This window comes from Rutidosis leptorrhynchoides, chromosome 2 (assembly GCF_046630445.1).
Source record: "Rutidosis leptorrhynchoides isolate AG116_Rl617_1_P2 chromosome 2, CSIRO_AGI_Rlap_v1, whole genome shotgun sequence".
In the NCBI taxonomy this organism is placed as follows: Eukaryota; Viridiplantae; Streptophyta; class Magnoliopsida; order Asterales; family Asteraceae; genus Rutidosis; species Rutidosis leptorrhynchoides.
In genome coordinates this window covers 137,046,038-137,118,126 of record NC_092334.1, presented here as the reverse complement: position 1 = coordinate 137,118,126, position 72,089 = coordinate 137,046,038, and the positions used below count along the sequence as shown (strand labels likewise).

Here is a 72,089-nt window from a genome sequence, read left to right as displayed (position 1 = left end):
ACCAAGTGCTAGGGTTGCTGGGAATCAGTTTAAACGATTAGAGGTGTTTAGGATACGTAACCCTAACAATGAACCCATAATTCCCATTGTATACTTACAGCATGTGCAACTGGGCGGTTGCATCCTGCAACCGTGCGGTTGCCCACTGTACCCGTACGGTTGCATACCTGCAACCGTGCGGTTGTAATCCAACGGTGAAAGCTAAACATTGAAGCACATAACATGATCGTAATGAACTTGGGGACTATAATGCACCAACAAGTTCCTACTTTGAATTTTGGTACAAAGTTTGAGGATCAAGAATGAAATGTTTTCTATAGAATAATTGGATCACTATGTCATTTCGTACGTGTCGTTAATGAAGAGTTAGACTTTCTAAGGTTCAATATTAAAATATGGGTCGAACTTCTAGTGAGATGTGATTGTGGTCTTATAACTTTGACAATTTCTTCAGATTATAATTCTATAATAAGTACCTTTTGCGTAGAGACTTGGAAAACTCCACCAATTAAAGGAAGTCAACATAAGGTACCAACCTGAACCGTTTTTATGATATAAATATATGGATATGTTCTGACAACTTGATAACCTTAACTTGCTAAAACTTTTAGTTTTTGTTCAGTTTGTTGGTGCAGCAAGATGAACAATGGACCAACCTCGAGTTCAAAATGGGTGTATGATAGTCCAGTACTCTCTGATGTAGAGGCAAAACTTAGACGTTTCTTGATTGAGTCAGCCAATGATGGTCTAATAATTGGCATCCAGGTTTTGGCAAAACTTATGACTACCAGTTTACAATTATTGGCTTTTATTTCCATACTTATATATATATATATATATATATATATATATATATATATATATATATATATATATATATATATATATATATATATATATATATATATATAAAATTTAAATTTAATGCTTAAATTAATATTTATTTATTATTTAAATTTATATTTATGCGCATTTTATTCTATTTTTATTTCACAATGGGAGGTTCGACTTTTTCTAAGACGGGTGGAGAAACGGTTTCGTGAGATTGTGTATGTTGTTGTTGCACCAAAGGGTCACTTTCCTAGCGGTATTACAATGGTCTTTTAACCATGATGTTGGGGTTCTAAGTCTCTTGAAAGAAAAATGCGTTTATCTTTGTGATAAATGTTTGAGTCGAAAAATAATTATTGATTTTGTACGCGGTTCGACAAAAGTTGGTTATGGTGATTGTTAGGTTTGTGCGTACAAAGACGGAAAAGTGATAATTGATACTGCAGCTGGAGTGTTGGGAAAAGATGATCCTCGTCCTGTTCAACCCGATAGCTTATTCCCTGTTTTTTCAGCAACTAAGGGTGTGACAGCCGGAATGGTTCATTGGCTTGCTGATAAAGGGTACGTTCTAGGTGTCAAAATGGGTACATCGGATTAAATGTCCAAATTATGTACTTTTTAATAATAGGCGGATGGTTGACCTGGATCAGTGTGATATTTTGTCTTAGAATCAAATAAACTACTCCGTAATTAATAATATGTATTTTAATCGTAGGAAACTGAAGCTGGATGAAAACGTTGCAAATATTTGGCCAGAGTTCGGTAACAATGGCAAAGATCAAATAAAGGTTTACTAATCTATCCGGTTAAGATCTTCATTATTTATTATTTATTTATTCTTATAATAACATCATCGTTACGGTTAAGAGAAGATTATTGACTAGTAATGTGAGATAGGAGGGTACATGTGGCAGTTTTGACCCATTTTCCTTTCACTAAGTCTATCTGGGTATAGTGTAACAGTAACAGGTCAAATATGTTGACCATCATCTTATGTCAAACTAATTAAAACACTTTTTGCATGAGTACAAGGCAGTATTTTCATAACTATTTATTAGACTTAGCAAATGCGCAAAGTCGGGTCATCTCAACCCAGCCTAATCCCTTTTGAACAGACACTTTTCTGGACCTATTTAGCCAACCCATATCTATATTTCCACTAGGTTATAGATGTTAGAGGGACAATATCTTTACCCCTTTTTTCATGATAAACAATATCAACAATTTTTGCAGGTTAATCATATACTTAATCACACAGCTGGTTTGCACAATGCTCTCGCCGACATTGCTAATGATCCTACATCATTATGTGACTGGGACGAATGTTTAAAACGCATTGCTATGGTGGCACCCGAGACTGAACCCGGTAGTCAACAAATGTATCATCGTCAAGCGTATGGTTGGCTATGTGGTGGAATCATCGAGGTATCGCATACTACATATCCTTTTTATTTGCACCCATCATCTATTATTCTGAATTATATTCTGTTTTTGAATGTGTAGCATGCATCCGGGAAGAAGTTTCAGGACGTTCTCGAGGATGCGTTTCTTCGTCCACTTAATGTTGAAGGCGAGTTTTATATAGGGATACCTCCAGGTAAATGGGCTTAAAATTTTGTAATTTTAAAATTCGGGATCTAAAATCGCATACCGAATCGTACCGATACCGAATTTACCGAAACCGAATTTTCTCAAGACCAAAAACCAAAGCCGATACCAAATCCCTACCGGTTTGGTTTTCGGTACCGGTTTTCGGATGGGCCTCAAGACCTATAAATATGGGTTTTCATAACTTTTCTTTTTTTAGGAACAACAAACACGCACCGTTTTTTTCACGATGGGACTCGAACTCACAACTTTAAAGTTGATGAGTCCCTTGATACCGCTAGGCTAGAAGCCCACTAGTCACCAAATAAGATAAGATTGTCAGCAAGCATTGGCGATTCTAGGATCCGGACTCAATGGGATCCCAAATTTTTTCCAGTACTAATTATATTTGAATGTTATTTTAGTGGTTGTTTACCTAAAAAAAAACTACAAATTTATATACGTGGTCCGACTACTTAAATTTAGTGATGTCCTATACAATTTAAAGGAAAAACTTCATATTTGAAAAATATATAGGGTCATATAGTTAAATTTAATGGTGTTATATACAATTTAACGAGTGTTTTCTATATAAAAATTTTAAACTAGTGGTGTCACGTGACCCCACGGGCTGCAAGCCAGATTCGCCGCTGTCTGCAAGGTTATGAAAATTGTAAATAGTTATTTACGCTCGTTTCAGGTATGGAATCTCGTGTTGCAACCGTTACTATTGATCCAAGTGATCTCAATAAGCTCACGAATTTTCTGACGGCTATGGCCACCTCACCCACGCCCGTACTGCCATCCTCATTCATAGCCGAGGCGGTTGAAAGAGGGATTTCAATAGCTAACGAACTCAATATACGTCGTGCCATACTACCCGCAGGCAATGGACACTTCTCCGCTCGTGCATTGGCCCGCTTCTATGCTGCCCTTGTGGACTGTGGTGTGGTCCCACTTCCCCATCCCTCTACTACCACGAAAACCAAAGAAACTATTGACTCAAGTGATGACGTGGACTCTAAAATCTTTACCAATGCGAAAGCGAATATGCATGATGCGTTTTTGGGAAGTGGGTATTATAAGGAATTGACTTTCCCGAATGGGAAGTTTGGGCTCGGGTTTGGTAGGTTTAATGCGACCGATGGCTCTGTAATTGGGTTCGGTCACGCGGGTTTAGGTGGATCAGTAGGATACGGTGATATAAACAACAGGTTTGCTATTGCAGTGACACTAAACAAGTTGTCTATTGGTACTTTGACTGGGGAGATTATCAGGTTTGTTTGCTTGGAACTTAATCTTCCTGTACCAGCTGACTATGCAGGGTCAACAGCTAAAGTTAATTAATGGGGGTTACATGTAAACCTCTTAATGAAGACAATTAAATAAAGATTAATGTATAATAATTGTTGCATGTAATGTAACTTTGCAGGGCATTGTGTTGAAATCTCATATGTATAATTATATATTTATATTATGATCTTAAAGAATGTCTTTTTTAATCGGTATCTTCATCAACTGTTGATGTTTGTTAGATTAGAGTGGTCTGTGAGGAGTTCATCAATTAAAAAAAAAATACTCCGTATGTCTTTGCGTTTTACTAAACATAATATAAAAATGGTTCATTTGTAGCTAATCGTATATGGCTATATATAACCATCGTCGTCTGTCATATAGCTTTTACGATCAAACATAACCTGAAAAACAAACAAACTGTTAGTGTCTCACCACATTAGTGTTTTGGGTTTAGTCCCGAACCCTAAACCCTAAACTCGAAACCGTTCGTATTAAACCCTAAATCTAAACCCTAAATCTAAACCCTAAACCATAATTTCTAAACCTTAAATACTGTTTTCCATTGATTAAAAGTCATTTTTTCCTCCTTTTTTTGTTATCATACATCGGGTGTATGACAGCTGTTAACATACATACATCAGATGTATGTTAACAAGCCAATAAAAAAAAGAAAATTCTGAATCTACACAATGAAAATTGATACCACATTTTTTTTTAAATAAGAGGTGTAGAACTAAAAGTATAAAAATCACAAAATCACTTGATGAAAATTGATACCACATTTTTTTTTTAAATAAGAGGTGTAGAACTAAAAGTATAAAAATCACAAAATCACTTATCTTTTTATCCCAAGACCTCACCCTTAGCGCTAAATCTTTTCCCTATGTTTTTATATTTGTATATTAAATATCTTTTAACGTTCCCGGTTATTCGAGTTACCCGGAATAAGACTTGGTAATTACCAATATGTTACAAAAACATTATTATGTTATACCATGAACATATTAGGTTACTCTAAATTACTAAAGTGAAATTTTTTAACCGAATAGGTTTGCCTGAGTGGCCACCGGATTGCCTAATGAAACACACCACCCGGTTTAATTCCTGGCTATGCCAAATTATTCAAAAATGGAGTATGACTAGAGGGTGTGTATAATCACAATTCAAAAATCAAAAGTAGTACCAAAATAAACTACTTCAATATCTTATAACAGGATTCAAATCACACACAAGTACTATATTATATTATATATTATATAATATAAAAAATATTACGTACAAGAACTATGAAAAGGGGAAAAAAAACACAAACATAGATAGCTTACGAGAGGGTTCTAGGGCAATACACCCTTGTATTTATTTTATTTTATTTATGTTCAAATCAAATGGTACTATGAGTACCGAAAGACCAAATATCAGACATACAGCTTCCAGCATCACTGTTTATACCATTCTTAACAACATTTGCATTAAAAATGTCAGGATTAGTACCTAGTCCACCCATCACATGTTGACCTGCTATGGGTAGCCCAGAGTGGGGCCCATGTTCATCACCGCGAACCGTTATGGTTGGAGAGACATTGTTGACCATTTTAGAAATGGTCTGGCCACCATTAAAAAGTTGTGGAGTCGCTAAATGATTCTGAAGAAGGTGGCTAAGGCTAGATGTTAACGAGCCCCTAGCAACCATATCTTCAGCCAGCTTCACCTGTAATCATGTATCCGTATTACGTTTCACTATAGGTGGCAATTTGAACCCATTTATTTATATGAAAGGGTCAATTCAGGTACCTTGGCTCTCAAAGCTTCCACATCTGATTTTAGCACTCGGTTGTTAGTTGAAGCATCTTTGAATTGTTGGCTAGCATTCGTGAGTTGCTTGAACAAAGTTGAGTACTCTCCTCGCAAATTTTCCACCTGAAACACACGTGATTGGTTGATATAAAACTGAATTGCAATCCAATTGCGTCTGATTTATTGTAAAAAATAATTAATCGAGTAATCTAAACACGCACTTGTTGCTCAAGCTCAGTTAAATTTGCTTCTTTTCTTTGTCTCGACCGCCTAGCAGATTCTCTGTTTTGAACCTTCCTGAAATCATAGCCAATCATATTTAAGTATATTAAGACTACCTGTATACTTTCAATTTAATATGTCACTTAATCTGAAAATTGGTCTGTTTACCCCTTTCCAAACATAGGCAAATGCAAACAGATGCAAACTCAGAAAAAAAGTAAACAGCACAGCTTTCTTAATAAAATTATGAACTTTTGCCAAAAAGATTTTACCTTCTGTTCCGTTTAACATCCATTTGGTCATTACTCTGCTCACATTGACCAGCTTCAATCTCTGTATCATCTTCGTCTGATGGTTTATCATCACTCGTTGCAGTAACCACATTGTTATCCTGTCTATCTGGTTTGATATCCGAAGTAGGACTCTCAGCTGACAAATTATGAATACGTCACCAACTAATCGCTTTTTGTTTAACAAATCAAAACATTAATTTTGGTACACGTCAAACATTTTAAATTATTTAGCAAACAAATAATGTAGTGTATATGTTGCATACATCAGTTAGTTCCACGACTTACTTTAAACTTCCCCTTAAACTTATTTTAGTACTAATGGAAGCCCATATAAGAATCCTATAAAACTTAAAGTGTAAAGAAATGTAAATGCGTACACAAATAGATCATGTTAGTTGGTGTACCACATATCGATGACTGGGAATCCATATCGATGACTGAGACCATAACGTGTTCCCAGTCATTCCTCCACGATTTGAAAACCCATTCAAGTTATCCTGTAAGTCAAATGATATAACAAAGGATTGGTAAATGATTTTCGCAAACTCATATAAAAAGTTATTAGTCAACACTTGATTCTAATAGATTAAAAAATACAGTTAATCTTGCAGTAGACATTTGACTATAATTTCTAACTAATGTGACGAATCTCCTTTTACACTTTACAAGCCACATTATTACTAAGTGAACCTTTGACAAAACATAATGATTACGCGCTGAATGATTCAAAATCTGTACAAATCAAAGGTTTCAAATGAGTTTGGTCATGTGTGAGAATAACCTGTTTGATAATCATTCTGAATGAACAATATGAATGATGTAAAATTAACGTACAAACCTTTTAAATAAATAAATAAAAGAATATAACTCTTTGAAAGGTATTTATGATATAAATTTAAGGAGGATATTCAAGGAAATAGAGGTTTCGAATGGTTAAAAGAGTATTTCAACTCTGACGAACAGTTTACACGGAATATATTGTGGTTCAATACCAGTTGTCATAGTTGTCATTCAGAGGTCGCAAACAAAAGCTAAATTATTCGATTAAGAGACAATCAAACACGGTCTAAAGTTGATAGCCCAACCATATTAGGTGAACAAAATCAAACAAAGTTGTCAAGATCAAAACTAGAAAAGGGGGGAAATTGTAACAACTATCAAAAGAATTCATTCTGGTACCAAATAAATTTCTAGATCTCATTAGTCACCTTTTCATTCATCAAAAATCACATATATTGACAAAGAAAATTGAATCACTATAAAATGTAGCAAATGATGTACAACTAAAATGAACATTTATAAAAGTTTCCCATTATACAAACTCAAATCTGGCTTAGAAATTTGAATTCATAAGTTATTCACTTATCTAACTTTTGATTCAACAAGTTTTTTATTTTTATTCACCTTCTAATCAAACCATGAACTCAATTGCAAATATGCCATCACAAGCAGAAAGTACTCACTAACTTCACTTTTACTTCTATCTATTTAATTTAATAATTTAATAACTAAAAAACATATGAACAAAAAATATTAGGCCTAACTTGGGGCCTACCAACCTACCATGAACACCTTATTAACAAATTCATAATCATGTGCAATGAGTGTATAATAAAAAACAAGTAGCAATAAATAAAGAATAAAATCAAACCGGATTCCTGTACTGAGTAGTGAGATCTTTGGAGTAACCGTCGGCACCGGAAAAGATCCTTCCGGCAGGGGAATGGCTCTGGTGATCGGAATCAGCTCCTTCGATTGATTGTTTGAAGAACTCTTCAAAATCAAATTCAGAAAAGATTCTACTCAATGGTTCTTGTTTTTTGTTGTGATTATAATTATCCATGATGATGATGAAGTATAATTTGTGGGTATGATTGAATAAAAAGAATTAGAGATAACCCATATAAAAACTTTAAAAAAGATTGAATCTTTATTATGGTACTTTATGATTTCTTCACCATTAAGGTTTAAAAAGATTGGGTGAAAAGTATTACGGAGTATATGAGAAAAAGGTAGCCGGGAAGACGAAGACAATGTCGAAGTGGCTTCGTAAAAATAGTACGTATAACTAGAAAAAAACAGCAAGTGAAATGACTACTACTCATTTTATAATTTATTTTTAACATAAAAAGTGCAAATCTGCATTTGATATGGGAATGTCAAATTTTAATGTTCTAGAATCCACCATTTTTTTATTTTTCTTTAATCAGGGAGATGATTCTCACACACCAAGAATTAATTCATACACACAAATATACTATTATACCCTTACTTTATAATTATGAAGGTTTAATTCCTAGAGATAAAAATGTAAATTTTGTGTAAAAAAGTGTGTATAGATCAATTCATGGTATGTGAAAATCAACTCTCTTTAAATTAATTTAGTAAATAAAATAAAATAAAATAAAATATATAGTATTAAATATAAACTAGTTTTCGAACCCTCGCTTCGCGCCGGGGGTTCGATTTTTAATGTATTTTATTGTGTTTAGTTACGGAGCCTGCGAGTGAAAAATCAACGTATATGAAAAGTACCCTAAATATTTAGCGTTTTTTAAAAAGTGTCCATTTTGAGTATAGTTAGTGAGTCATTGTGTTCATAAAATTATTTCGAGTTTAACGATGGTGTAGGAAAAATTTAACTCGTTGCGAGCGAGAAGATATGACCCGTTGAATATTTGAGTGGAGTTTATTTAAGATATTTTATGAAAATTTTGATTTGACACTTTAACCCCCTGTTTTAGGGGCCGATTTTAATTTTTGAACAAAGTGTAGGGGTGTTTGTAGTGTTAGTTAAAAGAAAGGGAAAAAAAGAAAATATGGGGAAAAGATGAAAACGCCTCTGGTCACTATTCATCATTTTTATCTAATAGATAGTATAGTAATAAGACATAAACATAAATTAAAATATAAACTAATGGTGTAAATTAAGATATAAACTAATGATGTAAAATTCTCACATCGACTCATCTTCTAATTGTTCAATAAGTTGAGCAATTTGCGCATCCTCCGAATCATAATTGAAATCACGTAAATACGAACACATATAAAAAAAAAATAAGATTTTACAAAATGGAATAAAAAGTATGGTGTTCATTTCGGGGTCGTGTAAGTTTGTGGTTCTCGTATATGGGTTTCGTGTATGGTATTTGAAAGGACCCGTTCATATCCATCTGGACGAAGTCCACATCGATTACAAACGATTCACAATGGTTGATTACATCGCGAGGTATTTGACCTCTATATGATACATTTTATAAATATTGCATTCATTTTTAAAAGACAAACTTGTTTTACATCAAAAGTTGATGGCATTTATACCATTTCATACTATATTCAACGATAATTGACTTAATAATAATCTCGATGAACTCAACGACTCGAATGCAACGTCTTTTGAATTATGTCATGAATGACTCCAAGTAATATCTCTAAAATGAGCAAATGCACAGCGGAAGATTTCTTTAATACCTGAGAATAAACATGCTTTAAAGTGTCAACCAAAAGGTTGGTGAGTTCATTAGTTTAACATAAATAATCATTTCCATCATTTTAATAGACCACAAGGTTTTCATTTTTCAGTTCTCATACATATACGTCCCATGCATAGAGACAAAATATCATTCATATGGATTGAACACCTGGTAACCGACATTAACAAAATGCATATAAGAATATCCCCATCATTCCGGGATCCTCCTTCGGACATGATATAAATTTCGAAGTACTAAAGCATCCGGTACTTTGGATGGGGTTTGTTAGGCCCAGTAGATCTATCTTTAGGATTCGCGTCAATTAGGGTGTCTGTTCCCTAATTCTTAGATTACCAGACTTAATAAAAAGGGGCATATTCGATTTCGATAATTCAACCATAGAATGTAGTTTCACGTACTTACGTCTATTTTGTAAATTATTTATAAAAGTTGCGCATGTATTCTCAGTCCAAAGGTATATATTGCAAAAACAATTAAAAAGTGAGCAAATGAAACTCACCATACTGTATTTCGTAGTAAAATACATATAACGTCATTGAACAAGTGAAAGGTTGGCCTCGGATTCACGAACCTATATTATTTGTATATATTTATTTGTTGGTCAATATTTGTCTAACAAATTAGGTTATGTCATAGTGTACCACAATCCTAATATTCGAGACTAATATGCAAAAGTAAACAAAAGTCAATTTGACTCAAAATGATTCCCAAAATTTATTCATGATTATTATATATTTTAAATATCGTCATTTTTATATTTTTAAATATATTTTTTTTAAAAGATTTTACTAAAGTAAATAATATAATTCTTTTATTAATAATATAATTTTATATAAAAATATACTTTTATATATCTTAAGAAATAAAATTTATAAAGTTCATTTGATATCATAAAAATATTACGATAGGTTTTATTAAGGTAATTATATTATTTGTATTACATATTTATTTGATAAAATAACATTGGTAGTAATAATAAGTAAAAGTTGTATTATTTTGTAATAATAATGATTATTATCCTATTAATAAAAAAATATTAATTTTTATATTTACTAAAAATGATGTTATGATAAAATGATAGTTCTAATTCATAATAATAATGAAATTTTATATTAATAATGATATTCCTCTTAAAAATAACAATTTTTGTAAAAATGATATTTTTAATATTAATAATACTTTTAATAATAATAGTGATAAAAATAATGAAAAACGATAATTTTATCTAAATCAATTTCTTACAATATTTTAAATTTCATCATGATACCCATACTCATTATTTCCTAATTGATTTGATAGTAACTTTTAAATCGTCTTTTATATCGCGCTCAAATTTAATGGTAATAATAATAATTATAAAAATTAAGTGTTACTAATATTAGTTTTACTGAAAATAATCAATAGTATGATAAGGTTATACTAATAACTATTTTTAATGACAAATATAATAATAATAATAATACTAATTTTAACGATAATAACGATAGTAATAAAATAACAGTTTTTAATGTTAATACTTTTTATTGATAACAATAATAATAATAATAATAATAATAATAATAATAATAATAATAATAATAATAATAATAATAATAATAGTAATAATTTGATAAAACTAGAAAGACGATAATAACGACGATGATAATAATCATTTTTAATAATAATATCTAAAATTCAATTGACTATAACTTCTAATCCGTTCATCGAAACCATTCGATATCTAAAGGAAAAGTTCTTAATTTTTCGCTAGCTTTCCAAGGACATGCATATCTTATACCATATCTCAACCGCAGGTGTAACTAATTCAAGATTCAGCATAACCTATCTAAGGCAATATCAAAAGTACAAGCATGCATAATCCTAAATACTCGAGCACTAGTCAGGGATACACTATTAATATGTAAATATTAATTTACGAATACTCACGTATCAATATTGAGATTCAATATTGCAGGAAATGTACGTAGGCGCAACGGAGACGATAAATACCAAATTGACCTCACGAACATACCCATGATCCATACCCATAACCTCCATAGCTATAACCCATAATTTCCTTAGCCCTATTCCGCTCACAAAACGTGTTTTGAAATAACTCGCGCGTACCTTGTGTCGTAGTATTTTATGTATAATACTAATATTATCACTCCTAATAATACTAATAATAATAATAATAAGATTAATATTATTACTAATAATAATAATAATAATATTAATAATATAAATATAAATAATTCATACAGAGGGAGTAATGTAGGTACTTTTGTATGTGTGTGGTTTTCATCCGAATGAAATCGAGCATTTTATAATAATGTGGCCAAATCATCCATCCTGAATTAATCCAGCTGGTATCCACTTCATTCCGTTGCCGACACCTCTTTTTACTTACATGTAAACATGAATGATACGTAAACTTATATATATATTTAATATATATTATATTTAATCTTTAGAATTAATTAAATATTATATTATATTTACGCTCATGGTAAAAATATAATTTTTACAAAAATGACACGGACGTGGTCTCACGACTCATGTACCACTTTCGGTTTTTCGACCGCACTTTCGTACGTTTAAAAAAACTAGCCTTTTACATTACGCGACGCGTACCTTTAATAATAATTTGATTTATTCATAAAAAAAATGCTTTAGGAAAATGTATCTTATAAAATTTGAGCGTCGTGGTCATTTGCTTCTATAAATCAGGGACTCGTTGTTTACGAAAATATATTATTTTGAATTGAAACGTTTTATGACTAAATTAAATATATATATATATATATATATATATATATATATATATATATATATATACGTATTTAGAAATATCAGTTTGTATCCAAAATCTTTTATTTAACAATATAACATTTAGTTTTTCAAAACTATTTATTTTCCAAAGTTTATTTTTTTAATTCGTTTAGAAAAATAGTTTATCGCGTAACGTTTTCATTTTACGAATTTAAGTAGATACAATTAATTTAATCGTTTTAAATATCAATTGCGTCACTAAGCGAGTGTTACTACCGTGTACTTATTTTGAAAACATTTATTTCTAATGAACACGTTTTAGATACACGTTACGACCAATATTCCAACTTTTGTCTATTTAATCAAAGACAGTTTAGATAAACAAGTTCTATTATATCAAAAAGTGTTTTCGTACAGTTGAAAATTACATTAATTGATTAAGATGAAATTCCATCGAATAACATATGGGACCATATACTATTATGTAAAGTATTTATGCTTAATATTTCGTTAACGTTATCAAGTTATAATATATATACATATATAATTATATTCGTTCATATAATGGTTCGTGAATCATAGAAACTTGGTCAAGGTTTAAATGAATGTATGAACACAGTTTAAAAAAAATCTTTGAGATTCAACTTACAACTTTGCTTATCGTGTCGGGAATATATAAAGATTAAAGTTTAAATTTGGTCGGTAATTCCCGGGTCGTCACAGTACCTACCCGTTAAAGAAATTTCGTCCCGAAATTTGAGTGGGGTGGTTATGGTTACTCATAAAAATGTTTTTATTACGAATATGAGTTGATATGTGGAGTTTTATCATTATTGAGTAATATAGATAAAACGATTCGATTATTTGAAGAGTACAAGTGAGGCTATCATAAAAGAAAGAAAATGAGAATTAAAGTTTTTGTTTTAACTTTTGACGTTGTCTTGGTTGAATTCCGAAATTCAAGGGATTTAAAGAAAATCTTCTAAATCTAAAAGATTTGATTCTTCGGTGAATAAGGAAATCAGGATTTCTCTAATTAAATGCGGAGATCTGTTTTGATTTTTCTATCAGATATTTCACTATAAATTAACTTCTTTCGTTCCGTTACTTTTATCATTCCTATACTCAATTCTCAAATTCAAAAGATTATGAAAATGCTTAATCCAGTTCTAATCCTTGTCCTTATCCTTACTATTACAACAATTATTCTCCTTTTCCAACTTTCACCAGAGGAATCTGCTTACTTCTACTTTGCCCTTGGGGTTATAGTACTTATAATTCTCCCGTGTCTTTATTTTGCGATAAACATTGATATACACGGTTTGTAATTTTTGTGTTGTTATCTGACTTTATATCTCCCCTTATATTTCAATGTCTCTATTTCTGTTTCCTATAATCATTGTCATCCTCAGTTAATGCTCTCTTTTATTTGCTACAATTTATACCCCATTTCTATTTCGGAGCTTCATGCCTTTGTTTTCTTTTCGCAAGTATTGGTCCAGAATTTGTAGGTATGGAGTTCTGAATGAACTTAATGTTTTAAGCAAGAAAGAACGTAATAGCACGATTTGATTTGTCAAATTACCATAATCACTGAGAATAGAACTATCAAGAATATACTTTCTTGATATGTTCAGAAGTTAAGCATAATGAAAGAGTTATGTATCATGACACATGATGATGTTATAATCTGTGAATCATCATGTTCCATTTTAGAAACTCAGCATGACTTACTGTAATATAATTACGTTGATCAAGTGTCATTATATTATACTAACTCATGCATCAGTTCTCAACATTACTTCAATAACATTCATATTTTAAGCTCGAAAGTTTACAGAATATAGAAACTAACAGTTTCTATATGATGTAACACTGATAGCACGAAGAGATTAATGATTTTAGATAAGAATAGTTATAAAAATATCTTCAGAAATATGGAGGATATTTATAATGAAAGATACGATAATACCTCGGAATATCTAAGATCAGAGGATGATAGAAACTATTGTCCGCAAGGGTTTAGAGTAAGGAGCAAGATATTCGCTAAAGACTTTAACAGACATTGAATCATTTGGATTCTTTGAAGTCAAACTTTTTCTTTGTGATTTGTCCACGGCTTCCTTCATAGTTTCGCATAATCCACTTTTCGGTACTAAATTTTCTATTGAATGTTTCCAATACTCCATTCTTTATCATCAAACTTTCGACGGTTAAGGTCGTGTACAGTTTTTGCCACTGTATTCAGCTTTTTCAGAATGGAAGATCATAATTTTAAGAGATAAATGTTATATGTATACATATAACTATTGATGTAGAAATGCTGCGAGATTCAAAATATTGATTACTGATTCTCGGTAACTGGTTTGTCAATTCTCGTTACAAGATGTGGATGTATATATGATAGGGTTTTAATGAACAATTATAATGGTTCTTCGGAGAGTCTTAAGCCAATGAGTAATGAAGTTGCTGGTAAGTTTACTACTAACGTGGTGGAATATAAACGATTCTTCGGTAATGATGACGAAAGACAAATTTATATATCAAGCTTATAATATAGTTAATCCGAATGAAAAGTCGAAGTTGACTTGTTGGAGCTGTGACAAAATTTGCTACTTTAAAAGGGATTACCAAGTTATTTTGGGTAATAATAACACTAAGGAATTAGCACAGCTACGTGTTAAACGTTTACTCAGTTTCCGAGTGTTTTCAGGTGCATTACTATATGCATTAATCTCTTCTTCCGTAGATGAAGTGCGGTTGGTTCATCCTATCGATTGAAGTGTTTTCAAGAATTATGAAAGGTTTAAATTGTAGATTGTAATCGTCAAGATACGAATGAGGTTTAAGATAAAATCAGGTGGCAAACTTGAAGAATTGTTTAGTTTCATATGTTATAATCAATATTTTATCTCATTTTTAATTGTCCAATCTTGATAGTCCACAGTTAACAGTCCAATAATTCATATATAGTTTAATTTATAATATTCGAATTAATTAATACGTATCGTGACCCGTGTACATGTCTCAGACTCGATCACAACTCAAACAATATATATTATTGTAGAATCAACCTCAACCTTGTATAGAGAACTCGATCATTACTGCATATAGAGTGTCTATGGTGATTCCAAATAATATATATAGATGCGTCGATATGATATGTCAAAACCTTGTATACGTGTCCCGATATTTAAAGTGTATAAAATAAATAATAGAAATTAAATAACGATAAATAAAATTGCGAGAATTAAAATTGCGATAAATAAAATGCGATAAATAAAATGTAATACGGAATTAACAGTTAGCTAGGAACAGTTAGCTAGGATCTTGTTAGCGTGGTTTCTTAACAAAATTTCATATTGTTAATTATTCTGTTTCTAATCAATTTTTATTGTGTCAATTAATTCTTCATTATGCCACTTGTTGGATTCTGATAGGTCAAAATCCAAATATGAAATTGAATGTAAATGGTTATTTTGTGGTGAATAAATTCGTATATCGGTGAATGTAAGTAGAATAGTAAATGACTGTTGAATCAGGTTCGAAGAATGTACGGTGTACCTCATTAATGTGGAATCTAAATATTCCTCGGGTATTACCTACCCGTTAAAATATTTTTACCATTAACAGTTTGTACAAAAGAATTTTTTTAATTACAATCTTTATGAAAACATATATACATATATATTTTCTTCAGATGTAATCATGGATTTAATGAGTTAATATGATACTAAACTCATACGATTTTCGGTTTGAGCTAGAATAAGTAAGCTCTAAAACTTTTAGGAACCATATATTCTTCGCAGAATATTAATGAAGTTATGGATCAATACGTCATCGTTAATTGTTATTGGTACTCCTTGATATCTATAGTGCGTATAATATCAATGTTCGAGATAATGATTGTGATGTTGAGGTGTGGGATGCGAATATTGATGTTGGTGGTGGTGATGGTACTGTTTATGCTGCTGGTGTTGTTGCTGGTGTTTGTAACCTTCGCACCATATTCTCTAAAGCTACTACCCGAGCGCGAAGTTCGTTGACTTCTTCTATCACACCGGGGTGATTGTCGGTTCGGACAAGCGGGTAAATATAGTCTAGAATTTGGTATAGTATATAATCGTGACGAGATACCCTGGAAATGAGAGAGAAAATGGTGTTTCGAACAGGTTCGCCGGTAAGTGCTTCAGGTTCTTCGCCAAGAGGACAATGTGGTGAATGGAAGGGATCGCCTTCTTCTTGTCTCCAATGATTAAGGAGGCTACGAACCCATCCCCAATTCATCCAAAATAGATGATGGCTGATTGGTTGATCCATTCCGGTCACACTGCTTTCAGAGCTTGAGTGAGATTCCATTTCGAAATCAGAGTGACTTGAACTAATGATGAATTCCATTTCGTACGATTGAATAAAGGATTTTTCGATATGAAATGATTTTCTGGCTATCGAATGGTATTATAATTACATAGAATATCTATATATATATAGAGCAAAAGATTTCGTAGATTACGGAGGAATTTACGGAATATGTCAGGCAAAGTTTAAAGTAACAGATACGATAAGATATGATTTAGCAGATACGCTAAGATATGAATTTTGTCTATACACTACTCTTACAATTAATGTAGCAAGACGTGTCTAGACTAATAATGATAAGCAGGTAATTTTCTAAGGATGATAAGCAAATGATTTCCGACTAGAAATGATAAGCAAAACTTTTGACATGCAGACACGGTCGAAGTCCAGACTCACAAATGCATCTAAACAGCTATCAGTTATACACACTAATGCAAGACCTGATTCGCTAAGACCACCGCTCTGATACCAACTGAAAGGACCCGTTCATATCCATCTGGACGAAGTCCACATCGATTACAAACGATTCACAATGGTTGATTACATCGCGAGGTATTTGACCTCTATATGATACATTTTATAAATATTGCATTCATTTTTAAAAGACAAACTTGTTTTACATCAAAAGTTGATGGCATTTATACCATTTCATACTATATTCAACGATAATTGACTTAATAATAATCTCGATGAACTCAACGACTCGAATGCAACGTCTTTTGAATTATGTCATGAATGACTCCAAGTAATATCTCTAAAATGAGCAAATGCACAGCGGAAGATTCTTTAATACCTGAGAATAAACATGCTTTAAAGTGTCAACCAAAAGGTTGGTGAGTTCATTAGTTTAACATAAATAATCATTTCCATCATTTTAATAGACCACAAGGTTTTCATTTTTCAGTTCTCATACATATACGTCCCATGCATAGAGACAAAATATCATTCATATGGATTGAACACCTGGTAACCGACATTAACAAAATGCATATAAGAATATCCCCATCATTCCGGGATCCTCCTTCGGACATGATATAAATTTCGAAGTACTAAAGCATCCGGTACTTTGGATGGGGTTTGTTAGGCCCAATAGATCTATCTTTAGGATTCGCGTCAATTAGGGTGTCTGTTCCCTAATTCTTAGATTACCAGACTTAATAAAAAGGGGCATATTCGATTTCGATAATTCAACCATAGAATGTAGTTTCACGTACTTGTGTCTATTTTGTAAATTATTTATAAAAGTTGCGCATGTATTCTCAGCCCAAAGGTATATATTGCAAAAACAATTAAAAAGGGAGCAAATGAAACTCACCATACTGTATTTCGTAGTAAAATACATATAACGTCATTGAACAAGTGAAAGGTTGGCCTCGGATTCACGAACCTATATTATTTGTATATATTTATTTGTTGGTCAATATTTGTCTAACAAATTAGGTTATGTCATAGTGTACCACAATCCTAATACTCGAGACTAATATGCAAAAGTAAACAAAAGTCAATTTGACTCAAAATGATTCCCAAAATTTATTCATGATTATTATATATTTTAAATATCGTCATTTTTATATTTTTAAATATATTTTTTTTAAAAGATTTTACTAAAGTAAATAATATAATTCTTTTATTAATAATATAATTTTATATAAAAATATACTTTTATATATCTTAAGAAATAAAATTTATAAAGTTCATTTGATATCATAAAAATATTACGATAGGTTTTATTAAGGTAATTATATTATTTGTATTACATATTTATTTGATAAAATAACATTGGTAGTAATAATAAGTAAAAGTTGTATTATTTTGTAATAATAATGATTATTATCCTATTAATAAAAAAATATTAATTTTTATATTTACTAAAAATGATGTTATGATAAAATGATAATTCTAATTCATAATAATAATGAAATTTTATATTAATAATGATATTCCTCTTAAAAATAACAATTTTTGTAAAAATGATATTTTTAATATTAATAATACTTTTAATAATAATAGTGATAAAAATAATGAAAAACGATAATTTTATCTAAATCAATTTCTTACAATATTTTAAATTTCATCATGATACCCATACTCATTATTTCCTAATTGATTTGATAGTAACTTTTAAATCGTCTTTTATATCGCGCTCAAATTTAATGGTAATAATAATAATTATAAAAATTAAGTGTTACTAATATTAGTTTTACTGAAAATAATCAATAGTATGATAAGGTTATACTAATAACTATTTTTAATGACAAATATAATAATAATAATAATACTAATTTTAACGATAATAACGATAGTAATAAAATAACAGTTTTTAATGTTAATACTTTTTATTGATAACAATAATAATAATAATAATAATAATAATAATAATAATAATAATAATAATAATAATAATAATAATAGTAATAATTTGATAAAACTAGAACGACGATAATAACGACGATGATAATAATCATTTTTAATAATAATATCTAAAATTCAATTGACTATAACTTCTAATCCGTTCATCGAAACCATTCGATATCTAAAGGAAAAGTTCTTAATTTTTCGCTAGCTTTCCAAGGACATGCATATCTTATACCATATCTCAACCGCAGGTGTAACTAATTCAAGATTCAGCATAACCTATCTAAGGCAATATCAAAAGTACAAGCATGCATAATCCTAAATACTCGAGCACTAGTCAGGGATACACTATTAATATGTAAATATTAATTTACGAATACTCACGTATCAATATTGAGATTCAATATTGCAGGAAATGTACGTAGGCGCAACGGAGACGATAAATACCAAATTGACCTCACGAACATACCCATGATCCATACCCATAACCTCCATAGCTATAACCCATAATTTCCTTAGCCCTATTCCGCTCACAAAACGTGTTTTGAAATAACTCGCGCGTACCTTGTGTCGTAGTATTTTATGTATAATACTAATATTATCACTCCTAATAATACTAATAATAATAATAAGATTAATATTATTACTAATAATAATAATAATAATATTAATAATATAAATATAAATAATTCATACAGAGGGAGTAATGTAGGTACTTGTGTATGTGTGTGTTTTTCATCCGAATGAAATAGAGCATTTTATAATAATGTGGCCAAATCATCCATCCTGAATTAATCCAACTGGTATCCACTTCATTCCGTTGCCGACTGTAACATCCCGCGTTTTTCCGTTAAATTTATTTTTAACACCGTCTTTTTTTTTTAAATAATATCTTTCGCTATTTAAATTCCCAATTTCCGTTGACTAACGTTTATAATCTTCTCGTTATTTAATTATAACATCACTCGTCTACTCGAGCGTTTTTAAAATATTCGTTTGGTTAAATCCCGCACCCGCTTCTAAACTCGAGGGACTAAAATTGACACGGGCAAACTAGTTGACTAGGTCAACTAGTCCACCCCAATCACCACCATTTCCATCATCTCCCTCTCTCTCTCTTTCTTTCTTTTTTTCTCTCAAGAACACAAACATAATTCATCATCTAAATTCGGATCGGGAAGCAAACTTCAAAACAAATTACATATTCGTGATCCTCTCATCATCCTCTTCGATTTGGTACCAATTTCATCCATTTTGGGTAACATTTCTAAAACACTAAATTTCTCTAAATTCGTTTTATATACTTGAAATTGTGTTAGTTAGTGTCTATGGCTCGTGTGTAACATGAATATATGTTTTGTTTGCTCGATTTGTGGTTTGGAGTAACTAGTTTGAGTTTTTGAAATGGGTTTGCTTAATCCTTGATTTTGGATGAGTTAATGTTGTTAGATTGTTAAAGTGCATGTTATAATTGTGTTACTAGTATCATTAGCCACATTTGGATGTGTAGGTTGATTAAGAAAACTTCAAAAACCCGATTAATGATTTTGTGATGTTTGACTAGGGTTTGATAGTTCTTGACATGAACTTTTGGATGCTTAAATGCCATGGAATGTTAATTGTTAGTGTTTAGTTGTAATGTATGCCTCATTACCTTCAAAACGGCATATCATATGTGAGAATTGGATTCCCGAAACTCAAAATGCATTGATGAACTTGAAACTTTGAAAATGGACTTTTAAACGATCACTTGACGAGAAATCGGTTATGGAAAATGTTGTTTTTGTTTGATGAAACATGTTTAGTTGTGTTCCTTGTCAAAAGAGCTTTCCAACGGTATAAGATACGCTTCCTAATTGTTTACGGTTTGAGTTTTGCGTTTGTTTGAAATTTTACCAAGCCTTGAACAAGTGAAACAGGCCAGGGACCAGGCCACGGCCATTGTCGCGCCGCGGAGCAATTTGTCGCGCCGTGGCCCAAAGGGTGATTTTAGAACATGTTTTTCAGGCTTTCTGACCTTCAACATAGGCATTTGTCGCGCCGCGGAGCAATTTGTCGCGCCGTGACAATTGCCTGTTTCATCCGAACTTCAGCAAACTTGTTTTGGCCATAACTTTTTGACCGTAACTCCGTTTTCGATGAATCAAATATCGTTGGAAACGTAATAAGATTTCCTTTCTAATGGTAAGGTTTTGAAATGTCAACTCAAACTTTATTACAATCGTTCTAACATGCTTTTATACTTGATTCTTGCATGAAACTTGACAACGTGATTCACATGCTATACTATTCGAGTCGTAACGAGCCATAGGACTAATTGAACACATTTCACCCGACCTTGTGTCGTAACCGGTTAATTGATACAATTTACTTGTTTAGGTCAAGACTAAGCAACTTTCATGCACACGTTTACTTTGTGAAGTACTTTTATACTCGTGCACTCGAGGTGAGATCATAGTCCCACCTTTTCAACAACTTTTTATACTTTTAAATTGTGGGTTGAGAAACATATACTTTGTTACATTTTGTACTACTTACTTTTATACTTTGAACACAAGTACAAGGAAAACAAACATTCTACAGCGAGTTTAGAACAAAAATCCTCAATTCGATTATCATTAGTTACACTTGCCGGGTGTAAGCGAGAACTTATGTTATATGGCCATATGGGTTGACAACCCTCATCTTTGACGGTTCGCTACCGTCTACGGATGAAATATATTTTCGAGAATCAGTGTTTGTTCTAGCACTAAGTGATGGGGTATACAATGGAAGGAATGTTAAGCTTTGATAATTGGGTGCTCGCGAACCAACTTTTGGAATGCAACTTTTGGATGATCAATTTATGGAAATACTAAATCTTGTGGTTCAAAATATAACATTTACTAATACACCTATGATTTCACCAACGTTTTTCGTTGACAGTTTTCTATATGTTTCTCAGGTTCATACATGGCTATTTGATACATGCTTCCGCGTACATACATACTTGCTTGGGGTCAAGCATACATGCATACACTCTGATTTCTTGCTTGGAGTCAAGCATACATACATGCATACGCTAGTGATAGCACTTTTGGATTCAAACATATTGTTTACATACTTACGCTATTTATAGCAATTGTGGTTTCAAACTAATTATGTCGCAAGTTATTTCATTCATACTTTATAACTTTGTAAACTTAAACTTATTGTCGATCCGTTTGTTAAACTAAACTTTGTACCTTTCAAATGAACGCGACATAATTTTGGTCAAACGAGTCTCATATAGGGACTATGACCACGCAACGGGACCTAAGTAGCGGCGCCGTCAATGACGATTTGGTCGGGTCGTTACAGATGGTATCAGAGCGTTGGTTGTAGGGAACTAGGATGTGCATTAGTGTGTCTGACAGAGTCGTTAGGACGCATTAGTGAATCTAGACTACAACCGGATAGTTAGCCATTGCATTCTGACATACATTTGCTATAGATAGCACTTACTTGACTACTTGTGCATTATACTTGAATCATTCTTAATCAAACTTTTTAATGGTACCCAACCTTCATCATACGAACTCGTATTCCGCCACTTTTTGGTAACACACGTGAATTCAAGGTTCATACGCGTACGGATGACCACGACTTCGTTAGTCACTCTAGTTCGGGAATTCTGACTCCTTGGTTGTTATCCACCCCGTCTCAGCTTACTATCCACAAGTGTTGTAAAGTTACCACCACCACTCTAGATGAGTATCGTCATCACTGTTTATCACTACGGTTGCGTACTACTTGTTATCATGACTCGTTACTCTTTTCATATCTAAATACATTATTGTCTGACTCGAACCGCATTGACGTGAACAATCATTTATACACTTCCCTCGGGGAACGCTTCCTTAGAGTTGCAGAAATTCTTTCGATTTAATACGAGTCACGTTTGAGACGTCGTTACATTTTGTTCATTTTAGATTTTCGCGATGACACGAACTTGAATCTATGGAGTGATGTGGGAATGGAGGTATGAGTTAGCATAATATAACTACACTCGATCAACGTAGTTATATTACGGTAAGACATACCAAAGTTCTAGTGACGCGTGATGGTGGTTAGACTCGATCAACCTAAACACCACCATGTGCCATGTACATGACTTCATCCTTTCATGTTTGGACATCCGAAAACTCCGAGAATATTGATAACAGCCATACCGGGGACACCCCTTCGACTTTTGTCGAACTATACTTATGCTTCCAAATGAATTACCGATTCCTCTCGACTTCAACCGTATGTTACACGTGTATACTATCTCGTCCTCGCACAGTCTTATTGATTAACTACAATTTACTCGTTATGCTTACATCGGGGCGGAAACTTCTCTTGCATCACCCTCGTACTTCCGGTTCAGGAGGTCCTTATTCTAAATTCGCAATGGAGAGCGACTCTTCACGTCGTACAAATATTCGCCGCGAGGGTGGATAGTCCTAACAATCGTTTTCAAAACCCGATAAGAACTTGCCCCGACGAACATTTTTGGAAAACGATAAATCTTCCGCGACGCGAATTTTCTTGAGAAACTTGTCCTAACAAACTTGTTCAAATATACCTTGCGGAATGTACTTTGTTTCGAATCGAGATCCTCGTTTCACTTCTAGATTTTGGAGTACCTTACAAAAAGCCTCGGGACCGCGTTTAGACATGAGTACCGCGTACCATCCACAACCCGACGGACCGAACAAACATGCGATTTAAACCTTGGAAACCATAATACAAGTTTGTATTACCAACTTCAAATTTACTTGAGAAAAGTATTTTCCTTAAACCGAATCCTCGTACTACAATGATTTTCATTCGAGTTTTAACGTCACTCCTTTTGAAACCACATGTGACCGGAAACGTCATTCTCCTTTGTCGAACCAAGTAAACGATGATCAATTCACCGGGGCCGAGGTTATTCATGAGCAACCGAGAAAATTTATTCATATTCAGGTAAAACCCTACGCGACTCGTAATCACCAAGAACTACGCCGATGTTAGACGTAAACATTTCAAATTCCGCGTGGGAAACCACGTCACGTTAAGAGTCGCACCTTGGAAAGGTGCAATCCGTTTCGGGAAACGTAGGAAGCTAAATCCACTATATTTCGATCCTTTAAATTCTTGGGGTGTTTTGGACCCGTCGCTAGCCGTTTAGACTTTTCCGACTCATTTTGAGTCTCCGTTTATCCTACATTCGATGTATCAACTCAAAGACGTGTTTTGCGAAATGAGAACTTGTTATCTCCTTTGATGAACTCACTATCGACGATAACCCTCACTTCCTAGGCGGACCGGTTGAAACCATAAATCGTGAAGCCAAACCTTAAAACAACATATGATCCCGATAGTCAAAATTCGTTGAAATACCCTAGAACGTACTTCTCCCTCATTCGTAGAATTGGCAACACAAAATCTCGAGGAAGATTCAACAACTACTACTTCCAACTAAATTTCGGGACGAAATTTCTTTTGAGGTGTGGATAATGTAAAATCCCGCGTTTTTCCGTTAAATTTATTTTTAACACCGTCTTTTTTTTTTATATAATATCTTTCGCTATTTAAATTCCCAATTTCCGTTGACTAACGTTTATAATCTTCTCGTTATTTAATTATAACATCACTCGTCTACTCGAGCGTTTTTAAAATATTCGTTTGGTTAAATCCCGCACCCGCTTCTAAACTCGAGGGACTAAAATTGACACGGGGCAAACTAGTTGACTAGGTCAACTAGTCCACCCCAATCACCACCATTTCCATCATCTCCCTCTCTCTCTCTTTCTTTCTTTTTTTCTCTCAAGAACACAAACATAATTCATCATCTAAATTCGGATCGGGAAGCAAACTTCAAAACAAATTACATATTCGTGATCCTCTCATCATCCTCTTCGATTTGGTACCAATTTCATCCATTTTGGGTAACATTTCTAAAACACTAAATTTCTCTAAATTCGTTTTATATACTTGAAATTGTGTTAGTTAGTGTCTATGGCTCGTGTGTAACATGAATATATGTTTTGTTTGCTCGATTTGTGGTTTGGAGTAACTAGTTTGAGTTTTTGAAATGGGTTTGCTTAATCCTTGATTTTGGATGAGTTAATGTTGTTAGATTGTTAAAGTGCATGTTATAATTGTGTTACTAGTATCATTAGCCACATTTGGATGTGTAGGTTGATTAAGAAAACTTCAAAAACCCGATTAATGATTTTGTGATGTTTGACTAGGGTTTGATAGTTCTTGACATGAACTTTTGGATGCTTAAATGCCATGGAATGTTAATTGTTAGTGTTTAGTTGTAATGTATGTCTCATTACCTTCAAAACGGCATATCATATGTGAGAATTGGATTCCCGAAACTCAAAATGCATTGATGAACTTGAAACTTTGAAAATGGACTTTTAAACGATCACTTGACGAGAAATCGGTTATGGAAAATGTTGTTTTTGTTTGATGAAACATGTTTAGTTGTGTTCCTTGTCAAAAGAGCTTTCCAACGGTATAAGATACGCTTCCTAATTGTTTACGGTTTGAGTTTTGCGTTTGTTTGAAATTTTACCAAGCCTTGAACAAGTGAAACAGGCCAGGGACCAGGCCACGGCCATTGTCGCGCCGCGGAGCAATTTGTCGCGCCGTGGCCCAAAGGGTGATTTTAGAACATGTTTTTCAGGCTTTCTGACCTTCAACATAGGCATTTGTCGCGCCGCGGAGCAATTTGTCGCGCCGTGACAATTGCCTGTTTCATCCGAACTTCAGCAAACTTGTTTTGGCCATAACTTTTTGACCGTAACTCCGTTTTCGATGAATCAAATATCGTTGGAAACGTAATAAGATTTCCTTTCTAATGGTAAGGTTTTGAAATGTCAACTCAAACTTTATTACAATCGTTCTAACATGCTTTTATACTTGATTCTTGCATGAAACTTGACAACGTGATTCACATGCTATACTATTCGAGTCGTAACGAGCCATAGGACTAATTGAACACATTTCACCCGACCTTGTGTCGTAACCGGTTAATTGATACAATTTACTTGTTTAGGTCAAGACTAAGCAACTTTCATGCACACGTTTACTTTGTGAAGTACTTTTATACTCGTGCACTCGAGGTGAGATCATAGTCCCACCTTTTCAACAACTTTTTATACTTTTAAATTGTGGGTTGAGAAACATATACTTTGTTACATTTTGTACTACTTACTTTTATACTTTGAACACAAGTACAAGGAAAACAAACATTCTACAGCGAGTTTAGAACAAAAATCCTCAATTCGATTATCATTAGTTACACTTGCCGGGTGTAAGCGAGAACTTATGTTATATGGCCATATGGGTTGACAACCCTCATCTTTGACGGTTCGCTACCGTCTACGGATGAAATATATTTTCGAGAATCAGTGTTTGTTCTAGCACTAAGTGATGGGGTATACAATGGAAGGAATGTTAAGCTTTGATAATTGGGTGCTCGCGAACCAACTTTTGGAATGCAACTTTTGGATGATCAATTTATGGAAATACTAAATCTTGTGGTTCAAAATATAACATTTACTAATACACCTATGATTTCACCAACGTTTTTCGTTGACAGTTTTCTATATGTTTCTCAGGTTCATACAGGGCTATTTGATACATGCTTCCGCGTACATACATACTTGCTTGGGGTCAAGCATACATGCATACACTCTGATTTCTTGCTTGGAGTCAAGCATACATACATGCATACGCTAGTGATAGCACTTTTGGATTCAAACATATTGTTTACATACTTACGCTATTTATAGCAATTGTGGTTTCAAACTAATTATGTCGCAAGTTATTTCATTCATACTTTATAACTTTGTAAACTTAAACTTATTGTCGATCCGTTTGTTAAACTAAACTTTGTACCTTTCAAATGAACGCGACATAATTTTGGTCAAACGAGTCTCATATAGGGACTATGACCACGCAACGGGACCTAAGTAGCGGCGCCGTCAATGACGATTTGGTCGGGTCGTTACACCGACACCTCTTTTTACTTACATGTAAACATGAATGATACGTAAACTTATATATATATTTAATATATATTATATTTAATCTTTAGAATTAATTAAATATTATATTATATTTACGCTCATGGTAAAAATATAATTTTTACAAAAATGACACGGACGTGGTCTCACGACTCATGTACCACTTTCGGTTTTTCGACCGCACTTTCGTACGTTTAAAAAAACTAGCCTTTTACATTACGCGACGCGTACCTTTAATAATAATTTGATTTATTCATAAAAAAAATGCTTTAGGAAAATGTATCTTATAAAATTTGAGCGTCGTGGTCATTTGCTTCTATAAATCAGGGACTCGTTGTTTACGAAAATATATTATTTTGAATTGAAACGTTTTATGACTAAATTAAAATATATATATATATATATATATATATATATATATATATATATATATATATATATATATATATATATATATATATATATATATATACGTATTTAGAAATATCAGTTTGTATCCAAAATCTTTTATTTAACAATATAACATTTAGTTTTTCAAAACTATTTATTTTTCAAAGTTTATTTTTTTAATTCGTTTAGAAAAATAGTTTATCGCGTAACGTTTTCATTTTACGAATTTAAGTAGATACAATTAATTTAATCGTTTTAAATATCAATTGCGTCACTAAGCGAGTGTTACTACCGTGTACTTATTTTGAAAACATTTATTTCTAATGAACACGTTTTAGATACACGTTACGACCAATATTCCAACTTTTGTCTATTTAATCAAAGACAGTTTAGATAAACAAGTTCTATTATATCAAAAAGTGTTTTCGTACAGTTGAAAATTATATTAATTGATTAAGATGAAATTCCATCGAATAACATATGGGACCATATACTATTATGTAAAGTATTTATGCTTAATATTTCGTTAACGTTATCAAGTTATAATATATATACATATATAATTATATTCGTTCATATAATGGTTCGTGAATCATAGAAACTTGGTCGAGGTTTAAATGAATGTATGAACACAGTTTAAAAAAAATCTTTGAGATTCAACTTACAACTTTGTTTATCGTGTCGGGAATATATAAAGATTAAAGTTTAAATTTGGTCGGTAATTCCCAGGTCGTCACAGTATTTTGCTTGGATCTTTGGTAGTTGGTCTAGGGGTGTGCGAGTTTCCTTTAGTGTTCTTGTGCTAGTGTGTTCGAGTTTTTGTTTGTTTGTGTGTTTATGTGTGGTCTCTTGTCTTGTCTAGCTTCTTGCTAGTTTGTTTCGTGTATATATATATATATATATATATATATATATATATATATATATATATATATATATATATATATATATATAACTTACTTGCCTTTAAAAAAAATAGAGAGAAATAAGTATTTTAGTGTGTAAAAATGATAAGTTAAATGAGTTTATATAGATAAAATTAATAGGTGTAAAACAAACAAAAAAAAAAAAAAAAAAAAAAAAACGAACATATAACCGTTGTCAAACGGCTATAATGACCTGACCAATTATAATTCGCCACTTAACACTTGAACCTTTTCTTTCTGTCGGTTTCTTCACTGATGCCCCATTTCGTCAACTTCTAAAGCCCCGTTAATGGCATTAGGGGCATCAAATTTCGCCAATTCAGTTGACGGAGTGCTTTTTGATGCTACGATGCAAATAGACTTTGTTTCGTACCTTGACGTGGCAAGACAATTATATTTTCTTTTGAAATGCAAGTTGTCGGCATCATCTAGAGGGGTATTAACCATCTTCGCGATCATTTGCTACTCATGCACACGCTTTCAGGTAGGAATCATGAACCGCCTTATAGGGATTCAAACATAAAACCATCCTGAAGGGCAGACAGGGCAGACCTGGACCCTAAATATGGGTTTGTAAAACCTTCCTATGGACTTCTAAGGAGACAGAGATCAAACCTTTGATCTCTATCCTCCTAATAAGTAAGCCTATTATGATAACCTCTAACCACTCAATTATGAATGTGGATTCAGACAATGAGATGACGATAAGGTGATAAAGTTGGGAGGATAATGCTAACGTGACATGTGGTGGATGAATTGAAGTAGCGGGAACATGTTTGAATAGATTGTTAAGTTATGTGTCAAAGTACGACTTAAATATGATTGAAAATGTTGTAAAAAATACTAATAATAAATATTATTTTAATTATAACGCCCGTGAATAGAAAGTTGAGGGCCAGAGGTGTCTTAGAGGATGTGCAAGATAGCCAATCGTACATGGCCTAAAATTTTTGTAGAGCCCAATATTTTTGAAAATTTCCCTTATATATACTTGTTTTATTGAAATCAGATCAAGTACTTATTTTCTTTTGTGCTAAATAATAATTGAGCTTAAATGATAGTATGACTAATTGAATATATTAAAGGCATGTGGAATAGGCGTAAGAAAACTTTAGGTAAAGACTTTGTTACGTTTGTTCTAAGCACTTTTTGTTTATAATCGCAATTGTTTAGTAATTTTATTTCGTTATATGTATTGAAAAAAATTCACATTTATACATGACCTTATAAACTAATGAGTCGGCCTCGTGGGCACACCACCCATCGCCTAGCCCAACATGCCCCACTAGGCACTACATGCTTGAGGCATGCTCGGAGCATCTTTGACATGCACTATAAATAACCGTATAATGCCGTAGTTTATTAATTTTTAGGAAAATTATTGAATATGAAATTTAATTAAGTAATTGGATATCGATATATACTTGATACTAATACAACCTTAAGTGGCATTGAACTAAAGTCATAACAATCATCCATGCAACATTTGACAATGACACTATAAAAAAAACCCAAACTCGATTTTTTTTTTTCTGAACGGCGATTTTTTGGCATCAGTAGATCATTTCTTTCAACGACCCTCATCATTTGCAAGTAACACACACGTTCGGGCGGAAACCCGAACCCGATCGACGGTACCCGGGAACACATCCATTCGGGCAGTGTACTGGGTAGAGGTCCGTGAACGAATCCGGTAAAACCTCCCTATATGGTCAATATATACCACCATTATTGGTGTTCAATTGATTTAAAGAAAATCATGTCATCCCTAAGGATCGAACCCATGACTTCTCCCTATCCCATAACACAAAGTACATGGGGTTTAATAGTTGGGCTATTATATTTCACTTTCCAAATGAACTACATTTCTCACCTACAAATTCAATTAACTCTTTAGAGATACCTTAGTCACAAGTTGAGTTCAGAAATAAAAAATTGATGGAAAACGACTTCTAAGCAATCGTAAATAAAATGTTGTTGTTAAACAGCAATCGCAAACATCTTTTTCATGGCTATCATCATCACCACTTCTAGTAAATTTATTCATTTAGTGCCTCGTGTACCTCTTTTTTTAATCTACATCTTTCCTAGCTTTCGGTTTTTTTAAAATCAATTATTATTATTTTTGGTTGAAAGACAAGTTGTCGGCATCGAATACTCTTATTTGTTACGCACGCATACGCTTTCGGAAGGAAACCAGAATCACATTGCAGAAACCCGATCCTTAAACTGTCCCGAGGAGCAGGCGGACCGGGTCTGAACCCTGAATGGATCCGGAAGAAAAACCCGAGGGTCAATTATTATTCTGTACACCTTAATACAATACATGTCAATACTCTCTATTCCTTAATTACTAATTTAACTTCTACAGATTTGTCCTACTGCATGAATTTATAATTATAATTTATATTCAATAGACATATTCATAATTTCATATATAACTTCAATGATTGTTTTGACACAAGCTAGCCTGCCAGTCTTCCGGCTTATGAGATTTACTTATAATCTTTTAAAACAACACTATGGGGACAAAGCATACATGATCAAGGTGTCTAGTGGTACTCATATTGAAGAAAAAATAAATAAAGAGACTTTTGATTCAGCCATTAAGGCAGAACAAATAAAGAGACTATTAGGTATCAGATGCGTGTAAAGTTAACAAATAATCTATACTTTCATGATCAACCAGACTAACTTAACACGCGAACAAGATTTCTATCATACAAAGTAAGTATTCATCGAACAAAAATCGCAAGAAGTTGGTTCTACTTCTGTACATTTATACTTTTTCTTCATCACAAATGGTACTCATATTTTACATGACACTAGTGAAAATTAGCACTTCAACTAAAAAGAGTGCTGCATATATAAATATATATCTCTTCTATGTATGAGCACCAAATATATCCATCAAACCGAGCTTTTCCCAATACTGAATTGCTAACCAACTCACAAAAGAAAAATATGCAACAAGAAAACAGCCTCGCTTCAGTCGGATTAAATAGACATCCCTTACCCATAACATGCCAACAACGCGAGACTTGAGAAGATATAGCATTCTACCAAACGCAATGGTGATCACCGAAGTCAAGAAACCGCTAATAACCCCAGCCATGGCTTCCCATCTCAAGTACCTGCCTCGCCCTTTGCCCGTTCGAGTAAACCAAGTCTTTAACATGTCCGTTGACCTGCAATATTGAAGGAAAATCTATGCTTTAAATGTTTGTTTCCTTAATACTCTTTCTCCCATGCAGTTATTCAGGTTAAAAGTGATGAATAAACAAAAAGTTGCAACTTTTTATACATTTAACTCAATACAGATCGCATGAGCCGTATAGGAGCATTTGCCCAAGGTTGATTTTAATGCATACAACATCCTAAAGCGGTTTATTAAGAAACTCGAATTGTTATTTTTAACGGTGTATTATATGTAGTCATATATAATACCTTAACTATTTTATGAAACTAATGACAGGACAAAGCAAAGTTGATGGGTCAACCCAACCTAGCCCCTGCCTGTTGGATACCATAATAAATATTGCCCGTTTTGCCCATTACCAACCCACCTAGTTTCACACCTGTACTTTTAACTAATTCTTTGGTATACACATGTCAACAGCTAAATGTACAACTTTACCAAAAATGGAAGGAGGAAAAACTAATTGACATAACTCCACCCCTCAGCACAACCTGACCTATAGACGTAGATGTGAAGTAAAGTTCGGAAAGAACTTGCTTGATAAATAACAAATGCTTGCAGCAAAAACACTTCCAAACACATTCATATGAATTCATGTACACACACGAGTACCTCAAAAAGTAGAGAAGGCTAGAACTTCTACATATATATCCAACAGAAATAGATTGTGTCGAGAGAAAGTTGGATAGTATATTATAGATAGCTGGTTAACTTACAGGATACGATAGCGCTTAAGCATCTCCGTCATTGATGGGTGGTCAGCTTGACAATTAAAAAGCTCATCATAATATAAGTTTAGTTTGGAAATGCCCAGAGTATACCAGCAATCATAAGTTTCATTCACCTATGAAATACATAATAAATAGTTAGATGGAAGTACTATTACAACCTAGAGAATTCAAGGTTCAAAAATCATGTGAGATAATACATCACTGAGAAGAGGATATTACCTTGAATCTATCTTTAGCCATCCATGCAGAATTAAAAGTGGGTCTGCAATCAACCGGAAGTGCCTCGTTAGGAGCTTCAGCAAATGCAGTATGAGGATGACCAGAGTGATCTGTATATTCAACCTGGCAGGACAAAAGAAACAAAAATATTATTTAAATCACTATCCTTTTATTATAGATAAGTAAAGTATTGAACATAAAGTCCATGAGTAAAAAGATCGTATCAGGTTATTTAAGCTACTATTATTTAAAAAACTATCCTTTTATATAGATAAAATCTATGTTTTATATGATATGTAACGTGCAAACAATAGCAACGAAGACAAAATCTGGTCACTGATATACAATATGTACACTATAGTTTAACGGCAAGTAAACTCCCTTATTCTTGAAAATGTAATGCAACCATATAGAAGAGTTTGAAAAATATACCTCAAATACAGAAGCCCAATAATAATCATAGTGGCATCTGAATTTCTTCTTTTCGGATGGGTAAAACACATGCTTTGCTTTATAATTTAGTAGTCCAAGCTCACAGACTTTTGCTGACTTAAGATCTACACCTACAAGAAACCTAAGATATGTCATGGGATTTCACAAATCAAAAACGTCAAAGGTATATAAGGTATATTAATATGGGAATTATGAAACTACAAACCATGTAGAACACTATAACCACATAATTTAAGCGAATACAGACACTCCCCAGTCCCAAACCTAGAGACATGTCCTTACATTTGTGATCAAACATGGTTTTGTAGACCCATACATAAAACAACTTAAGCAATGTTTTGAAGTGAAAAAAGAAGATTATGCAAACTAAAAACCATAACCAATGATCATGCACAGAAGATATAAGCTTTAGACTACTATGTGTAACAGGATGAGAACTGATATAGCATATAATATACACATATACACACTTTCTACTGTAATAATCAGCCAAAACACAGGTGCTGAATGCTTAGAATTATATTTAGTGGATAAATGCTAGAACAGCTGCTTTGAGATTTCACGTGTTCACTTCACCAGTTATATCACCTATAATTGGAAGGTGGAAGCTACTATGTCACTATTATTTCACGTTTAAGTAATATATTCAGTTCAAAAGGCTTATACAAAGCCAGGTTATTACAACACACACAATAGCTTGAATTCAATAGAATTTGCAACAATCTAATAAAAGAAACCAACATAAACATTGCATTAGGTTTACTTTTGATTTTCTATTACACGTAATAATGTTTGACAGTATACCCCCCTTTAAAACATTCAACTTCAGTGCAATAAAAGCAAAACAACGTATTTATCTACTGCAGGTAGATTCATCAGCTAAAGTATCTCAACTAGCATTGTAGCAATTTCCCTCAAGATGTCAAAAAACAACAACTCTGTAATCAGTAAGCTCAAATAATAGTCACACATAAATGATTAACCTCATGGCTTTCTGCATAGCAGTAACAACAACGTTTAGGCGCAAAATTAATACGGAGTAGATGCAAAACTTTACATATTTAGAGCCTTGTGAAAGCCAATACAAATACTCCATCTAATATATTGCTTACAGTTTTGTAATCTCTATTTATTGCAGAACCTAAAATTGATACAAACAGTATTAATTTTGTACCAAACAGACGTTATTAACTTAATCTGATAGCTACAATCACACAAAAACTAACAGATATTAGGTAACAATAAATTCAGCTCCATTCAAGTGATAGGAACATATAAACCCTAACTTTCAACATCATATTCAAATCAATATATATAACTTACTGCTTGATACTATTTTGCACTGGCAGGGGACAGAAATTGGATACGAAATCGATATATTACTGATGAAAACTGCTAAAATTACAATTGTAATAGCAACTAAAAATAAGAAAATAAAAGGAAATAAAAAGGCGATTGAGCAACGGAGCAATAAGTAAACGGTGGAAACCCTAGATACATCCTCAATACGCTCCGGTAAATTCATGGTTTATGGAAGAGAATCCGATCACCAGAAAATGACGGAATTTGGTTTCTGAATTGGACGGACAGTTATCCGGCACGGATTGTGATTGTAGTACCCACGTGAATTTGAGTGGTACCGCCGTTGTCCATTTTGGAATTTTATGGTTTTTTACACTACTGGTCCCTCTATTGTTTTGTAACCATTATTAAAGTACGGAGTATTAAGTATTTGGAACAAGTTGATGGAAAGATTATCAAATCTATTTCGAAAAGGAAAAAAATCACTCTTGCGGCGGAAAAATTAGGTTGTAGTAAGTTGATGGAACATTTATCTTTGTGTTGTACTTGTTGTAAATTAACAATATTGTATATATTATTAATTACTATATCACCTATCATGTACAGTACATTATTCACTATAAATAAGAGGTGTAAGCTACCATATTTAGCACACCATCTATTGAATAAAATAGTTTTGCTCTCTACTTCAATCTTCTTTAATAATTGTAGTACCATTGTCAAGAACCAAACCACTAAAGGTAGTTATAAGCCTACTGAATTATAACACGTTATCAGCACGAAGTGCTCCGTATAATCAAGGTAATAAAAAAAAATTCTTTAACGATATCTTCTATTATTTATTAGTAAGGTAAATATTATTATCATCATAACTAACATTTATATTTATGTTATATATGGTCGGTTATACCGCCTGAATTATATTTCTGTAATCTAACTTTTATTAACTTCATTAACATTTATATTTATGTTATATATGGTCGGTTATACCGCCTGAATTCTATTTCTGTAATCTAACTTTTATTAACTTCATTAACATTTATATTTATGTTATATATGGTCGGTTATACCGCATGAATTATATTTCTAACTCTTATTAACTTCACTAACATTTATATTTATGTTATCTAACATTTATGATTATTTATGCAATTAATCATTATTTATTTCATGCATATTAATGTTTATTCTTAAATTTATTATTTATGCATAATATGTTTATTCTCTTAATATTCGTATTTATACTAAACATATTTATACTAAATGTATTTTATAGTAATCATATTTATACTAATAAAATTCTTTTATTAAAATGATTATTAATATAACGAGTACATAACATTCGTTAACGTCAACTAACGACGTTACAACGGTCATATATACATAACGGTTGTTAACGTCAACTGACGACGTTACAACGACTATATTTTTCAAATATAAAATAAACATCTCCGTTTTCACATTTTCACAAATCAATCTTCATTTTCTCAGATTATCATTCTCAAAAAGTTTTTGTAAAGATGATTCACACAAGGATGATTTTTCCTATTGTATTGGTCATATTAACTATCATCATTGTTGCTAATATACCACCGGGTGAACCTATATTCTATCCTGCCCTAGTGGTTTTGTTATTTGTAATCATACCATTATTCTGTTGTTTGCTACTGTTGTTAGAAATTGATTATGATTATAATTTATGTTGTTCATCTTTCTGAAAATAGAAAATGTCAAACTTATCAAAGCTTGAGTTTGATGCTTTAGACGTATCGGGAACAAACTACACATCATGGGTCATGGATGTAGAAATAAATCTTGGATCATTGGGTATTCTAGAAACTTTAAAAGAAAACAATACTTGTTCTGATCAAGATAAATTAAAATCAATTGCTTTTATTCGCAAACATATTGATATCACCTTAAAACATATGTATCTCACTATCAAAGATCCACATGTTTTATGGGAAAGTATCAAGAGTAGATTCGATAATCAAAAGGAAATATTACTCCCAGCTGCGAGGGAAGAATGGAGAAATCTAAGGTTCCAAGACTTTAAAAAGGTAAGTGAATACAGCTCGGCCATGTTCAAGATCCGTTCAAAGCTTCAATTCTGTGGCCAAGAAATAAGTGATGCTGATATGATGGAGACAACTTTCTCCACAATGAATTCTGCAAACATTACTATACAAGAAAATTTAAGATTGCAGAATTACAAAACTTTTTCAAAACTTCAAACTTATCTCTTAGTTGCAGAAGTGAATAAAGAATTACTGATGAAGAATCAAGAATCTCGTCCTACGGGTGCGCTAGCATTTCCTGAAGCTAATGCTATTAACAATAATAATAATAAAAAAAGAAATGCACCTGGACGAGGACGTGGGCGAGGTCGTGGTCATATTGGCCAAAACCATCATCATGGAAATTACCATAACAATAATAAAAATCATAACTATGTTCGAAATCACCCTTATGGTAATGGTCGTGGTGGTGGTGGTGGTCGTAATGGTTACGGTGGTCGTGGTCATGGACAAAGAAATAATAATCCACAAAATTATAAATTTCAACTACCATACTATCCCACAAATCATAATGTTGAAGGAAGCTCTTCAAAGAATATTGAAGATTCTTGTTATCGATGTGGTAAAATTGGACATTGGTCTAAAAACTGTCGAACAAATCAATATTCTGTTAATCAATATCAAGAATCCCTAAAGGGAAAAGGAAAAGAGGCAAACCTTGTGGATGACCTTGATACAAAAATCACTGAGCCAACAAGTGACTACTTTAATGAATAAATTTCCTATTATATGTCCATATCAAATAAATGGATGTAGATTTTCGATCTATACCATATCTACTTTACTATATGTTTCCTTATTATGTACTTTCATTTATAACATATTTTGAATGTAATATATTGATGAATTATGTACTCATTATTTGTTTCTCATATTTTGAAGTTCATGATGTACACTACTTGTGACGACCCGGATATTTCCGACCAAATTTAAACTTAATCTTTATATTATTTCGACACGATAAGCAAAGTCTGTAATATTAGTCTCAAGAATTTTGGAACTATATTCATATAATTAATTACCCTTTTGACTGTGCCTGACGATTCACGAACAATTGGTTATAAATAAATGTGTATATATATATATATATAATTATATATAAAAATAAAAATATATGTGTATATATAATAATGAGATATAATAAAATGCCAATTAATCAGTAGAGTTGGATATGTAAAATAATATATAATATAATAAGGTTGTTAATAAGATAAATCTATAGATATGATTTTTATACATAAATATTATTATATGTATATTATAATATATAAAATCTCTAAATAATAAATATTCAATAAAAATTACTATATATGTAATTTCAAGATAAAGTATAAATGTTATAGTAATAATATGAACAATACATTCAGTATTATTAATTATAGTAACATTTGTATTATTAATAATATTATAACTAATACAAACTGCATATATGTATATAAAAATTTTATATATAAATGATGATATTATTATTAATACTATTATTATCATGATCATTAATAATAATAATATTATTATAACTAATGAGATTATTACTATCATTTATATTATTATCATTACTAGTAATTAAAATAGTTAAAATTATCATTTATTGTTAACATTAACATTATCATATTATTATTTGTCAATTATTATTATTATTAGTCTTTATTAAGAATATTATTATTAATAATATTAGTATTAGTATTATTAATATTCATAGTATTAATATAATTATATTAGTCAATTATAAAAAAAATAGGAATTAGATTATTATAAATACAGATATATAATCAGCTATATATAAATACATATACATAATGCTGTATACATATATATACATACATTATACAGATATATACTCCGTATATGTACATTATACAGATACATACTGTTATACAGATATATATATACTCCGAATAACAAACAGAAGCCTGGATTCAGTTTCATATCCTTGTCAAACTATTGTAAATTGATTTTTATGTCATCAGGATCGTACCAATCAGGAAACTTTATCACAGATACAACAAAATCTGTTTGATATCATTTTCATCTTTTTAGTTTTATAAAATTTCTTCTGTCCTTGCGAATAAGAAGTTGTCAACCACTCCACCCTTTAAATGAATCGGATTGTAAGGATATTGATAAAGTCTTGCAATTATCCATCGTCATTATGAATTAAAAACATTAAAACCAACACCCACGAAAACACAAACCCTCTTGCTTTCTCTTCTTTCTCTCTTAATCTTTATCGTAAACTATCAAATTCTGTTACATATCTGCTTCTGTTTATGATTCTGTCGAAAACCAAACAACCCCATAACTCCTTTTATTGCTACTACATCTGAGTTTTTTTTTATTATACTTTGTTAACCGCAAACAAATATTTAATAAAACTCACCAAGATGTTGCTGTGCTACTGCATCGATGTGTTTCTGTTTTGCCATCAAACCCAAAACCAAAACCCTCCTGCTACGAATTGTTGCTACTACTATTCTCTCCCGTGAGTTACCAAACGAACCAACAACCATTACCAACCATCTGCTACACCATAATTTATTGATTTCGTGTATTTCAATAAAAATCAAAACAAAATTCAATGAAACCCATTTGATGATACCGTGATAATAATGAAAAGGAGGAGGGGACAATGAAAGAATGGTGATAATGAATGAATAAAGAATGATGATATAACTTTGTTGGAATTATGTCGATTGCACCCACTATATTATTGATTCGATTTATAAAGTAATGGAAGACAACAGCTGTCTTGAGGATCCCACACCTTTTGATTTATGTCGACGGGTGTTAACACGTACTACAGGCTGGATGAATCAAAATCTTAAACGGGATACAACTTGGACTGCATAATTCGTTAGCTTCCGTTAGGGTTTTACTAATTGGGCTTATTTTAACTAAATTATTGGGCCACTTGAATTTAGGTTATTTGTTGGGCCAGAACTTAAACTATGTATCTGAGAAAAACGAAATTGGTTGATGTTTAGGAATTATTATAGATCATGGCAATTGACAGAATTATAATGATGACGGAAACGTTGCATGATGATGACGATAATCGCAATAAGGTAATGATTGATGATGAAGTAGATGATGATGATTTAGAATGATTAAGAAGAAGAAGAAAAACAATTTAATGATACGGGTTATATATAACCATAACGTGTATTAGTTCAGAAAAATGAAAATAGAAGAGGGGTTGAGTGTGTTTGCGGATGAACGGGAGGTCGTGGGTTCGAGCCCCGGCAGGAATACATTTTTTTTGAGGATTATTATTTTAAGGTAGTATCTTCAAATTACTAATATTATTATCATTAGTATTAATCTTAAATAGTATACTTATTAATATTATCATTATTAATAAGATTTCTATTAGTATAAGTGTTATTATTATTATCACTAAGGATTATTATTATTATTATTAATATTATTACATTTTTTTTAAAAAAAAGTCATTATTATTATTATTATTATTATTATTATTATTATTATTATTATTATTATTATTATTATTATTATTATTATTATTATTATTATTACTATTATTATTATTATCAAGTATTATTATTAAATATTATAACATATTATAAGTATTAATAAAATTATATATAAGAATGTCAATCTTAATATATAACAAAATATATATAAACTTAGTTGATTTATATTATAACGTGTTAAAATGATATAGGTTCGTGAATCCGAGGCCAAACCACACTTGTTCAATGTCGTCATATGTATTTTTACTACAAAATACATTAGGTGAGTTTCATTTGCTCCCTTTTTAATTGCTTTTGCAAAATATATTTTGGGCTGAGAATACATGCGCTGCATTTATAAATGTTTACGAAATAGACACAAGTACTTAAAAATATATTCTACGTTGAGTTGTACCACTGGCATACTTCCCTGTAGCTTGGTAACTACTATTTACATGTGGTATTGTAAACGCGAATCCTGTTGATAGATCTATCGGGCCTGACAACCCCAACCGGACTGGACGACCAGTATTCAACGGTTGCACAGTACTTCGTTTTGTAGGCTACACTTGGTACGGTGTAGAGAGATTTCATAATAAAGGGAATATGCAACGTTGATTAATAGTTAAGTATGGTTACCAAGTGCTCAACCACTTAGAATGCTTTACATACACTTGCGAGTGTATTATGTTTATGATTATGAAATCTTGTGGTCTATTAATATATTAAAAAGATTGTTATGATAAACCTATGAACTCACCAACCTTTGGTTGACACTTTTAAGCATGTTTATTCTCAGGTACGAATTAAGTCTTCCGCTGTGTATTTGCTCATTTTAAGGACATTATTTGGAGTCGATCATCGCAATGGGGCCAAATGTTGATGATTTCATCCAGGTGGATTAGGACGGGTTGTCACAGGTGGTATCAGAGCGGTGGTCTTAGTGAACCAGGTCTTGCATTAGTGTGTCTAACTGATAGTCGCTATGATGCATTAGTGAGTCTGGACTTCGACCTTAGCTGCATATTATAAGTATTGTTTATCATTCCTAGTGAAAAATTTCTTTCTTATTCTTTCTAAGTCTAGAAACGACTTCCTGCACTTATAGTATAGATAGTGTATAGATAAATTCATATCCTAGCGTATCTGCTATTATTACCTTTGCCTGACAGTTTTCGTAGATTCCTCCGTAACTTATGGGATTTTAGTATTATATATGCATCTGTAAATTTTGTATTGCAGGGTACCAATCTATATCCTATAATCTAATTCTTATCAAAAATCCTTCATTTGATCGTACGAAATGGATCCCTCAACCAGTTCGAGTCCCTCAGATTTCGATAGCTATTCCGATAGTTATTCCGACAGCTATTCCGACATGGATGTTCACCTAAGCTCCAAAAGCAGCGTCATCAGAATGAATCCACCAATTCATCTGATGGGTTCGTAGTCGATTTAACCGATGGAGGCGAGAAGAAGGCGATCCTTTCCACCAACCGAATTTACCTCTAGGCGAAGAACCTGAAGCACTTACCTGCGAACCTGTCCGAAACACTATTTTCTCTCTCATTTCTAGAGTATCTCGTCACGATTATATACTATACCAAATTCTAGATCATATTTATCCGCTCGTCCGAACCGACAATCACCCCGGTGTAATAGAAGAAGTCAACGAGCTTCGTGCTCGGGTAGTGGCTTTGGAGAATATGGTGCAAAGATTACAAACACCAGCAGCAGCACCAGCAGCATAACCAGTACCACCATAATCAACGCCAACAGTACCATTACCACCACCAACAACAACAGCATCGCAAACCTCAACTTCACAATCTGTCACACGAACATCAACGTCATACGTACCATAGATACCAAGGAGTACCAACAACAATGAACGATGAAGTATTAATTCATAACTTCATTGAAGAAATATTCTGCGAAGAATATGTGGTTTCTAAAAGTTTTAGAGATTATTTATTCTAGCTCAAACCGAAAATCAAATGAGTTTAATATCATATTAACTCATTAAATCCATGATTACATCTGAAGAAAATATATATGTATATATGTTTTCATAAAGATTGTAATTAAAATTTCTTTTGTACAAACTGTTAATGGTGAAAATATTTTAACGGGTAGGTAATACCCGAGGAATATTTAGATTTCACGTTAGTAAGTTACACTGTACATTCTTTCAAATCTGATTCAACAGTCATTTAATATCCTACTTACAACCACCGATATACGTACCCGTTCACCGCAGAATAACCATTTTCATTCAATTTCATATTTGAATTTTGATCTATCAGAATCCAACAAGTGGCATAATGAAGAAAACATTTGACAAAATAAAAATTGTTAGAAACAAATAAATTAAATATGAGAAATTCTATTAAGAATCCACGCTAACAAAATCCTAGCTAACCGTTCCTAGCTAACTGATTACATTTTATTTATCGCAGATTATTTATCGCAATTTAATTATCGCAATTTTATTTATCGTCATTTAATTTCTGTTATTTACTTTAAGCACTTTATTTATCGTCATTTAATTTCTGTTATTTATTTTACACACTTTAAATATCGGGACACGTATACAAGGTTTTGACATATCATATCGACGCATCTATATATATTATTTGGAATAACCATAGACACTCTATATGCAGTAATACTGGAGTTAGCTATACAGGGTTGAGGTTGATTCTACAATAATATATATAGTTTGAGTTGTGATCGAGTCTGAGACATGTACACGGGTCACGATACATATTAATTACTTCGAATATTATATATTTAACTATATATGAATTATTAGACTGTTAACTGTGGACTATCGACTGTGGACTAATAACATTGGACAATTAAAATGAATTAAACTATTGATTATAACATATAAAACTAAACATTTCTTCAAGTTTGCCACTTGATTTCATCTTAAACCTCATTTGTATCTTGACATTTACAAACTGCGTTCAAACCTTTCATGATTCTTGAAAACACCGCAGTCTAGAGGATGAACCAACCGCATTTCATCTGCGGAAGGAAAGATTTATGCATATAGTTATGCACCTGAAAATACTCAGAACCTGAGTAAACATTTAAAACATATCTGTGCTAGCTCCGCTGGCATTGTTACTACCGAAAATAACAATGAAATTCCTTTTCAAATTAACCACTTTTATCACAGCTCCAACAAATCAACTTCGACTCTTCATTCAAAACAACCTTATTATAACCTTGATATGTATGCATGCTCTTTATTGTTACAGGGGAAACCTTTCATATACCATCATATTACCATCAGCATTTAATCATCTCAAAACACAATTCTCCGGAAAACACCTCGATTTGATAACCGATGATCCAGATCCGTTAACTTTGAAAATGCTGATGAAGCAGCGAAAGCTATAGATGGTCTTAATGGCCAAAAGCTTGACAATAAGAATGGTATGTCGGGAAAGCTCAGAAAATTTGGAACTGAAAAATGGATTGAGCTAACCATAAAGGAAACCAAGGAGAAATACAAGTAACATACCCTAAATTCATAGAACCCAGATAAATCTGGATTCGATGAAATCTTTAGAGAATATTTTGCTCCGTACCCACGTTAAAATCTTGCGGAAAATTTTCTCCATCAATTTTTGGACTTAGAAATTCCAAAAATATCATCATAAATATCTTCGATATTTCTGAGGATATTTTCATGAATATTCTTATCCAAATTATCTACCTCTTCGTGTTTTCAGAATTTCATTATATTGAAAACTTCTGTAAAATTTAAGTATAAATTATGAATATTATTTAAGTAATGTTGGGAACTGATGCATGAGTTAGTATAATATAATGACACTTGATCAACGTGATTATATTACAGTAAGTCATGCTGAGTTTCTAATGAAACGTGATGATTCACAGATCATAACGTCATCATGTGCCATGTTACATAACTCTTTCATTCTACTTAACTCCTGAATAAATCAAGAAAATGTATTCTTGATGGTTCTATCTTCTGTGATATTGATAAATTTGAAAATCAAATCGTGCTATTACGTTCCTTTCTGCTTAGAACATTATAATCATTCGAAACTCTATATCTATAAATTCTGGCCCATTATTCGCTTGACTTGAAGTCGGGAAGAGAAAAACAAAAGCATAAAGCTTTGAAATATAAGGAAGAATATAAAGTCCGATAACAACACATAAATTACAAACCGTGTATATCAATGTTTATCGCAATATAAAGACACGGGAGAATTAAAAACATTGTAATCCCAAGGGCGAAGTAGAAGAAAGCAGATTCCTCTAGTGGAAGTTGAAAAAGGAGAATGATTGTTGCGATAGTAAGGATGAGGACAAAGATCAGAACTGGATTAAGCATTTTCAGAATATTTGGATGTATGAAGCAAGAAGGAAAGTATAGGAATGGTGAGAATAATGGAACGGAAGAGTTTAATTTATAATGGAAATATAGGCAGAGTAATCGAGGCAGATCATCGTATTTAATTATAGAGATCTTAATTTCCTTATTCGCCGAAGAAGCAAATCTTCTAGATTTCGAAGATTTTCTTTAATCCCTTGAATTCCGGAATTCAATCAAGACAATGTCAAAAGTTAAGACGCACCTTACTTTCTAATTCAACCCATCTACGTCAAAAGATATGACAAAACTTACTTTTCTCATTTCACACTTTTGTGATAGTTGCATTTGTACCCTCCGAATGATCGAATTGTTTTACCCATATTACTTAATAATAATAGAACTCTATTTATCAACTCATATTCGTTATGAAAACATTTTTATTGTTAGCCATGACCATCTCACTCAATTTTTGGGATGAAATTTCTTTAACGGGTAGGTACTGTGACGACCCGGATATTTCCGACTAAATTTAAACTTAATCTTTATATTATTTCGACACGATAAGCAAAGTCTGTAATATTAGTCTCAAGAATTTTGGAACTATATTCATATAATTAATTACCCTTTTGAATGTGCCTGACGATTCACGAACAATTGGTTATAAATAAATGTGTGTGTGTATATATATATATATATATATATATATATATATCTATATATATATATATATCTATATATATAAAATTATATATAAAAATAAAAATATATGTGTATATATAATAATGAGATATAATAAAATGCCAATTAATCAGTAGAGTTGGATATGTAAAATAATATATAATATAATAAGGTTGTTAATAAGATAAATCTATAGATATGATTTTTATACATAAATATTATTATATGTATATTATAATATATAAAATCTCTAAATAATAAATATTCAATAAAAATTACTATATATGTAATTTCAAGATAAAGTATAAATGTTATAGTAATAATAGGAATAATACATTCAGTATTATTAATTATAGTAACATTTGTATTATTAATAATATTATAACTAATACAAACTGCATATATGTATATAAAAATTTTATATATAAATGATGATATTATTATTAATACTATTATTATCATGATCATTAATAATAATATTATTATTATAACTAATGAGATTATTACTATCATTTATATTATTATCATTACTAGTAATTAAAATAGTTAAAATTATCATTTATTGTTAACATTAACATTATCATATTATTATTTGTCAATTATTATTATTATTAGTCTTTATTAAGAATATTATTATTAATAATATTAGTATTAGTATTATTAATATTCATAGTATTAATATAATTATATTAGTCAATTATAGAAAAATAGGAATTGGATTATTATAAATACAGATATATAATCAGCTATATATAAATACATATACATAATACTGTATACATATATATACATACATTATACAGATATATACTCCGTATATGTATATTATACAGATACATACTGTTATACAGATATATATATACTCCGAATAACAAACAGAAGTCTGGATTCAGTTTCATATCCTTGTCAAACTATTGTAAATTGATTTTTATGTCATCAGGATCGTACCAATCAGGAAACTTTATCACAGATGCAACAAAATCTGTTTGATATCATTTTCATCTTTTTAGTTTTATAAAATTTCTTCTGTCTTTGCGAATAAGAAGTTGTCAACCACTCCACCCTTTAAATGAATCGGATTGTAAGGATATTGATAAAGTCTTGCAATTATCCATCGTCATTATGAATTAAAAACATTAAAACCAACACCCACGAAAACACAAACCCTCTTGCTCTCTCTTCTTTCTCTCTTAATCTCTATCGTAAACTATCAAATTCTGTTACATATCTGCTTCTGTTTATGATTCTGTCGAAAACCAAACAACCCCATAACTCCTGTTATTGCTACTACATCTGAGTTTTTTTTTATTATACTTTGTTAACCGCAAACAAATATTTAATAAAACTCACCAAGATGTTGCTGTGCTACTGCATCGATGTGTTTCTGTTTTGCCATCAAACCCAAAACCAAAACCCTCCTGCTACGAATTGTTGCTACTACTATTCTCTCCCGTGAGTTACCAAACGAACCAACAACCATTACCAACCATCTGCTACACCATAATTTATTGATTTCGTGTATTTCAATAAAAATCAAAACAAAATTCAATGAAACCCATTTGATGATACCGTGATAATAATGAAAAGGAGGAGGGGACAATGAAAGAATGGTGATAATGAATGAATAAAGAATGATGATATAACTTTGTTGGAATTATGTCGATTGCACCCACTATATTATTGATTCGATTTATAAAGTAATGGAAGACAACAGCTGTCTTGAGGATCCCACACCTTTTGATTTATGTCGACGGGTGTTAACACGTACTACAGGCTGGATGAATCAAAATCTTAAACGGGATACAACTTGGACTGCATAATTCGTTAGCTTCCGTTGGGGTTTTACTAATTGGGCTTATTTTAACTAAATTATTGGGCCACTTGAATTTAGGTTATTTGTTGGGCCAGAACTTAAACTATGTATCTGAGAAAAATGAAATTGGTTGATGTTTAGGAATTATTATAGATCATGGCAATTGACAGAATTATAATGATGACGGAAACGTTGCATGATGATGACGATAATCGCAATAAGGTAATGATTGATGATGAAGTAGATGATGATGATTTAGAATGATTAAGAAGAAGAAGAAAAACAATTTAATGATACGGGTTATATATAACCATAACGTGTATTAGTTCAGAAAAATGAAAATAGAAGAGGGGTTGAGTGTGTTTGCGGATGAACGAGAGGTCGTGGGTTCGAGCCCCAGCAGAAATACATTTTTTTGAGGATTATTATTTTAAGGTAGTATCTTCAAGATTATTATTATCATTACTAATATTATTATCATTAGTATTAATCTTAAATAGTATACTTATTAATATTATCATTATTAATAAGATTTCTATTAGTATAAGTGTTATTATTATTATCATTAAGGATTATTATTATTATTATTATTAATATTATCACATTTTTTTAAAAAAAAGTCATTATTATTATTATTATTATTATTATTATTATTATTATTATTATTATTACTATTATTATTATTATTATCAAGTATTATTATTAAATATTATAACATATTATAAGTATTAATAAAATTATATATAAGAATGTCAATCTTAATATATAACAAAATATATATAAACTTAGTTGATTTATATTATAACGTGTTAAAATGATATAGGTTCGTGAATCCGAGGCCAAACCACACTTGTTCAATGTCGTCATATGTATTTTTACTACAAAATACATTAGGTGAGTTTCATTTGCTCCCTTTTTAATTGCTTTTGCATAATATATTTTGGGCTGAGAATACATGCGCTGCTTTTATAAATGTTTACGAAATAGACACAAGTACTTAAAAATATATTCTACGTTGAGTTGTACCACTGGCATACTTCCCTGTAGCTTGGTAACTACTATTTACATGTGGTATTGTAAACGCGAATCCTGTTGATAGATCTATCGGGCCTGACAACCCCAACCGGACTGGACGACCAGTATTCAACGGTTGCACAGTACTTCGTTTTGTAGGCTACACTTGGTACAGTGTAGAGAGATTTCATAATAAAGGAAATATGCGACGTTGATTAATAGTTAAGTATGGTTACCAAGTGCTCAACCACTTAGAATGCTTTACATACACTTGCGAGTGTATTATGTTTATGATTATGAAATCTTGTGGTCTATTAATATATTAAAAAGATTGTTATGATAAACCTATGAACTCACCAACCTTTTGGTTGACACTTTTAAGCATGTTTATTCTCAGGTACGAATTAAGTCTTCCGCTGTGTATTTGCTCATTTTAAGGACATTATTTGGAGTCGATCATCGCAATGGGACCAAATGTTGATGATTTCGACCAGGTGGATTAGGATGGGTCGTCACACTACTGGAGTGCAAAATCAGTCAAATGGTGGGGATCTTTGTATTGCAGACAGTGGTACCACACACACTATACTCAAATCTAAAAAATATTTCACTGATTTTAAAGCAACAGAAGGAACGGTACATACTATATCGGGTCCTGTGGATTTAATAAAAGGAATGGGAAAGGCAAAATTCATGTTACCAAATGGTACAAATTTTCTGGTAAAAAATGCCTTATTTTCTCCCATGTCAAAGAGAAATTTGTTAAGCTTCTCTGACATATACCAAAATGGATATGATTATTAGTCAGTGACTACAGAAAATGATAAATATTTAAGTATCACTGACAAGAAGCATGTGATTGAAAAACTACCAAGACTTAGTTCTGGTTTACATTATACATATATAAATGTACCAGAAACACACATGGTAGTTAATGAAAAGGCATGTGATCCTGTAATGATCAATTTGTGGCATGAAAGATTAGGCCACCCAGGATCAACAATAATGAAAAGAATAATTCAAAATACACATGGACATCCATTGACGGATCAAAAGATCCCTCATGATGCACTTATTCCATGTACATCATGCTCACTTGGAAAATTGATAATAAGGCCATCACCTCTTAAGGTTGAAAAAGAATCACCAATGTTTCTTGAAAGAATTCAAGGTGATATATGTGGACCAATTCATCCGCCATGTGGACCATTCAGATATTTCATGGTCCTAATAGACGCATCTAGTAGATGGTCTCATGTTTGTCTATTATCAAGTCAAAATGTTGCATTTGCAAAATTTCTTGCTCAAATTATTAAATTGAGAGCACATTTCTCTGATTATACTATTAAAAGGGTGAGATTGGATAATGCTGGTGAGTTTACATCTCAAGCATTTAATGATTTTTGTATGTCTATTAGAATTGTTGTTGAACATCCTGTTGCCCATGTGCATACACAAAATGGTTTAGCCGAATCACTAATCAAACGATTGTAGTTAATAGCTAGACCATTGATAATGAGAACAAAACTCCCAGTATCTATATGGGGTCATGCAATTTTACATGCTGCATCATTAATTCGCATTAGACCAAGTGCAAGTCATACATATTCTCCCTTGCAACTTGCATTTGGCCATCAGCCAAATATTTTCCACCTTAGAACATTTGGTTGTGCAGTTTATGTTCCTATCGCACCACCACAACGCACTAAAATGGGTCCTCAAAGAAGGATGGGAATATATGTTGGATATAAAACATCTTCAATCATAAGATATATTGAACCCATGACGGGTGATGTTTTTACAGCACGTTTTGCTGATTGTCACTTTAATGAAACATTGTTCCCTAGATTAGGGGGAGAAATAAAAAATAAAGAAAATGATATTTCATGATGTGAACCTCAATTAATGTATCTTGATCCTCGCACAAAAGAATGCGAGACCGAAGTTCAAAAAATAATGCATATGCAAGAACTTGTGAATAAATTGCCAGATGCATTTACAGATACAAAAAGAGTGACTAAATCATATATACCAGCAGCAAATGCTCCAGCTCGAATTGAAATTCCAAAAGCTGGCAATAATGTCACTCTTGAGTCTTTGCCACGCCAGAAACATGGGAGACAAATTGGTTCCAAAGATAAAAATCCTCGAAAAAGAAAATCAGCTGATAATGAGGTAAAAGAAAGTGTTCAAGAAGAACCACAAAACAATACTCCTTCTGCAGAGGAGATTGATAATGTCAATACAGAATTTTCAATAAATTATGCACATTCAAAAATATTATGGAATCGAAATTAAATGAAAAATTTTGATGAGATATTTTCATATAATGTTGCATATGACATCATGAATGATGATGATGATCCAGAACCAAAATCTCTCATGGAATGTCAAAATAGACATGATTGGGATCATTGGAAAGGAGCAATACGAGCTGAATTTGAATCGCTCAATAAAAGAAAAGTTTTCAGATCTATCATTCTCACACCTAAAGATGTGAAACCTGTGGGATATAGATGGGTTTTTGTGCGAAAAAGAAATGAGAAAAATGAAGTTACAAGGTATAAAGCTAGACTTATAGCTCAAGTTTTTCTCAAAGACCAGGAGTTGATTATGAGGAAACTTATTCTCCTGTTATGGATGCAATTACTTTTAGATACTTAATCAGTCTGGCAGTTTCTAAAAATTTAGAAATGCATCTCATGGATGTTGTGACTGCTTATCTATATGGATCACTTGATAGTGATATATATATATATGAAGATACCTGAAGGATTTAATGTATCAGAAGCAACCAATGCAAAACCCAAAGAAATGTACTCAATCAAGTTACAAAGGTCTTTATATAGGTTGAAACAATCAGGTCGCATGTGGTATAAACGATTAAGTAATTACTTGATAAGCAAAGGGTATACCAATAATCTTATTTGCCCATGTGTTTTCATTAAGAAAACAACATCCGGATATGTGATCATAGCTGTTTATGTTGATGATCTTAACATCATAAGTACAAATAAAGAGATCCATGAAGCCATTCAACTTCTAAAGAAAGAATTTGAAATGAAAGATTTCAGAAAAACCAAGTATTGCCTTGGTTTACAAATTGAGCATATGCCTAATGGTTTACTTGTACATCAAACAACATATATTGAAAAGATTTTAAAACGTTTCAATATAGACAAGGCAAAACCATTAAGTACTCCTATGGTTGTTAGATCACTTAATGTTGACACTGATCCATTTCGTCCCTGTGAAGATCATGAAGATATCCTGGGACCAGAAGTACCATATCTTAGTGCAATTGGAGCTCTTATGTATCTTACAAATTGTACAAGACCTGACATTTCTTTTGCAGTTAATTTGTTGGCAAGGTTCAGCTCAGCTCCTACCAAAAGACACTGAAATAGGATCAAACACATATTTCGATACCTTCGAGGAACTACTGATTTAGGATTATTTTATTCTAACGAATCAAAACAAGATTTGGTTGGTTATGCAGATGCAGGTTACTTATCTGATCCACATAAAGCTAAATCTCAAAATGGATATGTATTCCTAAATGGAGGTACTGCAGTATCATAGCGTTCTCAAAAAACAAACACTTGTTGCAACATCATCAAATCATGCCGAAGTGATTGCATTACATGAAGCTACTCGGGAATGTTTTTGGTTGAGATCAATGACACAACTCATTACTGATTCTTGTGGACTAGAACGCGATAAAAGTCCAACAACTATCTATGAAGATAATGCAGCTTGCATAGCACATATGAAAGAAGGGTATATCAAAAGTGACCGAACAAAACACATACCTCCTAGATTATTCTCATACACTCAAAATCTCATTAAGGACAACCAGATTGAAATGAGATATGTTCAATCCAGCAAAAACTCTGCTGATCTTTCACGAAAGCACTTCCAACTGCTATTTTTAGAACACACGTTCACAATATTGGCATGAGGCATGTTCAAAAGATGTAACAGCTGAGGCGATGCGTACTTGAGGGAGAGTCAACTTTATGCTGCACTCTTTTTCCCTAGCTAAAGTTTTTTCCCACTGGGTTTTCTTTAGCAAGGTTTTTAACGAGGCAGTACTATTGATCTCTAAATAATAATAATAACATTGTCATCCAAGGGGGAGTGTTGTAAATTCAATTATGGCTAACAATATTATATATATTATTACTATATCACCTACCATGTACAGTACATTATTCACTATAAATAAGAGGTGTAAGCTACCATATTTAGCACACCATCTATTGAATAAAATAGTTTTGCTCTCTACTTCAATCTTCTTTAATAATTGTAGTACTATTGTCAAGAACCAAACCACTAAAGGTAGTTATAAGCCTACTGAATTATAACAGTACTTATATTGTTTTTCATTTTTAGATGTCTTATTTTAGTGGGCAAGTAGTCACTAGCGGAGATAGTGAGAGAAGAAGGGTGTTCAGCCTCTCTCAATAGGTCAAATTCCAATGAAATATTAATAATTTATATTTAATTATTTTAGTTAAGTTTCCCTTGATGATTCATCTAAACTAATTATTTGAGTTACCAAATATCCAAACCTGAATACGGAGTGATATTAACTGAAACATATCCTACAAGTTTTTTTTAAATGGCGATATCGACATCGAATGCTCTCATTTGTCACCCAACACCCGTTAGGAGAAAACCTAATTCGCGACGATGTTGGTAGTACCATCGAAGGTTGGGAAAATCCCCCAATAGACCTTCCCAAATCGCATTGTTGTTGGCAGTACCATCAAATATTGGAAACTCTCTGCTTGAAATGAGAATCGAACCTGGTTGGCAATACCCAAGTTAGATCTCTCTTCATACCAGTCAAGACAAACTTCGGTGGTAACATATCATACAAGTTAACCTATCAATTATATTTACATGGGCCATATTAGTTTTGGTACCCCAAATTTTATTGTACCTTTTTTTGTTGCTTTGTAATATTCGTAATTTTTAACTATTGATTTAATGAATATATGAAATTTTTTAATGATTTATTACTTTATAAATAAATAAAAATCATTAAATTTATAGTATTTAATAAATCTTTAAAATGATGATGTCAAAAATAATGATTATTCATGCTTAAAAAAATCAAAATTAAAAAGAAAAATTTTAAGCTCACATGATGTCATTAAAATAATTGATTGTATTTACAAAAAATATTAACATGTTAATTTTATATATATATATATATATATATATATATATATATATATATATATATATATATATATAAACATTAAGTAGAACCTTATGATAAAATACCCTCTGACTATGTGTATAATATTTGAAGCATTATGTACAATCTTATGGTAAAACACCTCATGACCATATGTGTCACGACCCTACTTTTTTCGTTATATTTTTCTGTTAAATATTTAACTTTCATTAACTGGTGTTCTTGCCATGTCATTTTATGTGACTAGATTATATTCCATATAAATAAAATAATATTCCTATGTTATTTATTAAATAAAAAGGATGTGACTATGTGTTAGTACGTTCTTACGTATAACTGGGATATTCGATAATTATTCGTGTTCCAAATCTGAATTCTTTTATATGACATTCCTATGTCATTCGTAATAATAAAATGTTCCTATATTTTATTTCATGAATTATTGTTCCTCTCGCGTATCATAAATCGCGTGATGTTCTACATAATTTAATCGAGTTCTTTTATCATTCGGACCGAGGTTAAAAGGCCAAGTTTTTGAGTTTGGCCAAATTTTCCCAATATAGCCAAATTATTTTCATAGCTCAATGGACTGAACCATTTTCCTTTTTAAAGTGTATTTAACCCATTTTATAATTTAAATAAAATAAAGTGTATAGATAATATCTAGTTTTATAATATATATATATATATATATATATATATATATATATATATATATATATATATATATATATATATATATATATATATATATATATATATATATATATATATATATATATGTATATTTTGGCCGAAAAAGAAAAAAAATATTTAAATTGCTTTCTAATACTCCAAGTATTTCATTTAATTTTGAGATAATATCAAATTAATTTATGATAAGTTTACATTTTATAATAATAATAATAATAATAATAAATATATGGGTCGGTCGATGGTACGGGATATATCCCAAAACTTTTTGTTAAATTTTGATTTTATCACATTTAATTGATTTTATCTCCTCATTATACCAAATCACAAAAAAATCAAAACCTTTTTTCTCTCCCTCTCCTATTTGGTCGACGGTCACCAACACCATCACCATCATTCTCAAACTTTGATCTCATCTTCAAAATCACTCATCTCCATTCAAGTTGATTCACGTTTTCGGGCTCTTTGACATGCGATCTATACATCTATCTTTTACGTTTATTGATTTGAGGTAGTCATAAAATTTTATCTTTTTAAATTCGTCATAATTATGATGTTATTATGCATATATGTATAGTTATAGTGCTTGGATATAATTGTGTTGATGTTTAAATAATTAATATATGTTAAAAACACTATTTTCGGTTAATTATAAGCCAGACAGAACCGAGTTTGATTTTTCGGGAACTGTGCCATGATTTTTTGATGAAACTTTGTTTCTCATCCGTGTTCCTCTCGATGAGTAGTGCGATTTTCATTTAGGATTCGTATTAAACGGACGTATGGAACTCAAGATATGAATTTTTGAAGTTTATATCAATTAAATATATAGAATAATTATAGCAGATGTGACCTTGCAATTCGTGACTGATTTTGACTGATTTGACAAGTTCATCATGTCAGGATTGATTTTGCGAATCAAATATATATACAATGCGTTAAAACAGAAGTACAGATTGAATTATATGATTTTACAAGCTTTAATATATATATATATATAATATAAATTCCAAATTTTTTAGATTTTTGCATTGGGTTCCGTGCCTGATATGTAAGTTTATGTTGTAGGGTTCGTTCATACGGTTCTAAGTACGTGAATGACGTATCGAGCGGAATTATAGATTATTTTATATGAATTTTTCTACAAATTAATTAAATGTAGAAGTAAACTAAGTATATAAAAAAAAATTATGGTAAAAGAAATAAATAGTAATATTTATTAATATTGTAAAATACTTTTAATATAAAAATAATTATTAGTAAATAGAAATTCAAACAATATTATTTATTAATAACTAAATTATATAAATTAAATTCATAATTTATTTCTAAATGAATAAATACTTATACTTACTAATAAATAAATACTCATAATATGAATTAATTATTATATACTTATGTTACAAATTAATTATCATTTAATTAATTAAATACTTATGATAAAATTTAAATTAATAATTAACTAATTAAAACTTATGATAATGATTAATTTAATTTCTTATAACATGATTTAATTAATGAAACACTTATGATATAATATTTAAAATAAGATAACTTATGTTATAATTCATATTTCATAATTAATATAAAACACTTACATTATAACAAATATTTAAATCATTAATTGAATAGTTATATTATATACAATCATATCATTTAAATTTATTATAACTTAATTCATTTAATATAAGTAAACTTGCAATGTAACTTATATTATATCAAATAATATTATAATAAGTAATAACGAAATAATGATACATAAGACATCAAAGTTGACTTAGGTTGACTAGAGTTGACTTTTAGTTGACTTTCTCATTTGACTTTTGTTTGACTTGAGTTGACTTTTCAAATAAGGAAACCTTCTAATATAGAAACCTTCTTAAAATAGAAACTTTCCTAAAATAGAACCTTTTCCAAAATAGAAACTTGAAAAAATGAAAAGTTGCTAAAAATAGAAAATACGCTTAATACTTATTCAAATCTTTTGTTACATAATTCCAAAGCCACTTCAAGCACTAGGGCTATCATACATTGACTTGACCTAAGTTAGTTTATATCTTCACATACTTTTATTAATTAGGTTGAAGTCTAGATCATCTATGATATGTGTTATTCTTCCATCTGTGGTTTATTTACAGTGCATTCTAAGGTGAGTTGTAGTCCCATTTTTATATTATTCTAAATCTGTTTGGGATGAGAATACATGCTTTTCGTTTTTACATGTTAGACACAAGTAATCAAAAATAGTAAATTATTCATTTGTGAGTTGAACAAAAATATACCTTAGCTTGGTAACTTGTAACTACGGACTCTGCACTGTAGGCGCGAATCCTGTTGATAGATCTATCGGGCTTGACCGCCCCATTCTTTCCTAGTCACGTTAGTTTTCAAGGGAATGTTTAGTACTTCGTAGAAGATACACCCGTTCAGTGTATGGTCTATAAAAGGGTAGATAAACCGAGTTAAGTTGGGTTGCCAAGTGCTCACGGGATAGATGTAATAATATTTTTAAGACGTTTCTCAACATTAAATCTTGTGGTCTAATTATATTCAAATTGTTATATTAAACATGTATTTCACCAACATTTTTATGTTGACAGTTTACTCGCATGTTTTATTTTTAGGTGATGATTGATTATTTACTTCCGCTGGCTAGAGATTCTGCATGCTGTGTCGCAGGTTTTTATTTAAACATTTATCAATATTGCATTCAGTTTTTTATACACTCTATTTCTATAGTTGTTTTTTTGGCAAAAATATTAATATGTATATAAATAATAGAACCGAGGTTCCGGTGGAACAACATTGAACAGATCATAACGATCTCTAGTGAGCGTACACGGTCACATACGACCAAAACTCAGTGACACAAATAATGTTCGTTCTAAACAATATGAATGACACATTAACACTATAGGAATTACAAATGAAATGTCAAACAAACAAAATCCACCAAACCTAAGCCTAAAACACAAACACATAACCCGAACCCGAATCCAACACCACATCTTCACTCCTCAAAAGCCGCCAATCCAAAGCACTCACCGGGTAACCCAAGCACACCTAACCTGAGGTCTATTTACCGAAGTCAACATAGTCAACAACGCCGACATCAACATCAAGCCCACAAAAGGCCCGACGAAATGGAATGAAAGATCTGAACAAGCAGCAACATAAGAGTACCAAATGCAAAATCAAACCATAAAGGAGTTGTTGGTTAACATTTTAGGTCAACATTTATTACATTCGAATTGTCTTTAAAACTTGCAAATGTTTGGATTTTCTTTTTGGGAAATCTCTTTTCAATAAATGAATGCAATGTTTGTTTAAAATATTCATATAGAGTTATAGATCAGGGATATGCTAGGCGTAAAGGGCACGTAGGCGGTGAATCGGGTTGAAAGTGAAAGTTGCCAAAAGCCTTTTCTCTATCTTTCAGCAACTGAACGGGTCAGCAACCTTCGAAAAAGTCTTTATTTGATGAGTAACTGAGAACAGAGGAGAAATAAGACGACTCTTTCTTGTAGATCGAGTGTGCTGAGGGAAATTCAAAGGCGGATCGATCAGGCTGAAGCTATTGTAGCATCTCAACCTTATCTTCCAGCCAAAATTCATCTATGTATCACCGGCCAAGTAAGCATTGGTCGTTAAGGGTTAATTTTACGGGATGTTCAGTTGGTATTAGAGCTTTGATTGTAGGGAACTAGGCGGTCTTAATGTGGTTAACTTGTGTCAATAGGGTGCATTAGAGTCTAGTCTACTGCCCAACCTTCTATTGTTATAGCATTATTATGTGTTATATGTTTATTAATGGATTAATTGTAAGATATATCCTTATTATTCTTCATCCTCTATATATTTTTGATTTCTTTATTATTCTTCATCTTCTATATATTTTTGATTTCTTTGTAACAGATGTCGAAGGTCTGAGATTCTACTCCTTCTTCTTCTTCTTTTAGGCGTATGCCAGCACTTGACGAACTGGTGCACTACTATTCCAGGACGGTGGCTCACACACAACAAAGCTTCACCTTGGAGAGCCGGGTGGACGCGCTTAGTGACGTACTTTGGATCATACCCGATCCTGACAGGGTTAGAGACTTAGAGAGGACGGTGTCCCAGTTGGAGAGCGCTAGGTACGAGCTTGAGTATGGGTTCAAGCGGCTCGAGACGATGTTCTACGACATCAAGGCTGAATTGGCGATGACCAAAGCAGAGCTGCAAGGGTTTAAAGTTCGAGAGATGTTACGTGATGGCCCAACTCACTTCACGAGGTCCAAAAAGAAGTGAACCATTGGATGAGATGATGCGTTATTTTATATTATAGACTTATGTCCATTATGTATTCTTACTTATGAATTATTTATTGGTTATTACCGGGATCCTATTTTGACTATTTACATTTCATTTATGGATGATTAATTTCTATTTATGTCACCTTCTTATATATCATTATCATGTTATATATTGCATATGAATGTGATTATTATCGTGTTATATTAAATGTTTATGTGATTCTTGTCATGCAAAATGTTATATGTGGAATATGGTCCTCATCATATTACGTACGCATTATAAAGTTATTATTCGATAACTATCATAACTATTATGTTATTATTATTTAACTATTATCATAGTTGTAATCTTTGTTTCTATACCTATTCTATATTCTAATCATAACACTAATATTATCCTTAATACTAACGACATCGTTATCCTGTTTTGAAGATCATGCCTCCTCGTGAATCTACCGAAGCTCGCTTTCAGAGAATCTACCGAAGATCATGCCTCCTCGTTATTCTGCAGGTGGAATTGTATCCCTATTACTCGGTATGATTTACAACTAATTGATAGATATGTGAGGAGAGAGAATGTGAGGGGTGAGAGAAAGTTCTTGGAAGGTGGCATGCACAGGATGCGAAATGGGTACAACGATGGACTACAATATCGATTAACAAGGCTTTTTGGAATCTAATTAACTTCGTTCATGTTTTTTCAATTTTTCGGAAAACTGGAATGTTAAAGATCTATGGAAGAGATATAAACCTTTTGGAGATATTCGTGATATCTATTTAGCAGCAAAATGGATAAAGAACGGTGACCAGTTTGCATTTGTGAGATTTGGCAATGTCAGGTATGTTGATGATCTACTCGCCAAACTTGAGAAGATCACTTTCAGTGGTTTACCTATCCGAATCTTCAAAGCAAAAGATAGACAAGGTATTGATGCAAACATAGGAAAGTAGCCTATGCAAAGATCCTTCTACAATGAACAACAACATAAGTTTGGTAATGCATATAGGGATGAAAGAAGATTCTCTGACGTTGCAAGACCCCACTAGGAAGATCTCAGGGAAAAATCAAACGTTAGGAAGCAGGAAGACTTAAGGGAAAAATTAAACAAACAGAAGCATGAAGATCTAAGATCAAAAATATTAAACATGAGAGTAGAGAAGAAGAAGAAGATGAATGGACATTGTTCGTTGAATGTGGATTAATGTACTAAACGATAAACTTATGTATGATTAACCAAATTGTGATTAACCAAAGAATATGTTTTGACGATGACACATACATATGCATAAGTGATGACTGACATCTTAACATAAAACACGCAAGGTCACTAATCCATACTTTATCTTGTAAACGACCAAGTCAAACATAGGTTAAAGAATGAATTTAAAACTTCAGCTAAACACACGGTCAAGGTACAGTCGATCGCATAGTCAACCGTGAAAACCCAAACTGAATTGCAACGCAGTTTTGTGAAAACAAGTTGCATGGTCGCCACCACGGTCAACCGCAGTGCGACCGTAGTTTTCTCTGTTACCATTTTCGACCAAATAAAGTTTGACTAGTTCCCGACATCTATAATTCATGAAACCTTTCTCAACATGCTTAGAATAGATGCCTTCTTCATACTCAACCGAGGTTTGGTCATCAAAACACTAATTGTGATTAATTGCGCATAATGACATCTTAATGACAAATTAACCAAGATTAGGCATAACACATAAGTGTTAATCAACAACTTGTGATCTTAATTCTTATCTAGATATCCTTAGTATGATCATCAAGTACCAACATACTTAAGCCAATGTCACTAGAACAATGATTGCTATTAGAAATGACTTAGTGATTAATTAAGGCTAAATGAGGAACAATGCTCTCAAGATTAACTAGTAATGACTTGTAGTCCTAAAACACACTTAGATACATTTAGGATGGTCACCAAGTCCCAACTAGAGATTGCACTTCCCTTGTGAATGTGTTGGACATTAATGTGTGCTTACACATTAATCATGTAATGTGTCATATTGCACATTAAACTTATTAAGTGATTAAATTATAAGTTATGCAAGTATCTATATGATTGATCCTAGAATAACTATTTCTTACTATGTGAGTATTACTTGCTACTTGCCAATATGCTTAATACTCATAAACTTGTCAACTTGATTAATATGTTTGCTATGTGCTCATTAGTTAGGATTCAAGTAACTAACCTACTCCAATAGATTAAGTGTAAAATGGTTCACAATGAAAGTATAGTCAATTGTCTATTTGATCTAGTCTAAGTAACTAAGGGTATGACTTAACTTTGATGTCTCTACATGCTTCATGATTATCTTATAGAGACATTGTTCAATTAATCTCTAACTAAACTTAAAAAGAACATGACTTGTGATTAATTGAAACTAGGAAGTTAATGACATAGTGACTAGTCTTTAGAATTGAACCAAAGACATTAATGTGACTAACTAAGTCTTGACCAAACTGAAATTTCCCTAAATATCAATCAAGACACTTCTCCAAGAATGTTGGGTTTGCCACTTTTGGAATGATTAGTCACTTTCATGCATTAAGACTAAATCTCACACACTTAATGCATATAGTACTTGTATAGGATGTTTGGTTTTTTTACAGGTGCTAGAAGGAGTAAAGGTGCCAAAATGTGGTGTTCAAATTTGAGTCAAACGGCTATACAACGGATACCTAATTTGGACTGGAGCACGCACGGTCGCACCACGGTCTACAGTGCAGGCAACCGTGTGTCAACGGCTATTTTTGAATCTTACTATAAAAGGCAAACATTTAAGAGCATTTGAAGCTGACCCTCTTGCATATTTCAAAGGCTTATCTCCAGTGATCACAAGTGCATCAATTACTACTCAAATGTGATCAAGCAAGAGAAGATTCTATGATCTTATAGATATAGAATTGAGTAGTTGTAAACTTACTAATCAAAATCATTTATCTTGTGAGTTTACTTAATGTAATGTATATCCTAGTATTGTGTTAGGATCATCATTGCAAAGTGTATAAGTCTTGTAACTTCAATTAGTAGAAGCATAGGCTAGCTTAGTGATCCACTTCCTTAAAGGGACTTAGGAAGTTGATTAATCTTATTTGGAGATTAATACTTGTCCAAGGTGAAGACAAGTTGATCTAGGTTGGAGTTGATCTTTCAAAGGGATAGAAAGATTAGGTTTGTTGTCTACCAAAGAAGTTGAAGACTTGTAAATCGGATCTCCACCGGGTTTGGAGAAAGTGCTTAGTGAAGCAACAAATCCCGATTAGTGTAATCGGGGAGTGGATTAAGGTGGATTAGTTAACATCCACCCGAACCACTATAAATCCTTGTGTCTATGTTCTTTACATTACTTCATTTATCATTTTGAACATATACACTATACACATCAAGTTTAAGTTGAGTTGGTTGATCAAAGTTAAATCGAATTTGGTGATCAATCGAAAAAGTGTTAAAAATGTATTAAGTAACTATTAACCCCCCCTCTAGCTACTTACAATTGGTATCAGAGCGGTTGCTCAAATCATTGCACTACAAACGATCGCGAAAGTGTCTAAATTCGTTTTGTGCAAAAACTTGAGTCAACGATTCTCGGATCAACTCAAACTATGGGATACTTGGAAGAATTGGTGAAAGAAGCACCAATCTTTGATAAGATGAATATTGATGTGTGGAAATTAAGATTTGTGTCTTATCTTAAATCCAAGGATTACTACTTGTGGAGAATAATCAAAGTAGGAAACTTTGTACCACAAGCTAGTTCAAGGCTAGTGAAGTCAACATTTCAAAACAATGATCTTTTGAAACAATTTGATGCAATTTCACTACTTTATGGAATTCTTCCTAGTGAAGAAAGGTTAAAGATAATTTCATGTGAAAGTGCTAAAGAATGTTGGGATTCACTATGTTCTCAAGAAGATTTAAACTCTAGAAATTTAAAGGGTAAAGGAATTGGGAAGGATTTGGAAAAGGTTGGTGATTCTCAAGCAAAAGGGTTGGATGGAAATGAAGACTTTTGCCTCATGAGTTCTTTGAATGATTTGGATCAAGATGGTCAAAGAGAAGAAGAGGTTGAATCTCCATTCATAGAAGATGACGTCTCAAGCATGGATTGCAATGAGGTACATGTATTCTGTCCTTCTAATTATGAAGAATTGTTAGATGATTACAAGACCATTAAATTTGTATATGATAGTAGTCGTGACAAAGTAAAACTTTTGGAGAAAGAATTACACAAAGTTAGACAACTTAACAAAGTTTTAATTGATGAAAATAACACCTTGAAAGGATAACTATTTGTGATTCATCAAGAGATAAATATGAAATGAATATATGTCACGACTCTAGCAAACACAAATCTTGTAATCAAAGTCCATTGTCCATTATTAGAAAAATTGAGAATATGGGAAAAATGGACCAAGCTAGCAATTCCATGGTAGGGATAAGTCAAGGATTGGGTAATCTTAAAATCAATCAAAATCAATGATCAAAATGCTAATGAGAATAACCTTCTCAAAAAGACTTTGTATTAATGAAAGGTTTTTCTTACAAATGCAAAATTGTTTTTGAAAAATGATTTCAAAAGATTAGTGTAGGAAGCTTACTTGCCTTAGGATTGTGTTTTTATGTGAAAATATGTATTGCATGATAAATACTAGATTAATGCATTTTGTGTATACTATATGAATGATTAAATATGAATATATATATATATATATATATATATATATATATATATATATATATATATATATATATATATATATATATATATATATATACACACACACACACACACACATATAGATATAGTATATTACGTGTCATTGATGATTAAACATCGGGAGGATGTAATCATTCAATGTTAGGAAAAGAAAACTTATCCTCAAGTATTCTATAGAACCTAAGAATCGTCAAAACGCATTCGAAGAAAGAAGAAGTGAAGAAACAAGTGATCAGAAGGATCCACGACAACACCACGGCTGACCGTATACACGACCGCAGACTCCTGTCCTGTACGTGTGAAAATATCTGCACGGCTAACACCACGGTCAAACGTGCTTCAACCATGCATGGTCTGATTCTGCTTTAAATTAAACCAAACCCTCACTTTTATTTCTTTTCAACCCACTTCAAAACACACACACCTACACACAACTGAGGAGATCGACCGCACGAAGAAGAACGCTCATTCCTTCAATTTTAATTCCTACTTTCGGTATGATTAATCTATGCTTTCCTAACATTTAATTGTGTTTGTATGATGAATTAGGGTTATGAAGAAACCCTAACTAGAATGAATCAAAACCTAAATTGATGTAAACAATTGAAATTGTTCTTGAAGAACAATTTAGAAACGATTGTGGTAATTATTATTGTATATCTATGCATTAATTTAACTTTGGATAATTCTAGGGTTCATTATACATCTAGGTTATATTTCCATAGAAGCATTGTTCATATGATATGAATGACATTGTTGCAAATTGAGTGTAATAATGTTGAATGTCAAAACATGTGTTGATGATGATTTCAAAAGTCTAGAACACATATAAACTTTGTGAAAATCTTAATCTAGTTGCAAACTCATTGACACTAATGAAGAGTGAAAATGTGAAGAACATTAACAACAAAACGTCTAAGTATTGATGATAATTAAAGTTTGCAAAACTTGTTGCCTACAATTGAATTATGCACTTTGAATTAATTAAAAGTGTCAATGCACAGAAAATGGCAAATCGAGGAGAAAGCTCATCTAACTTTCGTCCATACTAATCAACACTTAACAGAGAAAGAGTGAAAAATCGAACAATAGCAGAAGGAAGGAGAATTGAAGCAGAAGATTTTCCTGAAATGGTGGCAGCTTTCTCAGATTTAAACTGAAATGTATTTCTTGATCTAAATGGACCAATTTATCCATCACTTATTCGAGACTTTTACTCTAGCTTCGTCTATACCAACGGTTCAGTTACCTTTAGGCTAAAAGCTTCAAGAACTACAGTAACACTACAAGATTTTGGAAAACTTCTAGAAGTTCCAGCAAATGGAGAAAGGTTCTTCCACACAGGACATAATCTGACCTATCTTCCTGATTTCATCAATAATGATGATGTTATTCAAACACTGTGTGAAGACAATGCCCCGAGAGGAGAAATTCTCAATCGAGGAGTGTTGAGCAAACACCTGCGAAAGAAGTTCGGAATATGGAACACAGTGATCGACTACAATGTGTACTGTAGAATGGGAAATCGATCACATATTCATGCTGTTCAGATGGCTCTTCTTTAGTGCCTAGAAATGCAAATCCAGTAAACATGACATACTTTATGGCCATACGAATGAGCAATGTGCTAAAGGACTCAACAAGAGCTCTTCCTTATGGAATGCATCTTACGAAGTTATTTGACAAATTAAGGGCAACAGATGACATTCGCATAAATCCAACCTATCAAATATTTAATCGTCATACATTAACATTGATGGGGTGGAATGATGAAGATGACTCTGATGAGATTGAAAGGGTTTATAAAGCCATGACCAACTCTCAAATCAACTTGGAGGATATATCCGATAGTGATGAAGAACAGTTTCCGGATGAAGCTAATGATCCTTTTTATAGCTTGGACCGTGATTCAAAAGCTGAACGAATCTACCTAAATCAAGCTAAAATAAAGAAGTATCAATCCAAGATCAGTCTGCTACTAAAGAAAGCGAAAAAGGCTTTTTCATGTCGGAGTAGTAGCGATGTAAGAAGTGGAAGGTGAAGGAAGTGAGAAAAGTTAAAATGTTGGTTGAATAAACTTGTTTGTATTTGAATATTTCTTGATTAGAATGTGTTTAATTTGAGTTAGTTAATTTATATTTCTGACAGTTCTCACACGGTCAACTACACGGTCGACCACAGCATTGATCGTGTATCGGTCTGACACTTCTTTCTCTCTCTCTCTCTCTTTGAAAAATAAATGCACATTGAACCTCTAAAATCTAGTTGAATCTGTTCTCAAAGTATCATTCATAAACTAGCATACTTGAATATGAACAAAATTCTCAAAAGATTCAATTACTCCAAAAGAGAATGAAAGATTAAATGAAGGTTCATCCTTTTCCCTTTAAATTGAGAAGATTATGATGCAAAACTCACTACTCCATTTCACTCAAAATGAGTCAAGTAAACAACTCTCCCAACAATCCTTTTGTGATTGACTTATCTTCTTCAATTTCTGACTCCTTTGACAATATCTTTCCTAACTCTCAAGAAGAACGAGATGTGGTCAATCGCAACCGACAAATGGTTAGCACTAGACCAATTGTCGAAGGTTGTATGGTCACTATTGAGCACTTTTCAAAAGAACTTCTCGAAAACTTTGCTTACATAAAATGGGATTCATTCCTAACTTTGAAAGGTCCCATTCACTCCACTCTTGTTCGCGAATTCTACGCTAACTATGAATTCACTCCCTCAAATACCATCAAATTCCAGTTGTTTGATAAAGGGTTTTCTATGTCTCTTAAAGACTTTGGAAAATTTATGCATGTTCCTGATGAAGGCGTAGAATGTTTCTCCTATAGTCCATATCTCCTCTGTCTTCCCGAATTTGTCACAAAAGGTGACATCATCAACACCTTTTGTCAAAGGCCTATCAATCACATTGAAATCTAAAGTGATGGTCTTAAGGCAAATCATCTTGCGCCTAAGTTTGACCTTTGGCTCAAAGTCATAAGTCAAAATATCTACTGCAAGGGGGAAACACTATCCACAAACGTTCATGCCTGTGAAGCCTCACTACTCTGGTGTCTCCAACACCGAATTCAAGTCAACATGGCACTATTCATGGCAAAGAGAATGAATGGATTGGTGTACAATGAATCTCTCTGTATTCCCTATGGAGCACACTTAACGAAGCTCTTCACATAACTGTGCATTCGTGACGTACATCCTGTTGGTCTAACCTCCCTCCCGATCAACTATGATTTGGTTTGACATTTTAACGAAGAAACAGAAGGAGAGAACACACCTGCCTGGAGTGTTACGGGATCTGATGATAGTGTGGAAGATGACCAGTTCATTGCACTATTATCCTCCACTCAAATGTCCATCCTTCATCATCAGAATCATCAAACTCACAAGATCCTGCGACACTTTCTGAACAATCTTGTTTGTGGAAAATGCTCATCTCACCCAAGCACATCTCATCCCATGTAGAACAAACTTAGGATTGATCTACTGTACCTTCCATGCATATTTTCATATATGCATCACTATGTTTCGTGCTTACTTTGAGTAAAATGTTTACTTGTTGTGTTTTAATATATATGTTTTTCCAATATGCACAATTTAAGGGGGAGTTTTGTTCTAAGGGCGAGCTTAGTTCTAGGGGGAGCTAACCTTTTTACTTCGACAAAATGGGGAGAAAGATGGATACAAGTGATTGTTAACACTTACGTATTTATAGCAAAATGTCCCTCATCACTTGTATGTTTGTCATCGTCAAAAAGGGGGAGAATGTTGGTTGAATGTGGATTAATGCACTAAACGATAAACTTATGTATGATTAACCAAAGTGTGATTAACCAAAGAATATGTTTTGATGATGACACATACATATGCATAAGTGATGACTGACATCTTAACATAAAACACGCAAGGTAACTAATCCATACTTTATCTTGCAAACGACCAAGTCAAACATAGGTTAAAGAATGAAATTAAAACTACAGCTAAACACACGGTCGAGGTACGGTCGACCGTATTGTCAACCGTGAAAACCCAAACTGAATTGCAACGCAGTTTTGTGAAAATAAGTTGCACGGTCGCCACCACGGTTAACCGCAGTGCGACTGCAGTTTTCTATGTTACCATTTTCGACCAAATAAAGTTTGACTAGTTCCCGACATCTATAATTCATGAAACCTTTCTCAACATGTTTAGAATAGATGGCTTCTTCATACTCAACCGAGGTTTGGTCATAAAAACACTAATTGTGATTAATTGCGCCTAATGACATCTTAATGACAAATTAACCAAGATTAGGATTAACACATAAGTGTTAATCAACAACTTGTGATCTTAATTCTTATCTAGATATCCTTAGTATGATCATCAAGTACCAACACACTTAAGCCAATGTCACTAGAACAATGATTGCTATTAGAAATGACTTAGTGATTAATTAAGGCTAAATGAGGAACAATGCTCTCAAGATTAACTAGTAATGACTTGTAGTCCTAAAACACACTTAGATACATTTAGGATGGTCACCAAGTCCCAACTAGAAATTGCTCTTCCCTTGTGCATGTGTTGGACATTAATATGTGCTTACACATTAATCATGTAATGTGTCATAGTGAACATTAAACTTATTAAGTGCTAAAATTATAAGTTATGCAAGTATTTATATGATTGATCCTAGAATAACTATCTCTTGCTATGTGAGTATTACTTGCTACTTGCCAATATGCTTAATACTCATAAACTTGTCAACTTGATTAATATGTTTGCTATGTGCTCATTAGTTAGGATTCAAGTAACTAACCTACTCCAATAGATTAAGTGTAAAATGGTTCACAATGAAAGCATAGTCAATTGTCTATTTGATCTAGTCTAAGTAACTAAGGGTGATTGTTTATGACTTAACTTTGATGTCTCTACATGCTTTATGATTATCTTATAGAGACATTGTTCAATTAATCTCTAACTAAACTTAAAAAGAACATGACTTGTGATTAATTGAAACTAGGAAGTTAATGACATAGTGACTAGTCTTTAGAATTGAACCAAAGACATTAATGTGACTAACTAAATCTTGACCAAACTGAAATTTCCCTAAATATCAATCAAGACACTTCTCCAAGAATGTTGGGTTTGCCACTTTTGGAATGATTAGTCACTTTCATGCATTAAGACCAAATCTCACACACTTAATGCATATAGTACTTGTATAGGATGTTTGGTTTCTTTTGCAGGTGCTAGAAGGAGTAAAGGTGCAAAAATGTGGTGTTCAAATTTGAGTCAAACGGCTATACAACAGATACCTAATTTGGACTGGAGCACGCACGGTCGCACCACGGTCGACCGTGCAGGCAACCGTGTGTCAACGGCTATTTTTTAAATCTTACTATAAAAGGCAAACATTTAAGAGCATTTGAAGCTGACCCTCTTACATATTTCAAAGGCTTATCTCCAGTGATCACAAGTGCATCAATTACTACTCAAATGTGATCAAGCAAGAGAAGATTCTATGACCTTATAGATATAGAATTGGGTTGTTGTAAACTTACTAATCAAAATCATTTATCTTGTGAGTTTACTTAATGTAATGTATGTCCTAGTATTGTGTTAGGTGTAGTGACCCGAAAAATTTCGACTAATTTTAAAACAAACTCTCGATACGATTTAATATCTTTGACACGATAAGCAAAGTCTGTTAGGTTGAGTCTCAAAAATTATGAACTGTTTCATATATTAAATTGACCTTCGACCATTCCCGACGATTCACGAACAACTATTTGTAAATAGTTACATATATATTTTATATATATATATATATATATATATATATATATATATATATATATATATATAATATATATATAAATATTACTTGTAAATATATAATATTATATTTAGTTGTTTAAAAGAATATAATTAATATATTTATTTACTTAAATTTGTTAATTAAGATTTGATATATATATATATATATATATATATATATATATATATATATATATATATATATATAATTAAGATTTGATATATATATATATATCAAATCTTAATATATATATAATTAAGATTTGATATATATATATATATATATATATATATATATATATCAAATCTTAATTATATATATATATATATATATATATATATATATATATATATATATATATATATATATATATATATATATATATATATATATATATATATATATAGAATGTGTATATTGAAAATGAATGATTTCGAGCCTAATTAGTAAACGTCAGTAACACTCGGTTGACATTTCGTTAGTTTTAATATAGATATATTACATGTTCATGAAGAACTAAAATAAAAGTTGAACTGTAAATCGATTACGAAGATGTTAGATTTGTTAAAAATATTTTTACCTTTTAAAGTTTAAATATTAGTACTCCGTACATATAAATTGGAATAAAAAATAAATAATTATTGAACCTTTTTGATCAGGTTTCAAACAGTTAATGAGTGAAATAATTAAATATATTTAATGTAAAAATTTAGGATTTTTAGGAACACTTTTAAACGTTAACTGTTTAGCAATGGACACGATAAAATACTTCTTGCCAAAACCGTCGGTAGGATACTCCCAAAATCTATGGCTGCTAACTGTACAATTAAATTATTATTAACTGTTTTATATCACACGATCTTAATTGATTGCTTGGTATATATTATTATATCATTATTACTACTTTATTATATATTATACATACTCCTTGTCCTAACATGCTAAGATCACAAACCCATTTACCAGTTTCCTTATTTTCTGTTTTCTCACCAACTCTAATGATAACCACTTCCAAACCACTACAACTAAAACTTCTTATTTTTGTTTCTTGATCAAAACCCGTTTGCTATTATTGCCACTCGCTTGTTCGTTGCTATTATTAATCGAGAAACCCACGACTAAACCATCACCTAATATCACACCATCGAACACCTCATGGTTCCTTTTTAGTGCTTTATTGATTCGAGCTAAAGACCAAACCGGACCCCATCATGAATCGCAACTGCTATTCGGTTTTGATCGAAGACCACCATGAACACCACTCAACCACCATCTTCTCATTTCTGTTTTGCAGCTCAAAACCATCGTGAATTGATTACTATGGCTTCGATATCCACCCCAAAAATCCACACATAACTGCCATCATCATCGATCAAGACAACCACCTCCACCATCAACACCTTTCTCTTTCTCTCTCCCTCTCCTCTTCATTGAACCTGCATCACCTTTCATTTCCTACTTTTCTCGTTCGATTAACAACATCATCACATCTCCTATTTTATAGTTTGAACACCAACAAAACCACCACCTTAAATAACCACTAAGACCTTTACCACTTTCATCACCCTCCCCGTTTCCAAAATCGAACCCATTTAAATTATTCAGTTAATCGACCAAAACTTCTGTTTTTATAGTTAATGCCGTAGTTTTATTTACGGTTCTGTGGTGATGATCACACTACAACAACCTTCAAACAACCCAGAACTGTACATTTGCTGTGCAGTCCGACCCAAACAAAGACGATGAAAATGATGCTTTAATAATCATAAGATGATGATTCTCTGTTATGATTATAAAATGATGATGAGTAGCGAGTTTAATGAAGGTAACGAAGAACGATGTATTGATAATGCGATATATATATATTTTTTTCCTTGTTTGCTTGTGCGTCTGACTGTTTCTTTAATATTGATGCCCGACGGTTTATGTAGCCTGCAATTTGCGTTATATTATGTTTGAACAGCCATAATAAAATGATACACGATGATTCGGGCGATAGATGAATGGTAGTGGTTGGTTATTGCTGTAGCTCTACAAAATAAATATACAGACAATAAAATGATATAAAAGACGATGTGGGGTTACCATGGGAAGATGTGGAAATGAATATTGGTTGTGAATCGAAATCTTTTTATTTTTAATAACAGCACATGGAGATTATTTGAGCCAATAATTATTAATTGGGCTAGTGTACATATGGGTTTATTAGAATGTTGTTGGGCCGAAGTTAAACATGGGCCGAATGTTAGAATTGGGCAAAGATTTTACTCTTAATTGGGCTGTATTTGTAGTTAGGCCAAGAAGCTGTGACGACCAGAAAATTTCCGACCAAATTTAAACTTAACCTTTATATGTTTCCGACACGATAAGCAGAATTTGTAATGTTGAATCTCAAAAAGTTTGGAACTACATTCATGTAATCAATTATCCTTTGACCATGTTCGACGATTCACGAACAATTATGTGTATATAGATATGTATATATAATATATAATATTAACTGAAAACATTAACAAAGTATTAGATATATGATACTTTACATGAACGTATTTGTTTCGATATATTTATTGACAGAATTAAGAGATAATATCAAATGATTGAATTATCAGATACATTATGATATGATTACAGGCCTATGTTATGAGGTCCACTGTGATTTAAGAAATCTATTCTTTTTGACCACTCATTACTTAACTAGTATGATAAAATAACGATATTTATATTTTATTTTATCAAATATATATAACGATTTAAATTAATATTATATATATTTATACGCGTATTATACGTACATAGTTTTATACTTTTACTATACTTTAACTTTACCTTTACTTTACTTTTACTTTACTTTAACTTTAATAATTCATACTTTAATAATTCACTTTAATAATTCATACTTTAATAATTCACTTTAATAATTCATACTTTAATAATTCACTTTAATAATTCACTTTAATAATTCATACTTTAATAATTCACTTTAATAATTCATACTTTAATAATTCACTTTAATAATTCATACTTTAATAATTCACTTTAATAATTCATACTTTAATAATTCACTTTAATAATTCATACTTTAATAATTCACTGTAATAATTTAAAAATCTATTATAAATAGAATTCAATAGGTTTTATTATTTCATAGAAACTTGAAAATATATTTCTCTAAACTCTCTCAATCGAATTACACATATATATTTTCTTTGTATTATTTCAAGATATTATTAGTATACATAAAATACTACGACGGAGTTATATTCAGACGATTTTAAAATAAGTTTTCAAACGGGATAGAGCTAAGGAAATTATGGGTTATAGCTATGGAGGTTATGGGTATTGATCGAGGGTATTGCTCGTGAGGTCAACCTAACGTTTATCATTTTCGTTTCGTCTACATACTTTCCTGCAATATTGAATCTCAATATTGATACGTGAGCACTAATAACTTAACTTTTATATTTCAATAGTGTATCCCTGACTAGTGCTCGAGTATATAGGATTATGCATGCTTGTACATTCGATATTATCCTTAGATAGGTTTGTTGAATCCTGAATTAGATACATATGCTACTGAGATAGGGTATATGATATGCATGTCATTGGAAAGCTAGCGAAAAATTAAGAACTTTTCATTTACATATCGAATGGTTTCGATGAACGGATTAGAAGTTATAGTCAACTGAATTTTAGTATTA

General features: G+C 31.9%; 2 protein-coding genes and 1 pseudogene across 3 annotated transcripts; 1 reads left to right on the top strand and 2 right to left on the bottom strand.

Annotated features, from left to right (window-relative positions):
- Positions 1 to 396: 396 nt before the first annotated feature.
- Positions 397 to 3,879, top strand: LOC139891434 (uncharacterized). Of its 2 annotated transcripts, none has more exons than XM_071874405.1 (7): positions 397 to 528; positions 623 to 765; positions 1,235 to 1,392; positions 1,547 to 1,619; positions 2,065 to 2,256; positions 2,353 to 2,428; positions 3,119 to 3,879. In XM_071874405.1, the coding sequence occupies exons 2-7, from the start codon at positions 640 to 642 to the stop codon at positions 3,763 to 3,765; spliced, it is 1,272 nt and encodes a 423-aa protein (XP_071730506.1). In that variant the 5' UTR covers positions 397 to 528; positions 623 to 639; the 3' UTR covers positions 3,766 to 3,879. The 2 variants fall into 2 exon arrangements, with proteins under 2 accessions (XP_071730506.1, XP_071730505.1); XM_071874404.1 differs by having other exon boundaries at positions 2,335 to 2,428.
- A 1,062-nt stretch (positions 3,880 to 4,941) lies between these two features.
- LOC139891433 (basic leucine zipper 9-like) lies at positions 4,942 to 8,096 on the bottom strand (annotated as a pseudogene).
- A 22,910-nt stretch (positions 8,097 to 31,006) lies between these two features.
- On the bottom strand, positions 31,007 to 34,480 carry LOC139891432 (uncharacterized). Its single transcript, XM_071874403.1, has 5 exons — positions 34,251 to 34,480; positions 32,907 to 33,037; positions 32,475 to 32,597; positions 32,241 to 32,368; positions 31,007 to 31,513 (listed from the first exon to the last, which is right to left on the bottom strand). Exons 1-5 carry the CDS (start codon positions 34,450 to 34,452, stop codon positions 31,210 to 31,212), a joined length of 888 nt encoding a protein of 295 aa, XP_071730504.1. The 5' UTR covers positions 34,453 to 34,480; the 3' UTR covers positions 31,007 to 31,209.
- Between the last annotated feature and the right edge of the window lie 37,609 nt (positions 34,481 to 72,089).

What these genes read in the sequence shown, in the direction of transcription:
- LOC139891434 (XM_071874404.1), top strand. Translation starts at nt 640, where the DNA reads ATGAACAATGGACCAACCTCGAGTTCAAAATGGGTGTATGATAGTCCA. An exon ending in CATTGGCTTGCTGATAAAGG is followed by an intron (nt 1,393 to 1,546) that starts GTACGTTCTAGG and finishes TTTTAATCGTAG; the next exon opens with GAAACTGAAGCTGGATGAAA. An exon ending in TATGTGGTGGAATCATCGAG is followed by an intron (nt 2,257 to 2,334) that starts GTATCGCATACT and finishes TTGAATGTGTAG; the next exon opens with CATGCATCCGGGAAGAAGTT.
- LOC139891432 (XM_071874403.1), bottom strand. Translation starts at nt 34,452, where the DNA reads ATGAATTTACCGGAGCGTATTGAGGATGTATCTAGGGTTTCCACCGTT. An exon ending in GTGCAAAATAGTATCAAGCA is followed by an intron (nt 33,038 to 34,250) that starts GTAAGTTATATA and finishes GGTTTCTTGTAG; the next exon opens with GTGTAGATCTTAAGTCAGCA. An exon ending in CTTAAGCGCTATCGTATCCT is followed by an intron (nt 31,514 to 32,240) that starts GTAAGTTAACCA and finishes TCAATATTGCAG; the next exon opens with GTCAACGGACATGTTAAAGA.